We start from the raw sequence: 72,089 nt of genomic DNA on the forward strand, positions 1-72,089 counted from the left end.
TATCTTTTTAATCATATCTTTTTATCTTATCTTTTATATCATATCTTTTTCAAAATTTTATCTTTTTTCAAAAATTTGATTTTAAAATATCTTATCTAACCTCTTATCTTCTTATCTTTTCAAATTTGATTTTAAAATCTTTTTCAACTAACTATTTGACTTTTTGTTTGTTTCTTATCTTCTTCAAAACCACCTAACTACTTTTTTCTCTCTAATTTTCGAAAATATCTCATCTCTTTTTCAAAAATTCTTTTTAATTAATTAATTATATTAAATTTTAATTTTATCTTCCCTTTTATTTTCGAAAATCATTAACTACTTTTCAAAATTAATTTTCGAATTCTCTCTCTCTCATCTTTTTCTATTTATTTATTTATTTACTAACACTTCTCTTCACCTCTCTTCACCTCCAATCACTGCTTCTATCCTCACCCTTGTGTTTGGGTTCTTCTTCACTTTTATTCCTTTCTTCTTCTACTAATAATAAGGATCCTCTTTACTGTAACATAGAGGATTCCTCTTCTTTTCTCGTTCTCTTCTCTTTTATATGAGCAGGAACAAGGAAAAAGGCACTCTTGTCGAAGCTGATCCAGAACCTAAAAGGACTCTGAAGAGGAAACTAAGAGAAGCTAAATTACAACAATCCAGAGGCAACCTTTCTGAAATTTTCGAACAAGAGAAGGAGATGGCAGCCGAACCCAACAACAATAATACAAGGAGGATGCTTGGTGATTTCACTAAACTAACGTCCAAGTTTGATGGAAGAAGCATCTCAATTCCTGTCATTGGAGCAAACAATTTTGAGCTGAAGCCTCAATTAGTTGCTTTGATGCAACAAAACTGCAAGTTTCATAGACTTCCATCTAAAGATCCTTATCAGCTTTTAATTGAGTTCTTGCAGATTTGTGAGACTGTCAAGACAAATAGAGTAGATCCTAAAGTCTACAGGCTCATGCTTTTCCCTTTTGCTGTAAGAGACAAAGTTAGAACATAGTTGGACCCACAACCTAAAGATAGCCTGGACTCCTGGGATAAGCTGGTCAAGGCCTTCTTGGATAAATTCTTTCCTCCTCAAAAGTTGAGCAAGCTTAGAGTGGATGTTCAGACCTTCAAGTAAAAAGATGGTGAATCCCTCTATGAAGCTTGGGAAAGATACAAGCAGATGACCAAAAAGTGTCCTTCTGACATGTTTTCAGAATGGACCATATTAGATATATTCTATTATGGTCTATCTGAGTTTTCCAAAATGTCATTGGACCATTCTGCAGGTGGATCCATTCACTTAAAGAAAACGTCTGCAGAAGCTCAAGAACTTATTGACATGGTTGCAAATAACCGATTCATGTACACTTCTTAGAGGAATTTCGTGAATAATGGGACGCCTCAGAGGAAGAGAGTTCTTGAAATTGATGCTCTGAATGCCATATTGGCTCAGAACAAAGTGTTGACTCAGCAAGTCAACATGATTTCTCAAAGTCTGAATGGATGGCAAAATGCATCCAACAGTACTAAAGAGGCAGCTTCTGAAGAAGCTTATGATCCTGAGAACCCTGCAATAGCAGAGGTAAATTACATGGGTGAACCTTATGGAAACACCTATAATTCATCATGGAGAAATCATCCAAATTTCTCATGGAAGGATCAACAAAAGCCTTAACAAGGCTTTAATAATGGTGGAAGAAACAGGTTAAGCAATAACAAGCCTTTTCCATCATCTTCTCAGCAACAAACAGAGAATTCTGAGCAGAGCCCCTCTAATTTAGCAAATTTAGTCTCTGATCTATCTAAGGCCACCTTAAGTTTCATGAGTGAAACAAGGTCCTCCATCAGAAATTTGGAGGCACAATTGGGCCATCTGAGTAAGAAAGTCACTGAAACTCCTCCCAATATTCTCCCAAGCAATACAGAAGAAAATCCAAAAGGAGAGTGCAAGGCCATTGATGTAATCAATATGGCCGAATGCACAAGGGAGGAGAAGGACAAAAATCCTAGTGAGGAAGACCTCCTGGGACGTCTCTCAAACAAGAAGGAGTTCCCTATTGAGGACCTAAAGGAATCTGAGGCTCATATAGAGACCATAGAGATTCCATTAAATCTCCTTCTACCATTCATGAGCTCTGAAGATTATTCTTCCTCTGAAGAGGATGAAGATATAACTGGAGAGCAAGTTGCTCAATATCTAGGAGCCATCATGAAGCTGAATGCCAAGTTATTTGGTAATGAGACTTGGGAAGGTGAACCTCCCTTGCTCATTAGTGAACTTGATACATGGGTTTAGCAAACTCTACCTCAAAAGAAATAAGATCCTGGGAAATTCTTAATACCCTGTACCATAGGCACCATGACCTTTGAAAAAGCTCTGTGTGACCTAGGGTCAGGCATAAACCTTATGCCACTCTCTGTAATGGAGAAACTGGGGATCATTGAGGTACAGCCTGCCTTATTCTCATTACAATTGGCAGACAAGTCAGTAAGACAAGCTTATGGATTAGTAGAGGATGTGTTGGTAAAGGTTAAAGGCCTTTACATTCCTGCTGATTTCATAATCTTAGACACTAGGAAGGAGGAGGATGAATGCATCATCCTTGGAAGACCCTTCCTAGCCACAGCAAAAGTTGTGATAGATGTTAACAGAGGAGAATTAGTCCTTCAATTGAATGGGGACTACCTTGTGTTTAAGGCACACGGCTATCCTTATGTAACAAGGGAGAGTAAGCATGCAGAGATTCTCTCAGTACAGAGTCAAACAGAGCCCCCACAATCAAACTCTAAGTTTGGTGTTGGGAGGCCACAACCAAACTCTAAGTTTAGTGTTGAACCCCCATATCCAAACTCTAAGTTTGGCATTGGGAGTCCACAACATTGACCTGATCACCTTTGTGGCTCCAAGAGAGCCCACTGTCAAGCTAGTGACATTAAAAGAGCGCTTGTTGGGAGGCAACCCAATTTTTATTTATCTAATTTTATTTTATTTGTTCTTTTATGTTTTATTAGGTTCATGATCATGTGGAGTGGTGGACGAAATTGTGATTTCTATCTTTTGAGCTTTAGTATGTACACAAAAACTATTGTGTCTCTTGTTCATTCAAAATCCTTATTATGGCACTGGTTGAATTCACAACTCCGTTCAACTAACCAGCAAGTGTACTGGGTCGTCCAAGTAATACCTTACGTGAGTAAGGGTCGAATCCACAGAGATTATTGGTTTGAAACAATCAATATTTATTTTATTAATCTTAGTTAGGATGTTAACAAGGATTATTTGGATTAAAAGTGAAATTACTAGATTTCATTATAAAAATAAAAGAGGGAACAATGTTACTTTGAATTGCAGTACTGGGGAATATGTTGGAGTTTTGGAGATGCTTTGTCCTCTGACTTCAACTCTTCCTTGAAATCCTCTTCTCACACGCAGGTTCCTTCCATGGCAAGCTCTATGTAGGGTGTCACCGTTGTCAATGGCTACTTCCCATCCTCGCAGTGAAAGCTATGCACGCACTCTGTCACAGTACGGCCAATCACCGGTTGGTTCCCGCTCCTACTGGAATAGAATCCCTCTTTTGCGTCTGTCACTAACGCCCAGCAGGTTAAAGTTTGAAGCACGTCACAGTCATTCAATCCCGGAATCCTACTCGGAATACCACAGACAAGGTTTAGACTTTCCGGATTCTCATGAATGCCACCATCAATCCGGCCTATACCACGAAGATTCTGTTGGGGAATCTAAGAGATATTCATTCAATCTGATGTAGAACGGAGGTGGTTGTCAGGCACACGTTCATGGGTTGAGGAAGGTGATGAGTGTCACGGATCATCACCTTCTCCACAGTTAGGCGCGAATAAACATCTTAGATAAGAACAAGCGTGTTTGAATGGAAAACAAAGGAATTGTATTAAATCATCGAGACGCTGCAGAGCTCCTCACCCCCAACAATGGAGTTTAGAGACTCATGCCGTCACAAAGTATGTAATTCAGATCTGAAAATAGCATGAGGTACAAGATAAGTCTGTAAAAGTTGTTTAAATAGTAAACTAGTAACCTAGGTTTACAGAAAATTGAATAAGCTAAGATAATTGGTGCAGAAATCCACTTCTGGGGCCCACTTGGTGTGTGCTGGGGCTGAGACTAAAGCTTTCCACGTGTAAAGGCCTTTCTTGGCGTCAAACTTCAGGTTTTGACGTGTTTTGGGCGTTCAACTCCGGATCATGACGTTTTTCTGGCGTTTAACTCCAGACAGCAGCATGTACTTGGCGTTCAACGCCAAGTTACGTCGTCTATCCTTGCGTAAAGTATGGACTATTATATATTGCTGGAAAGCCCTGGATGTCTACTTTCCAACGCCGTTGAGAGCGCGCCAATTGGACTCCTGTAGCTCCAGAAAATCCATTTCGAGTGCAGGGAGGTCAGGATCCAACAGCATCAGCAGTCCTTTTTCAGCCTAAGTCAGATTTTTGCTCAACTCCCTCAATTTCAGCCAGAAAATACCTGAAATCACAGAAAAATACACACACTCATAGTAAAGTCCAGAAATATGATTTTTGCCTAAAAACTAATATTATTTTACTAAAAACTAACTGAAACATGCTAAAATCTACATGAAATTACCCCCAAAAAGCGTACAAAATATCCGCTCATCACAACACCAAACTTAAATTGTTGCTTGTCCTCAAGCAACTAGATGAATAAATAGGTTCTAACAGAAATTAAGAAGTAATATATATTTTAGAGTTTTAAATGAAGCTCAGATTCTTATTAGATGAGCGGGGCTTGTAGCTTTTTGTCTCTGAACAGTTTTGGCATCTCCCTGTATCTTTAGAATTTCAGAATAATTGGCATCCTTAGGAACTCAGAATTCAGATAGTATTATTGACTCTCCTAGTATAGTATGTTGATTCTTGAACACAGCTACTTATGAGTCTTGGCCGTGGCCCTAAGCACTTTGTCTTCCAGTATTACCACCGGATACATAAATGCCACAGACACATAACTGGGTGAACCTTTTCAGATTGTGACTCAGCTTTGCTAGAGTCCCCAGTCAGTGGTGTCCAGAGCTCTTAAGCACACTCTTTTGCTTTGGATCACGACTTTAACCACTCAGTCTCAAGCTTTTCACTCGGACCTTCATGACACAAGCACATGGTTAGGGACAGCTTGATTTAGCCGCTTAGGCCTGGATTTTAATTTCCTTAGGCCCTCCTATCCATTGATGCTCAAAGCCTTGGATCCCTTTTTACCCTTGCCTTTTGGTTTTAAGGGCTATTGGCTTTTTCTACTGCTCCTTCTCTTTTTTTTTTTTTCTTTTTTTTTTTTGTATTTTTCGCAAGCTTTCTTTTTCACTGCTTTTTCTTGCTTCAAGAATCAATTTCATGATTTTTCAGATCATCCATAATATTTTTCGTGTTCCTCATCCTTTCAGGAGCCAATATTCATCAAATTCAAAGTACAATTTATGCACTGTTTAAGCATTCATTCAGAGAACAACAAGTATTGCCACCACATATAATTAATTATAGTCTTTATTACTAAGAACTCAAAAATATAATTACTTCTTTATTCTAAAAAAAAATTTACTACTTTATTCATGCCTGATGATGATGAGAAAAATAAATTATAGCTTAATTGGAAATAAAATCAAAATAGATATGCTAAGTACTACTACTCCTATATAACTTCTAAGGTAAAATCTTATAATAATACTATCACAGAGTTAAAGCTGGAATTAGAACTTAACAACCTGTATTTTGGGAAGTGGATGTTCCTTTAGTCTGTGGGATGCCTTCAAGAATTAATTTCTGATGCTTCAGCTCCCTTAAGTTCACATCCTTGCTCTTCCTGTTCTCTTAGGTGCCATGATCTTAATGAGTTTTAGCTCAGTGATCATGGCAAATCACACCACACAAGCAAAGGCATTTTCACATAAAGATAAGATGAGTTAAAAGATATGAGAAGAAATTAAAAATATTTGAAAAAGAATTGGATTAGAAAAGATATAATTTAAAAAAAAGAAAAGATATGAATCAAAATTTAAAGATAGAATTGAATTTTAATTTTGAAAAGGATTTTTAAAAAGGAGTTAAAGATGTGTTGGAAACAAATTTGAAAAGATGATGGATTGAATTGGAAAGCCATTTATTCTTTTGGGTTAAGATAAATCTAAAAAAATTTGCATCATTGGATTTTAGAAATTAGGATAAACTTTTTGGAATTGAAAGTGATAATTTAAAATATGTTTATGCAAGAAATCATGAATTGAAACATAAAAATTTTGAAAAATTGCAAAGAAAAACGAAATTGTACCTCCTCCCACCATCCTGGCGTTAAACGCCCACATGGTGCATGGTTTGGGCGTTTAACGCCCACATGTTGCTTCTCCTGGGCGTTCAACGCCCATGTGATGCTTCTTCCTGGCGTTGAACGCCAGGAGGTCCTTCTTTACTGGGCGTTTTTCTAAACGCCCAGAATGCTAGCAGATTGGCGTTAAACGCCCAGAAGGTGCATCTTTCTGGCGTTTAACGCCCAGAAGATGCTTCTTCTTGGCGTTTAACGCCCAGAAGGCTACCCTACTGGCGTTGAACGCCCAGTGGGTGCTTCTTTTGGGTGTTTAACGCCCAAAGTATTTCTTACTGGCTTTTTCATGCCAGTGAGCTTCCAAATTTCCCTGTAACTCTGTGACTTCAACCAATTGCTATTTCACCTTTTGAAGATACTTGGACTCAAACCTGTAAAGAAAAATCAATACGAATAAAATTAAATTTTGTGATTGGCTGGGTTGCCTCCCAGCAAGCGCTTCTTTAATGTCTTTTAGCTGGACTGAGTTTTAATCAAGTCTCAGTTTTGAGCATTCTTGCTCAAAATTGCCTTCAAGATAATGTTTGACTCTTTTTGTCCATTAACAATGAACTTTTTGTTAGAGTCATTATCCTGAAGCTCTATGTATCCATATGGTGACACGTTTGTAATGACATATGGGCCTCTCCACCGGGATTTTAATTTCCCAGGGAATAATTTGAGCCTAGAATTGAATAGCGGAACTTTTTGCCCCGGATCAAAGACTCTGGATGACAATTTCTTATCATGCCATCTTTTCGCTTTCTCTTTGTAAATCTTTACATTTTCGAAAGCATTGAGTCTAAATTCTTCTAGCTCTGATTCGAGACTCTCAGCCATATTGACCTCTCTTACCAGAGAGTCAATTATATCAACACTCATGCAGTCATTTGGGGTGTCTGGATGTTGCATGGCTTTAACAACATTCAGCTTGAACTCTTCCTCATTGACTCTCAAGGTTACTTCCCCTTTTTGGACATCAATGAGGGTTCGGCCAGTTGCTAGGAAAGGTCTTCCTAGAATGAGAGTTGCATTCTTGTGCTCCTCCATTTCCAGCACCACAAAGTCAGTAGGAAAGGCAAATGGCCCAACCTTGACTATCATGTCCTCAATCACGCCTGATGGGTATTTAATGGAGCCATCAGCAAGTTGAAGACATATCCTGGTTGGTCTGATTTCTTCAGTTAAACCAAGCTTTCTAACAGTAGATGCAGGCATTAGGTTGAGACTTGCTCCAAGATCACATAAAGCTTGCTTGGTGCAAGTGCCCTCTAATGTGCATGGTATCATAAAGCTCCCAGGATCTTTAAGCTTCTTAGGTAAGCTTTTCAGAATGACTGCACTGCATTCTTCAGTGAGGTAAACTTTTTCAGTTTCCCTCCAATCCTTCTTATGACTTAAGATCTCTTTCATGAACTTAGCATAAGAGGGTATTTGCTCAAGTGCTTCTGCAAACGGAATCTTTATTTCAAGAGTCCTGAGGTAGTCTGCAAAGCGGGCAAATTGCTTATCCTGTTCCGCTTGGCGGAGTTTTTGAGGATAAGGCATTTTGGCTTTGTATTCCTCAACCTTAGTTGCTGCAGGTTTATTACCTACAGAAGTGGGTTGGGAAGCCTTTTTAGAAGGGTTGTTATCAGCACTTGTATGTGACTGATTCCCCACTGGTATTTGAATGCCAGTGGTGGGAGCTGGAGTGGCGTTAGACGCCCCTCCTTGTTTGTTATTGGCGTTTGAACGCCAGCTTTGTCCCTTTCTGGGCTCGGACCGTCTTTAGGAGGATTCTGAGTATCCACTTGTTCATTTCTTGGTTTCCTGCTGCTTTGAAGTGAGGTATTTAATGTTTTCCCACTTCTTAATTGAACTGCTTGACATTCTTCTGTTATTTGTCTTGACAGTTGTTTTCTCTCTGCTTTAATTGTACTTCCATGTTCCTGTTAGCCATTCTTGTTTCCTGTAATATTTCCTTGAATTCGGCTAGCTGTTGAGTTAGAAAGTCCAATTGCTGATTGAATTCATTAGCCTGATCCACTGGACTGAGTTCTGCAGTTACTGTTTTAGTTTCTTCTTTCATGAAAGATTCATTGCTTAAGTACAGATGTGATTTCTGGCAACTGTATCAATAAGCTCTTGAGCCTCTTCAATTGTTTTTCTCATATGTATAGATCCACCAGCTGAGTGGTCTAGAGAAATCTGAGCTTTTTCTGTAAGCCCATAGTAGAAGATGTCTAATTGCACCCATTCTGAAAACATTTCAGAGGGGCATTTTCTTAGCAACTCTCTGTATCTCTCCCAGGCATCATAAAGAGATTCATTATCTCCTTGTTTGAAGCCTTGGATGCTTAGCCTTAGCTGTGTCATCCGTTTGGGAGGGAAATAGTGATTCAGAAATTTTTCTGACAGCTGTTTCCATGTTTTTATGCTGTTCTTAGGCTGGTTATTTAACCACCTCTTAGCTTGATCTTTTACAGCAAATGGAAACAGTAACAGTCTGTAGACATCCTGATCTACTTTCTTATCATGTACTGTATCAGCAATTTGCAGAAATTGTGCCAGAAACTCTGTAGGTTCTTCATGTGGAAGACCGGAATACTGGCAGTTTTGCTGCACCATGATAATGAGCTGAGGATTCAGCTCAAAGCTACTAACTCCAATGGAAGGTATACAAATACTACTCCCATATGAAGCAGTAGTGGGGTTAGCATATGACCCCAAAGTCCTCTTGGACTGTTCATTCATATTGTCTTGTCCATTCATACTTACTTCCATAATGGAATACAAGAGATAATTTATATGTTGATATTATTTATTTTCTAGTTGTGGAATAAAATAAATAAAGAGAAGGAATATACATAAAAATATATTTTGAAAATATTTTGTGAAAATATTTTTTTTTTTAAAAAATAAAATAAAAACGAAATAAATAAAAGAAAGTGGAAATATTTTGAAATTGAAAATTGAATTTTTATGAAAGATTTTCGAAAAAAAAATTAGTTCAAAATTAGTTAGAAAAATAAAAATTTTTTAATTTTGAATTTTATGATGAAAGAGAAAAACACACAAAAGACACAAGACTTAAAATTTTTAGATCTAATGCTCCTTATTTTTCGAAAATTTTTGGAGGGAAAACACCAAGGAACACCAAACTTAAAAATTTTAAGATCAAAACACAAGAAAAACTCAAGAACACCTTGAAGATTCACAAGAACACCAAGAACAAAAGAAAGAACACCAAACTTAAAATTTTTAGAAAACTTTAATAAAATTTTCGAAAATTATGAAAGATTAACAAGAAAACACCAAACTTAAAGTTTGGCACAGATTAAACCAAGAAAAATTATTTTTGAAAAAGATTTTCAAAAGAACTGGTGCCCAATTGCCAAGAACATAAGCCAACACTATAACCAACTGAATTAAATGTAATGTATTTTAAAGATGTATTATTTTTATGGATAAACTAAATTTTTGAAAACTAATGTTTTGAAAAAGCACAAGAAAAACAAGAAAAGACACAGAACAAGAAAAACTCAAGATCAAACAAGAAAATAAGCAAGAACAACTTGAAGATCAATGAAGAACAAGAACACAAGTCGAAAATTTTAAAAGAAATATGAGATATGCAATTGACACCAATTTAGAACAAGACACTAAACTCACGAAAATTTAACAATTAATTAAGAAAAATAATATTTTGAAAAGGAATTTTTTTGAAAATAAACTATCCTATCAAGATTTAATGACTCTATAACAATAAAAAATAAAAAAAAATAATTATTCCTAATCTAAGAAATAAAATAAGCCTTCAATTGTCCAAACTCAATAATCCCCGGCAACGGCGCCAAAACTTGGTGGACGAAATTGTGATTTCTATCTTTTGAGCTTTAGTATGTACACAAAAACTATTGTGTCTCTTGTTCATTCAAATCCTTATTATGGCACTGGTTGAATTCACAACTCCGTTCAACTAACCAGCAAGTGTACTGGGTCGTCCAAGTAATACCTTACGTGAGTAAGGGTCGAATCCACAGAGATTATTGGTTTGAAACAATCAATATTTATTTTATTAATCTTAGTTAGGATGTTAACAAGGATTATTTGGATTAAAAGTGAAATTACTAGATTTCATTATAAAAATAAAAGAGGGAACAATGTTACTTTGAATTGCAGTACTGGGGAATATGTTGGAGTTTTGGAGATGCTTTGTCCTCTGACTTCAACTCTTCCTTGAAATCCTCTTCTCACACGCAGGTTCCTTCCATGGCAAGCTCTATGTAGGGTGTCACCGTTGTCAATGGCTACTTTCCATCCTCGCAGTGAAAGCTATGCACGCACTCTGTCACAGTACGGCCAATCACCGGTTGGTTCCCGCTCCTACTGGAATAGAATCCCTCTTTTGCGTCTGTCACTAACGCCCAGCAGGTTAAAGTTTGAAGCACGTCACAGTCATTCAATCCCGGAATCCTACTCGGAATACCACAGACAAGGTTTAGACTTTCCGGATTCTCATGAATGCCACCATCAATCCGGCCTATACCACGAAGATTCTGTTGGGGAATCTAAGAGATATTCATTCAATCTGATGTAGAACGGAGGTGGTTGTCAGGCACACGTTCATGGGTTGAGGAAGGTGATGAGTGTCACGGATCATCACCTTCTCCACAGTTAGGCGCGAATAAACATCTTAGATAAGAACAAGCGTGTTTGAATGGAAAACAAAGGAATTGTATTAAATCATCGAGACGCTGCAGAGCTCCTCACCCCCAACAATGGAGTTTAGAGACTCATGCCGTCACAAGTATGTAATTCAGATCTGAAAATAGCATGAGGTACAAGATAAGTCTGTAAAGTTGTTTAAATAGTAAACTAGTAACCTAGGTTTACAGAAAATTGAATAAGCTAAGATAATTGGTGCAGAAATCCACTTCTGGGGCCCACTTGGTGTGTGCTGGGGCTGAGACTAAAGCTTTCCACGTGTAAAGGCCTTTCTTGGCGTCAAACTTCAGGTTTTGACGTGTTTTGGGCGTTCAACTTCGGATCATGACGTTTTTCTGGCGTTTAACTCCAGACAGCAGCATGTACTTGGCGTTCAACGCCAAGTTACGTCGTCTATCCTTGCGCAAAGTATGGACTATTATATATTGCTGGAAAGCCCTGGATGTCTACTTTCCAACGCCGTTGAGAGCGCGCCAATTGGACTCCTGTAGCTCCAGAAAATCCATTTCGAGTGCAGGGAGGTCAGGATCCAACAGCATCAGCAGTCCTTTTTCAGCCTAAGTCAGATTTTTGCTCAACTCCCTCAATTTCAGCCAGAAAATACCTGAAATCACAGAAAAATACACACACTCATAGTAAAGTCCAGAAATATGATTTTTGCCTAAAAACTAATATTATTTTACTAAAAACTAACTGAAACATGCTAAAATCTACATGAAATTACCCCCAAAAAGCGTACAAAATATCCGCTCATCATGGAGTCACGAAAAAAATATTAAAATTAAAAAACAGAATCAAAAATAGCAGAAGAAAAATCACACCCTGGAGGAAGGACTTACTGGCGTTTAAACGCCAGTAAGGAGCATCTGGCTGGTGTTCAACGCTAGAACAGAGCATGGATCTGGCGTTGAACGCCAGAAACAAGCAACATCCTGGCGTTCAAACGCCAGGAATGCACCCTAAGGAAAGTTGGTGCTGAACGCCAGAAACATGCATGGAACTGGCGTTCAACGCCAACAACATGTTGCACATGGGCGTTGAACGCCCAGAACATGCATCATTTCGGCGTCTAAACGCCAGAATTGTATGCAAAGGCATTTTACATGCCTAATTGGTGCAGGGATGTAAATCCTTGACACCTCAGGATCTGTGGACCCCATAGGATCATCTCAGGATCTGTGGACCCCACAGGATCCCCACCTACCATATTCTCACCTTACCTCCTAATAATCCTATAACACACTTTTCCAAAAACCCTTCACCAATCACCTCAATCTCTCTTCCCAATTACCCCCTTCACCACTCACATCCTTCCACTCTTTCCCATAAACCCACCTACCTTCAAATTCAAATTTCTCTCCCACCCAAACCCATCCTAAATGGCCGAACCTACCCCCTCTCCTCTCCCTATATAAACCCCTCCATTCTCCTTCATTTTCACACAACACAAACCTCTCTTCTCCTTCTTGGCCGAATACACCTCTCCCTCTCTCCTCCATATTTTCTTCTTCTTCTTCTTCTTCTTTTCTTTCTTCTCTTGCTCGAGGGCGAGCAATATTTTAAGTTTGGTGTGGTAAAAGCATAAGCTTTTTGTTTTTCCATTACCATTAATGGCACCTAAGGCCGGAGAAACATCTAGAAAAGGGAAAAAGAAGACAAAAGCTTCCACCTCCGAGTCATGGGAGATGGAAAGATTCATCTCTAAAGCCCATCAAGACCACTTCTATGATGTTGTGGCCAAGAAGAAGGTGATCCCTGAGATCCCTTTCAAGCTCAAGAAAAATGAGTATCCGGAGATCCGACATGAGATCCAAAGAAGAGGTTGGGAAGTTCTAACCAACCCCATTCAACAAGTCGGAATCTTAATGGTTCAAGAATTCTATGCCAATGCATGGATCACTAGGAACCATGATCAAAGTGTGAACCCGAATCCAAAGAATTATCTTACAATGGTTCGGGGGAAATATTTAGATTTTAGTCCGGAAAATATGAGGTTGGCATTCAACTTGCCCATGATGCAAGGAGATGAACGCCCCTACACTAGAAGGGTCAACTTTAATCAAAGGTTGAACCAAGTCCTTATGGACATATGTGTGGAAGGAGCTCAATGGAAAAGAGATTCCAAAGGCAAGTTGGTTCAACTAAGAAGACTGGACTTCAAGCCTGCGGCTAGAGGATGGTTGGAGTTCATTTAATGCTCCATCATCCCCACTAGCAACCGATCTGAAGTTACTGTGGATCGGGCCATCATGATTCATAGCATCATGATTGGAGAGGAAGTAGAAGTTCATGAAGTCATCTCCCATGAATTCTACAAAATAGCCGATAAGTCTTCTACTTTGGCAAGACTAGCTTTTCCTCATCTTATTTGCCATCTATGTTACTCAGCTGTATAGAAGGAGACATCTGGTGGACGAAATTGTGATTCAAATTCTTGTATCATTTGTGATCAATGTTCTAATTATGGCTCTGGTGGAATTCACAACTCCGTTCAACTAACCAGCAAGTGTACTGGGTCGTCCAAGTAATAACCTTACGTGAGTAAGGGTCGAATCCACAGAGATTGTTGGTATGAAGCAAGCTATGGTCACCTTGTAAATCTCAGTCAGGCAGATTAAATATGGATTTATGGGTTTCGAAAATAAAAAGAAATACTTAATAAAAGGGATAGAACACTTATGCAGATTCATTGGTAGAGGTATCTTTTAAGTATATACAGCTGCTGCATGGCTCAAGCACGCCTGCTCTCCTACTGCTTCTACTCAATCCTTCTTACTCCTTTCCATGGCAAGCTTTGTATAGGGGTTCACTATCAACTGTGGCTACTTTCATTCCTCACGGGAAATAACCTGTGCGGCTGTCACTCGCACAGCTAACCAGTCTGGAGGCATCACCCATGGCTGATAGCTACATCCCATCCTCGCAGTGAAAGCTACGCACGCACTCTGTCACAGCACGGCCAATCACCGGTTGGTTCCCGCTCCTACTGGAATAGAATCCCTCTTTTGCGTTTGTCACTAACGCCCAGCAGGTTAAAGTTTGAAGCACGTCACGGTCATTCATGATCGGAATCCTACTCGGAACACCACAGACAGGTTGGACTTTCCGGACTCCCAGGATCCTACTCGGAACACCACAGACAAGGTTGGACTTTCCGGATCCAGATGAATGCCGCCAACTATCTAACTTATACCACGAAGATTCTGTTGGGGAATCTAAGAGATACACATTCAAGCTTGTGTTGCATGTAGAACGAAAGTGGTTGTCAATCACGCGCGTTCATGAGTGAGAATAATAATGAGGGTTATTACTCATCATTATCATCATGTTCTTGGGTGCGAATGAATATCTTGGAATAAGATAAGAGAGATTTGAATAAAAGAAAATAGAACTTCATTAATACTTGAGGTACAGCAGAGCTCCACACCCTTAATCTATGGTGTGCAGAAACTCCACCGTTGAAAATACATAAGCAAGAGGTTCAGGCATGGCCGAATGGCCAGCCCCTAAACGTGATCAATGATCTCCTAAGATGAAGAATAAAATAAAACTGAGATCAAAAGATGATTGATACATTAGTGAATCATCCTATTTATAATAAACTAGCTCCTAGGGTTTACATGAGTAAGTAATTGATGCATAAATCCACTTCCGGGGCCCACTTGGTGTGTGCTTGGGCTGAGCTTGATTTATCCACGAGCAGAGGCTCCTCTTGGAGTTGAATTTCGAGTTATGATGTGCTTTGGGCGTTCAACTCCGGATTATGACGTTTTTCTGGCGTTTAACTCCAGAAAGGAGCGTGTACTTGGCGTTCAACGCCAGTTTGCGTCGTCATTATTCGAATAAAGTATGGACTATTATATATTGCTGGAAAGCCCTGGATGTCTACTTTCCAACGCCGTTGAGAGCGCGCCAATTGGAGTTCTGTAGCTCCAGAAAATCCATTTCGAGTGCAGGGAGGTCAGAATCCAACAGCATCAGCAGTCCTTTTGTCAGCCTTTTTCAGAGTTTTGCTCAAATCCCTCAATTTCAGTCAGAATTTATCTGAAATCACAGAAAAACACACAAACTCATAGTAAAGTCCAGAAATGTGAATTTAACATAAAAAACTAATGAAAACATCCCTAAAAGTAGCTCAAACTTACTAAAAACTATATAAAAACAATGCCAAAAAGCGTATAAATTATCCGCTCATCACAACACCAAACTTAAATTGTTGCTTGTCCCCAAGCAACTGAAAATCAAATAGGATAAAAATAAGAGAATATACTATAGGTCCAAAATATCACTGAATAATTTAATTACATGAGCGGGACTTGTAGCTTTTTGCTTCTGAACAGTTTTGGCATCTCACTTTTTCCTTTGAAGTTCAGAGTGATTGGCATCTCTAGGAACTTAGAATTTTGGATAGTGTTATTGACTTTCTTAGTTAAGCATGTTGATTCTTGAACACAGTTACTTATGAGTCTTGGCTGTGGCCCTAAGCACTTTGTCTTCCAGTATTACCACCGGATACACAAATGCCACAGACACATAACTGGGTGAACCTTTTCAGATTGTGACTTAGCTTTGCTAAAGTCCCCAATTAGTGGTGTCCAGAGCTCTTAAGCACACTCTTTTGCCTTGGATCACGACTTTAACCACTCAGTCTCAAGCTTTTCACTTGGACCTTCATGACACAAGCACATGGTTAGGGACAGCTTGGTTTAGCCGCTTAGGCCCGGATTAAATTTCCTTGGGCCCTCCTATCCATTGATGCTCAAAGCCTTGGATCCTTTTTACCCTTGCCTTTTGGTTTTTAAGGGCTATTGGCTTTTTCTATTGCTCCTTCTTTTTTTTTTTTTTTTTTTTCACTGCTTTTTCTTGCTTCAAGAATCAATTCCATGAATTTTTCAGATCATCAATAACATCTCTCTTTGTTCATCATTCTTTCAAGAACCAACAATTTTAACACTCATAAACAACAAGATCCAAGACATATGCACTGTTCATTCATTCATTCAGAAAACAAAGCATTGTCACCACATCAAAATAATTAAACTAAATTCAATAATAATTTCGAAAATTATGTACTTCTTGTTCTTTTGAATTAAACTTTTTCTTTTAAGAGAGGTGAAGGACTAATGGATTTTATTCATAGCTTTAAGGCATGGTTACATACTAATGATCATGAAATAAAGACACAAAACATAGATAAACATAATAATTAAAAACCGAAAACAGAAAGAAATAAAGAACAAGGAATGAATCCACCTCTAGTGGCGTCTTCTTCTTGAAGGACCAATGATGTTTTTCAACTCTTCTATGTCCCTTCCTTGCCTTTGTTGCTCCTCCCTCATTGCTCTTTGATCTTCTCTTATTTCTTGGAGAGTGAGGGCGTGTTCATGGTGTTCCACCCTTAGTTGTTCCACATTATGGCTCAAATCTTCCAAGGAGGTGCTAAGTTGCTCCCAATAGTTGTTGGGAGGAAAGTGCATTCCATGAGGCATTTGTTGATGGTGAACCTCCTCTTGTTCTCCTTGAGGGCCGTGAGGAACTTCCCTTGTTTGCTCCATCCTTTTCTTGGTGATGGGCTTGTCTTCTTCTATGGAGGCATCTCCATCTATGATAACTCCGGCTGAATAACATAGATGGCATATGAGGTGAGGGAATGCTAGCCGTGCCATGTATGAAGGTTTGTCAGCTATTTTGTAGAGTTCATTGGCTATGACTTCATGAACCTCTACTTCTTCACCAATCATGATGCTATGAACCATGATGGCCCGATCCACAGTAACTTCAGATCGGTTGCTTGTGGGGATGATGGATCTTTGAATGAACTCCAACCATCCTCTAGCTACAGGCTTGAGGTCCAGTCTTCTTAGTTGGACTGGCTTGCCTTTGGAGTCAACTCTCCATTGGGCGCCTTCCACACAAATGTCCCTAAGACTTGGTCCAACCTTTGATCAAAGTTGACCCTTCTAGTGTAGGGGTTCATCACCTTGCATCATAGGCAAATGAAACGCCAACCTCACATTCTCCGGACTAAAATCCAAGTATTTCCCCCTAACCATTGTGAGATAATTTTTTGGGCTTGGGTTCATACTTTGGTCATGGTTTCTAGTGATCCATGCATTGGCATAGAACTCTTGAACCATGAGAATTCCGACTTGTTGCATGGGGTTGGCTAAGACTTCCCAACCTCTTTTTTGAATTTCAAGTCGGATTTCCGGATACTCATTCTTCTTGAGTTTGAAAGGGATCTCAGGGATCACTTTCTTCTTTGCCACAACATCATAGAAGTGGTCTTGATGGCTCTTGGAGATAAATCTCTCTTTCTCCCATGACTCGGAAGTGGAAGCTTTTGCTTTCCCTTTCCCTTTTCTTGAGGAAATTCCGGTCTTGGGTGCCATTGATGGTGAATGAAAATCAAAAAGCTTAGGCTTTTTACCACACCAAACTTAAAATTTGCTTGTCCCCAAGCAAAAAAGAAAAGAAGAGTAGAAGAAGAAGAAGAAAATATGGTAGAGAGGGAGAAGAGAGGGTTCGGCTATGTGGGAGAATGTGGGTTTGTGTTGTGTGAAAATGTAAAAGAAAAGAAGGGTATTTATAGGGAGGGGGGAGGGTATAGGTTCGGCCATGTTGGGTGGGAAAGGGTGGGAAATTGAATTTGAAAGTAGTGGGGGTAGGTGGGGTGTATGTGGAAGAGGGGTTGATGTGAATGGTGAATGGGATAATTGGGAAGAGGAATTGAGGTGATAGGTGAAGGTTTTTGGGAAGTGTGACATTGAGAATGAGATTTGGATTAGAAGAATGTGATTAGGATTAAAAGAAATGTGGTAGGTGGGGATCCTGTGGGGTCCACAGATCCTAAGGTGAGGATCCTGTGGGGTCCACAGATCCTGAGGTGAAAACAAATACCATTCTTTCACCATATAGGCATGTAACATGCCTTGATGCATCATTCTGGCGTTCAAACGCCCATTGATGCTAGTTCTGGGCGTTAAACGCCCATGTTATGCACGTTTCTGGCGTTGAACGCCAGTTTCATGCTTGTTTCTGGCGTTCAGCGCCAGATTGTCCTCTGTGTGCGCATCCTGGCGTTAAACGCCAGGTTGTTGCTTGTTTTGGGCGTTCAACGCCAGAAAGATGCTCTGTTCTGGCGTTGAACGCCAGAAAGATGCTCCTTCTGGGCGTTGAACGCCAGCCCGTGCGCCTCCAGGGTGAAAAATTTTTTTCTTCTGTTTTTGACTCTGTTTTTAATTTTTTTTTTTTTTTTTTGATTTTTTTCGTGACTCCTCATGATCATGTACCTAATAAAACACAAAAATAACAAAGAAACAATAATAAAATAAAATTAGATGAATAAAATTGGGTTGCCTCCCAACAAGCGCTTCTTTAATGTCAATAGCTTGACAGTGGCTCTCATGGAGCCACATAGTGATCAGGTCAATTTAGTGTGTAGTGTTCCCAACACCAAACTTAGAGTTTGGATATGGGGTTTGAACACCAAACTTAGAGTTTGGTTGTGGCCTCACAACACCAAACTTAGAGTTTAACTGTGGAGGCTCTTCTTGACTCTGAACTGAGAGAAGCTCTTCATGCTTACTCTCTTTTGTCATAGAGGGATGGCCATGTGCTTGAAACACAAGGTAGTCCCCATTCAATTGAAGGACTAACTCACCTCTGTTGACATCTATCACAGCTCCTGCTGTGGCTAGGAAAGGTCTTCCTAGGATGATGCATCATCATCTTCCTTCCTAGTATCTAGGATTATGAAATCAGTAGGGATGTAAAGGCCTTCAACCTTTACTAGCACGTCCTCTACTAATCCATAAGCTTGTCTTATGGACTTATCTGCCAATTGTAATGAGAACAAGGCAGGTTGTACCTCAATGATCCCCATCTTCTCCATTACAGAGAGTGGCATAAGATTTATCCCTGACCCCAGATCACATAGAGCTTTTTCAAAGCTCATGGTGCCAATGGTACAAGGTATTAAGAACTTGCCAGGATCTTGTTTCTTTTGAGGTAGAGTTTTCTGAATCCAAGTGTCTAGTTCACTAATGAGTAAGGGAGGTTTACTTTCCCAAGTCTCATTACCAAACAGTTTGGCATTCAGCTTCATGATAGCTCCTAAATATAGAGCAGCTTGCTCTCCAATCACATCTTCATCCTCTTCAGAGGATGAATATTCTTCAGAGCTCATGAATGGCAGAAGGAGATTTAATGGGATCTCTATGGTCTGTAGATGAGCCTCAGATTCCTCTGGATCCTTAATAGGAAACTCCTTCATGCTTGAAGGACGTCCCAGGAGGTCTTTCTCCTTAGGATTTTCGTCCTCCTCCTCCCTAGTGCATTCGGTCACTTTGATTAAATCAATGGCCTTGCACTCTCCTTTTGGATTCTCTTCTGTATTGCTTGGGAGAATACTGGGAGGAGTTTCAATAACTTTCTTACTCAGCTGGCCCACTTGTGCTTCCAGATTTCTAATGGAAGATCTGGTTTCATTCATGAAACTGAAAGTGGCCTTTGACAGATCAGAGACTATGTTGGCTAAATTAGAATTGTTTTGTTCAGAGTTCTCTGTCTGTTGCTGAGAAGATGATGGATATGGCTTACTATTATTCAGCCTTGCACGTCCACCATTGTTAAAACCTTGATTGGGTTTTTGTTGATCCTTCCAGGAGAAATTCGGATGATTTCTCCATGATGAATTATAGGTGTTTCCATAGGGTTCACCTAAGTAATTAACCTCTGCCATGGCAGGGTTTTCAGGATCATAAGCTTCTTCAGAAGCTACCTCTCTAGTACTATTGGATGCATGTTGCAGTCCATTCAGATTCTGAGAGATCATGTTGACCTGTTGAGTCAACATTTTGTTCTGAGCCAATATGGCATTCAGAGCATCAATTTCAAGAACTCCTTTCTTCTGAGGTACCCCATTGTTCACGGAATTCCTCTCAGAGGTGTACATAAACTGGTTGTTTGCAACCATGTCAATGAATTCTTGAGCCTCTTCAGGCGTTTTCTTCAGGTGAATAGATCCACCTGCAGAATGGTCCAATGACATTTTCGAAAATTCAGAGAGACCATAATAGAATATATCTAATATGGTCCATTCAGAAAACATGTCAGATGGACATCTCTTTGTCAGCTGCTTGTATCTTTCCCAAGCTTCATAGAGGGATTCACCATCTTTTTGTTTGAAGGTTTGAACATCCACTCTCAGCTTGCTCAGCTTTTGAGGAGGAAAGAATTTATCTAAGAATGCAGTGACAAGCTTATCCCATGAGTCCAGGCTATCCTTGGGTTGAGAATCCAACCATACTCTAGCTCTGTCTCTTACAGCAAAAGGGAAAAGCAAGAGTCTGTAGACTTCAGGATTAACTCCATTTGTCTTTACAGTGTCACAGATCTGCAAGAACTCAGTTAAAAACTGGTAAGGATCTTCAGATGGAAGTCCATAAAACTTGCAGTTTTGTTGCATTAATGCAACTAGTTGAGGCTTAAGCTCAAAGTTATTGGCTCCAATGGCAGGAATGGAGATGCTTCTTCCATCAAACTTGGATGTTGGCTTTGTGAAGTCACCAAGCATTCTCCTTGCATTATCATTATTATTTTCGGCCATCTCTTCCTCTTGTTCGAAATTTTCTAAAAGGTTGCTTCTGGATTGTTGTAATTTAGCTTCTTTTAATTTTCTCTTCAGAGTCCTTTCAGGTTCTGGATCAACTTCAACAAGAGTGCCTTTGTCCCTGTTCCTGCTCATATGAAAGAAAAGGGAACACAAAAAAAAAGAAAGAAGGAATCCTCTATGTCACAGTATAGAGATTCCTTTATGTTAGTAGAAAAAGAAAGGGGTAGAAGAAGAGGAATGGATTCGGATTTTTGATGAAGAGGGGTGAAGAGAAGTGTTAGTAATTAAATAATTAAATAGAGGAAGAAAAGAGAAGAGAGAATTCGAAAACAATTTTTGAAAAGGAGTTAGTGATTTTCGAAAATTAGAGATAAAATAAAATTAAAATTTAAAACAATTAATTAATTAAAAAGAATTTTTGAAAAAGGGAAGAAATATTTTCGAAAATAGAGGAGGGAAAAGTAGTTAGGTAGTTTTGAAAAAGATAAGAAACAAACAACAAGTTAGTTAGTTGATTGAAAAAGATTTGAAATCAAAATTGAAAAGATAAGAAGATAGTAAGTTAGATAAGATATTTTAAAATCAAATTTTGAAAAAGATAAAATTTTAAAAAGAATAAGATAAAGAGATAAGATAAAAGTTTTAAGAAAAAGATATTTTTGAAAAAGATTTAATTTTTAAAATTACTTAACTAACAAGAAACTACAAGATAAGATTCTAGAACTTAAAGATTGAACCTTTCTTAACAAGAAAGTAACAAACTTCAAATTTTTGAACCAATCACATTAATTGTTAGCTAATTTTCGAAAATTACATATAAAGATAAGAAAAAGATTTTGAAAATATTTTGAAAAATAATTTTTGAAATTTTCGAAATTTATAAAAAAATGAAAAAGATATGATTTTTGAAAAAGATTTTGAAAAGATAAGATTTTTAAAATTGAAATTTTGACTTGACTTGTAAGAAACAACTAATTTTGAAAATTTTTTGACCAAGTCAACCCAAAATTTCGAAATCTTGGAGGGAAATAAGGAAAAGATATTTTTGATTTTTTTGAATTTTTAATTATGAAAGAGAAAAACAACAAAAATACTTTTATGCATGAAATTTTTAGATCAAAATAATGAATGCATGCAAGAATGCTATGAATGTCAAGATGAACACCAAGAACACTTTGAAGATCATGATGAACATCAAGAACATGATTTTGAAAAATTTTTGATGCAAAGAAAGTATGCAAGACACCAAACTTAGAAATCTTTAATGCATGGAAAATATGAATGCAAAAATGCACATGAAAAACAACAAACAATACAAAACAAGAAATCATCAAGATCAAACAAGAGGACTTATCAAGAACAACTTGAAGATCATGAAGAACACTATGAATGCATGGATTTTCGAAAAAAATGCAAGAAAAATTTTAAAAGCATGCAATTGACACCAAACTTAAAAATTGACTCAAGACTCAAACAAGAAACACAAAATATTTTTTATTTTTATGATTTTCTAATTTTTTTTGGATTTTTATTAATTATTTTCGAAAATAAAGTTTTGAAAAACGAAAAATAAAGAAAAATTTTTGAAAAAGATTTTGAAAAGAAAATTACCTAATCTGAGCAACAAGATGAACCGTCAGTTGTCCATACTCGAACAATCCCCGGCAACGGCGCCAAAAACTTGGTGGACGAAATTGTGATTCAAATTCTTGTATCATTTGTGATCAATGTTCTAATTATGGCTCTGGTGGAATTCACAACTCCGTTCAACTAACCAGCAAGTGTACTGGGTCGTCCAAGTAATAACCTTACGTGAGTAAGGGTCGAATCCACAGAGATTGTTGGTATGAAGCAAGCTATGGTCACCTTGTAAATCTCAGTCAGGCAGATTAAATATGGATTTATGGGTTTCGAAAATAAAAAGAAATACTTAATAAAAGGGATAGAACACTTATGCAGATTCATTGGTAGAGGTATCTTTAAGTATATACAGCTGCTGCATGGCTCAAGCACGCCTGCTCTCCTACTGCTTCTACTCAATCCTTCTTACTCCTTTCCATGGCAAGCTTTGTATAGGGGTTCACTATCAACTGTGGCTACTTTCATTCCTCACGGGGAAATAACCTGTGCGGCTGTCACTCGCACAGCTAACCAGTCTGGAGGCATCACCCATGGCTGATAGCTACATCCCATCCTCGCAGTGAAAGCTACGCACGCACTCTGTCACAGCACGGCCAATCACCGGTTGGTTCCCGCTCCTACTGGAATAGAATCCCTCTTTTGCGTTTGTCACTAACGCCCAGCAGGTTAAAGTTTGAAGCACGTCACGGTCATTCATGATCGGAATCCTACTCGGAACACCACAGACAAGGTTGGACTTTCCGGACTCCCAGGATCCTACTCGGAACACCACAGACAAGGTTGGACTTTCCGGATCCAGATGAATGCCGCCAACTATCTAACTTATACCACGAAGATTCTGTTGGGGAATCTAAGAGATACACATTCAAGCTTGTGTTGCATGTAGAACGAAAGTGGTTGTCAATCACGCGCGTTCATGAGTGAGAATAATAATGAGGGTTATTACTCATCATTATTCATCATGTTCTTGGGTGCGAATGAATATCTTGGAATAAGAATAAGAGAGATTTGAATAAAAGAAAATAGAACTTCATTAATACTTGAGGTACAGCAGAGCTCCACACCCTTAATCTATGGTGTGCAGAAACTCCACCGTTGAAAATACATAAGCAAGAGGTTCAGGCATGGCCGAATGGCCAGCCCCCTAAACGTGATCAATGATCTCCTAAGATGAAGAATAAAATAAAACTGAGATCAAAAGATGATTGATACATTAGTGAATCATCCTATTTATAATAAACTAGCTCCTAGGGTTTACATGAGTAAGTAATTGATGCATAAATCCACTTCCGGGGCCCACTTGGTGTGTGCTTGGGCTGAGCTTGATTTATCCACGAGCAGAGGCTCCTCTTGGAGTTGAATTTCGAGTTATGATGTGCTTTGGGCGTTCAACTCCGGATTATGACGTTTTTCTGGCGTTTAACTCCAGAAAGGAGCGTGTACTTGGCGTTCAACGCCAGTTTGCGTCGTCATTCTTCGAATAAAGTATAGACTATTATATATTGCTGGAAAGCCCTGGATGTCTACTTTCCAACGCCGTTGAGAGCGCGCCAATTGGAGTTCTGTAGCTCCAGAAAATCCATTTCGAGTGCAGGGAGGTCAGAATCCAACAGCATCAGCAGTCCTTTTGTCAGCCTTTTTCAGAGTTTTGCTCAAATCCCTCAATTTCAGTCAGAATTTACCTGAAATCACAGAAAAACACACAAACTCATAGTAAAGTCCAGAAATGTGAATTTAACATAAAAAACTAATGAAAACATCCCTAAAAGTAGCTCAAACTTACTAAAAACTATATAAAAACAATGCCAAAAAGCGTATAAATTATCCGCTCATCAACATCCTCATTGAGGAGGACAAGCCCATCACTAAGAAAAGGATGGAACAAACAAGAGAGCCCACTCATGGAACCCAAGAGACGCATGAGGAAGCTCATCACCAAGAAATCCCGGAGATACCTCAAGGGATGCACTTTCCTCCCAACAACTATTGGGAACAACTCAACACTTCCTTAGAAGATTTGAGTTACAATATGGATCAATTAAGGGTGGAACATCAAGAGCACTCCATCATTCTCCATTAAATTAGAGAAGATCAAAGAGCAATGAGGGAGGAGCAACAAAGGCAAGGAAGAGACATAGAAGAACTCAAGGACATCATTGGTTCTTCAAGAAGAAAGCGCCACCATCACTAAGGTGGATTCATTCCTTGTTCTTATATTTTTCTGCTTTTCGGTTTTTATATTCATCTATGTTTTATGTCTCTACTTCATGATCATTAGTATTTAGTAACTACGTGTTAAGGCTATGAATAATTCCATTAATCCTTCACCTTTCTTAAATGAAAAATGTTTTTAATTCAAAAGAACAAGAAGTACATGAATTTCAAAAATTGTCCTTGAAATTAGTTTAATTATATTGATGTGGTGATAATACTTCTGAATGAATGCTTAAACAGTGCATAATTTTGATCTTGTTGTTTATGAATGTTAAAGTTGTTGGCTCCTGAAAGAATGATGAACAAAGAGAAATGTTATTAATGATCTGAAAAATCATGAAATTGATTCTTGAAGCAAGAAAAAGCAGTGAAAAACAAAAGCTTGTGAAAAAAAAAAGCAAGCAGAAAAAGCCAATAGCCCTTAAAACCAAAAGGCAAGGGTAAAAAGGATCCAAGGCTTTGAGCATCAATGGATAGGAGGGCCCAAAGAAATAAAATCCAGGCCTAAGCGGCTAAATCAAGCTGTCCCTAACCATGTGCTTGTGGCATGCAAGTCCAAGTGAAAAGCTTGAGACTGAGTGGTTAAAGTCGTGATCCAAAGCAAAAAGAGTGTGCTTAAGAGCTCTGGACACCTCTAACTAGGGACTCTAGCAAAGCTGAATCACAATCTAGAAAGGTTCACCCAGTCATGTGTCTGTGGCATTTATGTATCCGGTGGTAATATTGGAAAACAAAATGCTTAGGGCCACGGCCAAGACTCATAAAAGTAGCTGTGTTCAAGAATCAACAAATTTAACTAGGAGAATCAATAACACTATCTGAAATTCTAAGTTCCTATAGAAGCCAATCATTTTAAACTTCAAAGGAAAAAGTGAGATGCCAAAACTGTTCAGAAGCAAAAAGCTACAAGTCCCGCTCATCTAATTAGAATTAATATTCATTGATATTTTGGGATTTATAGTATATTTTCTTCTTTTTATCCTAATTGATTTTCAGTTGCTTGGGGACAAGCAACAATTTAAGTTTGGTGTTGTGATGAGCGGATAATTTATACGCTTTTTGGCATTGTTTTTAGGTAGTTTTTAGTATGATCTAGTTACTTTTAGGGATGTTTTCATTAGTTTTTATGCTAAATTCACATTTCTGGACTTTACTATGAGTTTGTGTGTTTTTCTGTGATTTCAGGTATTTTCTGGCTGAAATTGAGGGACCTGAGCAAAACTCTGATAGGAGGCTGACAAAGGACTGCTGATGCTGTTGGAATCTGACCTCCCTGCACTCGAAATGGATTTTTTGGATCTACAAAACTCCAAATGGCGCGCTCTCAATGGCGTTGGAAAGTAGACATCTAGAGCTTTCCAGCAATATATAATAGTCCATACTTTATTCGAGATTTGATGACGTAAATTGGCGCTCAACGCCAGTTCCATGCTGCATTCTGGAGTCAAACGCCAGAAACACGTCACGGACCAGAGTTGAACGCCCAAAACACGTTACAACTTGGCGTTCAACTCCAACAGAAGCCTCAGCTCATGGATAGATCAAGCTCAGCCCAAGCACACACCAAGTGGGCCCCGGAAGTGAATTTATGCATCAATTACTTACCTCTGTAAACCCTAGTAGCTAGTTTAGTATAAATAGAACTTTTTACTAGTTTATTAGAAATCCTGGATCCTGGATTGTATTTTTGATCCTGTGATTACGTTTTGGGGGCTGGCCATTCGGCCATGCCTGAACCTTCATCACTTATGTATTTTCAACGGTGGAGTTTCTACACACTGTAGATTAAGGGTGTGGAGCTCTGCTGTACCTCAAGTTTTAATGCAATTACTACTATCTTCTATCCAATTCGATTTATTCCTGTTATAAGATATTCGTTGCACTTCAACTTGATGAATGTGATGATCCGTGACACTCATCATCATTCTCACCTATGAACGCGCGTGACTGACAACCACTTCCATTCTACCTTAGACCGGGCGCATATCTCTTGGATTCCTTAATCAGAATCTTCATGGTATAAGCTAGAATTGATGGTGGCATTCATGGGAATCCGAAAAGTCTAACCTTGTCTGTGGTATTCCGAGTAGGATTCCGGGATTGAATGACTGTGACGAGCTTCAAACTCCTGAAGGCTGGGCGTTAGTGACAGACGCAAAAGAATCACTGGATTCTATTCCAACCTGATTGAGAACCGACAGATGATTAGTCGTGTTGTGACAGAGCATTTAGACCATTTTCACTGAGAGTATGGGATGTAGCCATTGACAATGGTGATGCCCTACATATAGCTTGCCATAGAAAGGAGTGAAAAAAAACTGGAAGGAAGAAGTAGAAAGGCAAAGATTCAGAAGGAACACAACACCTCCATACACCTATCTGAAATTCCCACCATTGAATTACATGAGTAACTTTATCTTTATTTTCTATTTATTTTATTATCATTATTTAAACCAATAATCTCTTAATCCATTTAAATCCGTCTGACTGGGATTTACAAGATGACCATAGCTTGCTTCATACCAACAATCTCTGTGGGATCGACCCTTACTCACGTAAGGTATTACTTGGATGACCCAGTACACTTGCTGGTTAGTTGTGCGGAGTTGTGACAAAGTGTGATTCACGTTTGAGAGCACCAAGCCTTTGGAGCCATTGTTGATGATCACAATTTCGTCCACCAAAGCATAACAAAAGTTTATTTCCTCTTTTGTGCTACAAAGAAGAAGAAAGCTTCAAAGTCTCAAGCATGGAAGAAGCAAAAATGAAAAACGTGAAGCCATCTTGGATCAGAAGCACATCAACGGTCAGAATCAAAACTTTGAGCCAAAGCAAGAATGCACGACTCACATTCAAGATTCATGAAGAAAAAGGTTGAAAGAGAAGACTAAAGGTATGGTTGCATGTCACTGCTTCTACCCTCTCTCTCCTCTGTCATGCCACTGCTACATCTGTGTATTGGAAGAAGAGAACCAACATGTGCTGAAGAAGGTTTCAAGCCCTGGAAGCTTCACTCCTCTATAATAGGAGTGAACGGCCAAGGATTGAAGTAAGGAGTGACAGCACACGTTTGGGTTTCTAAAGATGTTTGATCTGTTTATTCTTCTCCTTCATGGCTATCATTGAATATTTCTTTTTCTCAGTTTAGTCTGTCTGTGTTTCATTGGTAAAAGGCAAAATGTGAGGTTTTGTAAGAAAAAGCCAATGAGTGAAAAAAGGCATTGAGTTAAAGAAAAAGCCATAGTTATCTCAGAAAATCTTTGTATTTATTTCTATTTTGTTGTCATGATCCTGAGGGGATTCTCTTACAAGTTGGGTTAGCACTTTGCTGTAGAAAGCTAGGGTGAGTCCTAGTCAAGTTCAGGTTGGGAGAGAATCTAGACTTGTTCCCTTGCAAGTTGGGTTAGCACTTGACTATTGAAAGCTAGATTGAGGTCTAGTCAAATTCAGATTGGGTTTAGAATATGAATTTGTCCCAGATAGGATTGGGTAGATCCTAGAAAAGTATTGGTGATTGTAATCTGTTTAAAGATAGTGAAATTCTATCACTGTTGTGATGGAGACTGGATGTATGCTACATTGCACTGAGTAACTGAACCAAGATACATCTGGGTGTTCCTTCTTCTTCTCTACTTCACTTCTATTTCTGTTACTCAGGAGACAAAATAAAAATGTCTCTCAACTCGCTACAAGACAAAAGTAAAAATATCTCCTAAAAGACAAAAGTTTTAATCAGCAGAAAAGGAAGCTAAGATTCAACCCATCCCCCTTCTCGTAGCTACTAATAACCATCAGTTGGATATGAGTTAAACACATCGCTACATGTTGTTAACAATGTTTGTGATGATATCTCATTTGTCAATTTTTTCGAAAATGTTGCTGCTATTTATGATCACAAGGTCTGTATGTGTGATTTTTGTGCTATTTATTCTACTATTATTGTTCTCTCATTTACAAACTGTTATTGTAGTTATTTAACTTGGATGGTAAAACTCCACACATTCCTTTAAAAAAAAGTTATGGTGAGCACATGTATTCTGATGATGTCTCAAATTCACGCAATATCTTCTGTAATGGTTCACCAATTTCTATTCTCAATCAAATGTTTGAGTATATCAATTTTTAAAAAATTTTTCTCTTAATTTTGTATTGAAAAGAAAAAAAGCATTTAGTTTCTTTAGTTTCAGCCTAACTTTAGTTTGTTTTTTTATTTTGGATTTGAACATATGCAAAATTTTTCATAATTCAAGAATGTAGAATCAAGTAAAGAAAGAAAACACAAGGTATCTTATTTAAATTGGTGAAATAAATCACATATATGATAGTAACTTATATTTGCAATAGTTCTTAAAATCTATCTTATGCATATGATTTTTATTGTATTAATTCATTCAATTTTTTCAGCTTGTGGAAGACAACAATCACTATAACATCAAAATTTTAAATGATTCAGATAAAGTTGAAGACACAACTCTAGGATCATTACTCATTAGGCCTCAGCTAGATCTTACTTTTGGCAAATTTTTAAATTATCATTTTAATGAGTATATGAATAAATGTAGTGGGTAAAATATGTGGTCTATTTTAATTAATTAGGGAATGTTTTAAAATTATTTAAATCTTTTGGCAAACTTTATCTCATAATAGAAGTTAACAATTTCTCTTTGATAATTTTATACTAATTTTTTTTTGTCAATAAATTGAACAACTCCCAATCCTAGATAATTTTATACTAACTTTATCTTTTAATAAATATCAGCGACTTTTTTTAAATAATTTTGTACTCAATATTTAATTTGTGACTGAAAATGAATTTTACATGGATAATAAAAGTTTCAAACGACAGATTATTCTTTAATAATATTCTAGTTTAATAATATTTAGGGATGAAAAAATTTAGTTTTTACCCGTAGTAATAACTTAAGGATAAAAAGATTTTTTTTTTCTTTCCAAATCTAAACAATACATATGTTGTCGTGCGAATGCACGGCCTGCATGGTCTGTACTGCTACTACTACTATTACTACTACTAATAATAATAATAATAATAATAATAATAATATGAGCCACATTATTTTTTGTTTTTAAAAATAAAATTCTGTTAATAAAATATTAATAATAATAGTTATTAATATATTTAAAATTATTAATAAGAGCAAGATAATAATAATTTATTACACAATATTATTATTATCATGAAAATAATAATAAATTACTAAAAAATAATAATAAATTATTATTATTATCACAAACAATATTAAAAAAATAACAATATACTAATCATAATAACAATTTTTTTGGGAGACTCAATCATAAAATAATTATTCAAATATAACGAAGGTATGAATAATAATAATAATAATAATAATAATAATAATAATAATAATAATAATAAAATTACTAGTTAAAATATAAATAAATATATTTATTCATCATAAAATTAAAAAAAAAAATATACTTATCTATTGAAGATGATGTAGATATTCAATAATATATTCTTTAAATAATGTAAAATCACAAATCATTTTTTTATGAATTATCTGAAATTCTAAACCTTCTATTCTTTTTCTTTCTCCCACACTTTTTTTAAATCCTTGCAATCCCTCACACACAATTCTTCTGTAATGTCTCACTCTAACCTACTCTCACCGTAAATGAAACTCTTCATTCTTTTCTCCTGCATTTTATATTATAAAAATTCGCTCAACACTCTCCTTCAATACGTGTTGTCCATACAATTAGAGAACCTATCAATCGCAACTTACGATTTATCTTTGCTGCCTGCCAATTGTAACCTGCGTTTAAGAAGTACCAAAACGATAGCAGGTCATGTCTGCATACAGGAGGCATGAGACACATTTTGAGACTTAATTGTCCCTCCTTGCCCAATGCAAATTACGTTTTGTAACAGCATGCAGGTTTTATTTTTTCTGTTTCAGTTAAAACATAATCTATATTTTGTAAGTAACTGAATATTCACATATATAAATAACACGTCACATGTACGAATATACCTGAATATCACCTTCTTTGCATTCATTAATAAATTAATTTCTGCAAGAAAGATTCTTCGGATGATAAAAAAGAATTTTAGTAAACAAAATTCTATGACATAAATCAATGATCGAAATGAAACCTAACCAAAGGCCCAAAAATCTAATTTCAAATCTAGGTTCAATTCCCCAAAACCCACAACTCAAGATGCCAGAAGAAATTAAAGTGGCGTATTTATAATCTCAAGCTCAAAGGTTGACGACACATGACACAGGTTACAGAAACATGGCCATTTGGGAAATCTCTCTGAGTTTTTTTATTATTTTTTTTTAAGGTATTGATTTAAGAATTTTTAAGAAGAAATAAAGGGAAAAATAGATTTTTTTTTTCTCAATATAAGTAGGTTAAGAGTTTATTTTTTATATACCAACTTTATAAAAATTTTATAGTATTATCTAATTAAATTCATATGCTTGGATAATCATATTCATATAATGCGTATAAAATATTTATATGATTTTATAGGATTTGATATTTTTATTATTTTTTTAATAATGCTTAAATCCAACTGGTAAGTCCTATTTAAAATAAAATCGTTAAAATTGATGACTTTTGCCTTTTAAAGTTTTTAAGGTGTGTGTGTGTTTTTTTTTTTTTACTAAAATATATTTTAAGGGGTGTTTTAACTTCTTGAAATTGATTTGATTTGTAGATTAATTATTTTATTTAGAATAAACTAAAAAATGAGAAATAATTTGATTATTCATAGAATCCTATTATAAAAATATTTGGAAGTCACAGTTTGGGAATCAGAGAAAATTATAACTTGCTTTTTTTCTGGCTTTGTTTAATATATTTGTTTTTTATTCTATTTTTCTTAATTATTACTAAAATAAATAAATAATTTTAAATGTGATAAATATATAATTATATATATTATATATAAAAAATTATAGATATTTTAAGTTAAATAAAATGATTTTATACTATTGTCTCTCTAATATTACTCTTTATATTATTTGTATTTTAAATGTTCTGAAGTGAAAAATATAATTAGAGATGAGAGGATAAAAATATAAAATAACGAATTCAAGTAAATTCAATTCTCATTTTATACCAATTAATTCCAAAAATGACACTTAATTTCAACTATATTTAGTTTAATCAACTCAATTTTAAAATAATTTTATGTTTTAAACACAATCTTAAGACATCTTATTACTCAATCACTTAGGTCCTATTTATGTTTTAGGATAGAATACAGAAATATGAATAGTAAATAATGTCTAATATTTAAAGATAGAGACATAGCCAATTTTTCTTATTTTTGTGTTCATTTTTTTTATAAAAGATTTTGATAGACATGAAATTTAACAAGGTAAATACAGATTTTTTAATGAATTTTTTTCTTTTTTTACCAATAGATATTTGTTAGTTTCACCATTATCCTTTTTTTGTTCTCATATCAAAAAATTCTAATGTTCATTTGTCTCTGTAACACCATCCTCCTCCCTAATACTCTCTTCTACCTTCTCTTTATCTGTCTTAATGAAATTAACCCAAGAACATTTTAGCAGCTAATTATTTATTCTTCTAGTCACAATTTTTAAAAATCACCTATTGTTCTTCTCTTTTTCGATCACATAATTAGGTATATCTCTGTCTCTCTTTTTCTTGCTTCTTCTTTTTATTTTTATTTACTATTTATTAAAACTATTTTTTGCTGCTTGTCTACTTATTTTATTTTATTTTTATATGATTTAAAAATTACTACAAAAAAATCGTTAAATGTCGTCAGATTTATTATTGAATTTAGTAGTAGATATAAATTTATAATTGACAAAACACTAAAAAAATATTAGTTTTAGCGACTAACTTTTAGCGACAATAACTTAATGGTTGCTGTTTGTTTTATTTAAATTGTGTTTTTGTGGCAATGATATATTTATCACTAATAATATATATTATACTGACAATTATTATTACTGTCACTAAAAAATACATAGAAAATACTTTTAGTTAGAAATTTTTACTGGCCATAGTTTTATGGCTACTAGTTTTCTTACTAAAACTTTTTTTTTTCATAACAATGGGCTAATTAACAAACAGGAGGAGAGATTGCCTGAAACAGATATAGAAGAGAGAGCCCACCGCCGAAACTCTAAACTCGTTGCCGTCGGCATCGCCGCTTCAGTTCCAAAGGTTTCTGGAATCGAGCAAAGGCTCCTCTTCCGCCTATGAGTTCGAGAGAAAGCGCCATTTTCGTCAACACATCTCCTCTGCGAACGAGTCCTTGGACTTCATTTCCATCCGATCTGCCTCAGATCCGCATTGCTCTCATCGTTTGTTCGTCTCAGATCTACGTCGCCAAGGTCTTCCAGCCACTGTTGCTGCTCTTGTTGCAACATCACACCTCCGCCACTTGCACCGCCTCCGTTCTTGCGCATAGACGCACAAGATCGTCGCCGTGGTAGGTATTTTCTGTTTATTTTTTCAATTTTGGTTTGAATTAAGAAGCATGTGATTCTCTCTCTATTATTACTTTTGCTCTGTTTGCTTGCTTGATCCTAATCAATCTGGCAGATCAAGTTGAAATCGAAGTGTGTAAGTGTTTCAGATCCTAATTTTTTGTTTGATCTGTCTTCTCTGTTCTTGCTTGCTTGTGCCGTTCTTTCTTGCTTTCTCCGTTTATATTTGGATTTTGGTTTAAATGTTTGTTTATCCTATATTGCTCTGTTCTTCATGCTTCTAATTTTGGTGTTCAAGTGTTTGCATTCTCTTTATTTATTTATTTATTTATTTTGTGATAATTAGATTACAAGTCCGAAAACTCTGACATTGGCATTTTTCTGGGATTCAATGAAGTCACAATTCCAAATATTTTCTTATGATGTGCTTGCAAAAGCAACTAACCATTTCGAGAATTATGTTGGGAAAGGAGGCTTTGGGAGTGTTTACTATGGTAAGAGATGTTGGATATTTAATTTTTAATTTTTTTTTGTGTTCAAAGCAATTTTTTATTTCAATTAGTGGTTTGGTTTTAAGTGTGTGGCTTAATTTTGTTTGGTAGGTGTTGAATGGTTGCAATAACACTTTCTCTTTAACTTTATAATTTGAGTTTAGTTTTAAGTTTCAAGAGACATTACTTTATAGTGTAACCTATTTAGAGTTATATTGTGTATTTTTACAATTAGAATTACAATTCTGTTTAGGAAAGCTCCCACAAGGATATGAGGTAGCAATCAAACATTTCCATGAAAAGAAGGAGAAGACAAAAAAGCAATTCATGAGAGAAGTTGAGATCCTAAGTCTCATGCGCCATCAGAATCTGGTCTAGCTGTATGGCTGCAGTTCTGATGACAGTGATGAACTCCTGTTAGTTTACGAGTATGTCTCCAACGGTTCTCTATCAACCTATCTCCATTGAAATTCTGGAAACAAACTACCATGGGCTACCAAATTAAATATTTCCATTGAGACTGCTTCTGTTGTATATTAATTTTGGATTTTTAAGTTTTAAAATGGCAAAACTTGTGGAGAGCATATTTTTGGGCAAGAGATATGTAGGTATTTGTCTCTGCTCTCTACTTGGATTTATATTTTAGGAATCTCCTTGTGCTTTGCATTAGTCAGTCTTCCATAGAAGTTCTATAAAAATTGGAGTAGCTTGTATAGAAATCGGACTGCTTTGTTGCATGCTTTTTTGTTTTAATGTTTCTGCTTTTCTTTACTATCTTTCTTGCCTGATTTGTTTGTATCTCTCTACTTTGGAAGATTTCTTATCCTACTTTTAGTCGTTACTCCCTCTCTTATTTCTAATAACCTTTTTTTGTATAATGTTTAGGCACCCTTTTGATTTATTAAAGATTTTGTGTGCTGCAGGTATAATGTTGCTGTGAAATGTGCTACTATAACTCCTGGTTAGTTGCTGTGAAATGTTGCTATTGATTTATAATTACTTTCATTTGTAAATCTCAATACTTTGATTAAAAAATTATTAAATTTTTACTTTTTTATTTTATAAACTTTTTTACTTAAAATAACTTTATCCGTATTTGCAATTGTAATTTAATGGAATGACATGGCAGTGGACCTTCATACATAGTGCTAGAAAGTATATATGTCACCGGCAAAGATTAAAAAAGGTTAAAACAAAACTTTTAGTGATGAGTGGGATAAAAGTGAAAGAAAGTGAGAATTTTATTAAGTTAGTTAAGTAATATGCTAAACTAGTGGAGAATCTTGATCATGAAGTAGTTAGCTTTATGCTATATTGTTAGGACAAGACATCACAAATTCACAATTGAGTTTATGTGCTATAATCTAAAACAAAACTTTAATTTTGGAAATGACAAATGCTTCGAAGATAGCAAATTATTAGTGCACTAAACTGCTATGTGCAAAAATAATGCCCTAATAAAACTTGGATAGGCATCAAAAGTTGCATTTTGTTTTTTGTTCACTTCATTTAGATACATCTTACGTGGTGTTTTTTTTATAAATTTTGTTAATTTTAATTGTCATTGCCAATGATGGCTTCTTGAATTCTCTTTTTATTCATTTATTTATTTTGTTTATTTTGAATTGTTACTGTAGACAATGACTTCCTATTTTGTTTTTGATGCAGTGGCAACTTATTACCTATATACAACTTATGTTCATCCCTTTATTTGCTCCCTTGCTACTATTATACTCATGTCACCAGATGAAGTCTTGCACAAAGGCAATGGGACCCTCTGTGAAATGTTACTCATGGTTCAGGTGGGCTCTTATGCACATATTTAGTGAAATTGATTTTTCTTTTTTTTTTTCATTTCCAGGTTACTTGTTTTCCTTTTAATTATTTGCATTTGTTTCAGGCATACAAAGCAAATGTTATATGTCCTAACAAACACCAATCCGACAAAGAGAAATTTTATAGCAATCATCTTCTTGAGAGTGAGAATTTTCTGTATTATACATGCCATTCAATAAGAATTTTCATATCTAGATGTTGTTTATTCCCTTCGTGGTTATTTTCTCACTTCCTGCAAAATAGGGAAAGTAGATTGATTTTCAATAACATCTTATGACCAATTTGTATTGAACATGATAGAGTGTAGAAGATAGACAATGTTTTCTGGTATTACTTTATGATCACTTGCATAAGTTGAGAGTTGAGACCATCAATAATGGACGACTAACTTAGACTCGTCTATCTTCTTTTGTGTAGTAAAATTAGTTTGTGATGATGAAACCACTTATTGTACAATATATAAATGAATGTTCTTTACTTAATTTTTTCCCCTGACTTTTTTTATTTTTATTCATGTATCTCATTTGTTTTTATGCATGCATATATTTTGTCCTTCAGTTCTTGCGCTTTACAGGTTTTGGTGGGGAGGATTTTGGAAGGTAATGTTCTATCTCTTCTGTTTATATAATCATTGCACTTGGTCACTTTCAATATTTACATGTTTCATTATGTTTTTAACACACGACCCTCTCTTGCAATAACATAACTAATTTGACATACCATTGGAGCCTCTGATCTAGCTCTAACAGAGACTATGGCTTTTCTCATAGTGGCTTCAGCTTGATCAACATTTCTTGGAGCCGAGGGACTATTCTCTCTACTATTCTTTTCTTGATCATAACTGCTTCCATTCTTCTTCTTTGGAGACTCGGACTTCTCCAACAAAGAAAGGAAGCCTCCTCTCCGATCTCAGCACCGTTTGTGGCCAATCGAAGATCCATGAACTGTCTTGGCACTGCGTCTTGCTTCTTCTCCTCTTCCTCCTCCTCTGGCTTGTGTTGTTGCATCAAAGCCACCACCTTGCATCTGCAGGGCCTTGTATTCTGCTGTTACACAATCTAGCCTCTCTCTCCATTGATTCTCCGCCTTCATTCGCTCCAACTCTACCAGAATATAATTGTCTGATCAGGGATGGGTCTTTTTTCGTGTGAATTTGGTGAGATGATGTTGTCAACAACGAATTGATCGCTGCTCGTGTTGGTAGTAAGAAGATTCAGACCAGTCTGAAATAATGAATGAAAATTGAAAAGCTTCGGATACGTAATTTAGAAGTAAAGACATGGTATTGGTATGCATCGTCAATTTTAATATCTTTGTTCTATGATACAAAATCTGATTAAATTGTAGATGATAATGTTGTATTCTTAATTTTCTATATTAATGATACTACTGGTTGGGAATGCTTGCAACAACCCTTCATGTCATGGCAATGTGTCTTAGGATATGTCACTAGGATTGGTTTATAGCCTAATTTGTTGTAATATAGTTATAAGCTTGTAGCATTTTTTATTATTTAGATTTGTAACATGAGTTATTAGAGAAACTTGTGTATCAACATTTTGAGTTTAATGAAATATTTCATTTTATAGTAATTAATTTCAGCATAATAATAATAATAATAATAATAATAATAATAATAATTGTTGGCACAAATAATTGAGATTCTAGAAAAAAAAAGGGTAGTTTATTACTTTTAAGAAAATAAGTATAATATAACTAAAAAAAGTCTTAAGATTTTAGCGGCAATAGTAATGGCAACTAAAAATAAATAACATTACAATTTTAAAATTATTTTTAGTGGCCATATAAATTGCCGGTAAAATGGGTTTTGGCGGCAATGATAATGGCCGCAAAAAATGAATAATATTGCAATTTTAGAATTATTTTTGGTGGCCATATAAATTGCCAAGAAAATAGCCGCTAATAGTTATATGCTTTTTGCGGCCATGAAAAGGTCTTTACCGGCAAATATTATAATTGCCGCTAAAACCTTTTAGCGACAAACCATAAGACGGCTAAAGTCTAATTGCCGGTAAATGTATTAACGATTATTTTTATTGCCGCTAAAAGCAAAATAAATGGCTGCTAAAAATGATTTTTCTTGTAGTGAAATTTTAAAGCTTGTTATTATAGAATTTTTCTTCCAATAAATTTGACAGTAATATATTATTTATTATTAATAATTAAATTAATAGTTACCATCGGATTTAACCGACGATAAACTTAAATTTTAATTATTATTTTTTTAAAATATATAATTTTAAATGTGTAAATTTAATAATTTCTAAACCAACAAATTTAAAATTTTATAATTTCTTATAATAATTTATCTATAATTTTTAATTAAAAGTTTACGACCAAGTTCAAATATCAAAATTTATTATTAAAACTAAAAAAATAAGAGAATTCAATTAAGTAGAAAAATCAAATATAAAATGCATCAAAATCTTAATTACGAAAATTGAACAAAACTAGATCAGAAATCGAAAGAGTAATATTAACAAGCATTGGAGATTAGGTTATGCTAATGCTACTACATTACATAAAGAATCAACCATACCAAACTATTTATGATACTTGCAAGTTACAAAACTACCGAAAATTAAATTATCAAGAATCGCCGGTACAGTATTTCAGCAATGAGAATTGATAAACAAAAAGGCACTTACTATAGCTATATAACATCTGACATTCTTTTGAGTTCCATTGCAATAATATCATATGATTCCAAATCAATGAAGCGCAAATTTACAATGAATCAAAGATAAATGATTTACTTAACATTTAAAAATATAGATTTAGACTGTCAATATAAGATTTAAATCCATGAACTTCTGTTTCAAATTACAATGCTACATATCAGTGCATTAAATAAATTTCATTGAATAGATTTTGCGCTAGTAAAATTAAAATAAATTTTAAAGCAGACAAAATTTAAAACTTCTAACAAAATAATCCACCACATAACAAAAAACTAAAAATCACAAGTAACATTATCAGTTCTAAATTATTTAATTAAAAACAATATAATCATCCATCATAATACAAAAATAATCTATAATAATATAAAAATAATATCAGAATCCCAAATTAAGTCCAATATTTCTTATAATTAAATATTCCAAGAACACTCAAACAATGAGAGGTTTAAACACTTACATAAAAAATAAACAAACCCTAAACCTCCAAACAAAAAAATTCAGCAATAATTGCACAAGTAATTGGTCAAATAGAGATACAAACTCTAGAAGATTAACAATTTCAAAAAAATTTTAAACAATTCAACAAATTCTAAACCCCAATATTGAAAGAAATTCAAAAGAAACTAATCAAAGAAAATGACTTAGTACAGAAGGTGGTGATAAACGAGAAGTGGCGATGACAGAAGGAAGTAATGACGAGACAGCAATGACGAAGCTACAGGAGACCACAATGATGAGCGACGATTATGCTAAATGTGTTGACAATTTTGTTGGACACGACGACGATGAGGGAAGACCGATTGGAGGAGGCCGCGACGATGATGAATGAGCATGGAGCAGGAGGTGTCGATGCTATTGAACAAGTGTGGCACAGGACGCAGCAATGTTGAGGTAGTGATAGTGACCAGCGATGAGAGTGAGTGAGGGTGGCAGTGACCGGCGAAATGACAATGAATAGTGGTGATGGAGGGGGAGAAATTGTCATAGGAGTGAAAACAAGCTAGGCTTATAATAGAGTATATTAGCATGAGCTTGACCTGTAGCCTAGTATAAACTTTTTAATAAGTACTAGCCTGACCTGTTGTCAAATCTGGTCTGACTTAAAGCCTGTTAATAGGCCTTTTTTAAAATAAATAATTAAATTTAACGAATAATTTAATTTTCAAAATTATAAATAAAAATATAATTTAATAAATAAAAATACACATATATAATTAATGAGACAAATGACTTAGTGGAAAAGAGTATTTTAATATTATAAAAGGCCCAAGTTCAAACCCTTCCTATTGCACATTTACTAGTATAATAAAACTCTACATATATCTTTGTAGGCTAGGCTTTTGAAAGAACTTAGACTGGCCTATTTTCTATCAGGCTAAGTTGCAGGTCCCTAGTAGGCCGTTTGACCTTTTTCCACTCTTAGGCGCTTGATAAACCCCAATTTTGTGGTTTATCTTATATTGAATTCAAGGAATTTTATCAACTTTTCTCAAATTTATTCAATGAAATAGCATGGTTTTGTGAATTTCTCCTAATTTGTGCTTAAGGGTGAAAACATGCTTTTTAGGCCCAAAAATTGATAAATTTCATTCACTTTAATTCCATTCGATGTCTTGATATGTTTGTTAAGTGATTTCAGGATTAGAAGGTAAAGATTAGATTGAAGGAATGAAGAACAAGCATGCAAAAATGGGGAGTTCATGAAGAAATGAGGATTTGCTGAACTCAAGGCCATGCGCATGTGTCAACCATGCGTACGCGTGAGGAGGAGATTCGTCAGCGACGCGTACGCGTCACCCATGCGCATGCGTGAAAGAGAAAATTGCCAATGACGAGTACGCATGACACATGCGTACGCGTGACAAGCGGCACGTGACCTCACTAAAAGCAATACGCTGGGGGCGATTTCTAAGCTCAAGGAGGCCCAAATCCAACTCATTTCTGATACTTTTGAACCCAAGGATTGTAAGGGAATGGGGAAAAAGTAGTCATAGTATAGTTTTCATCATGTTTTAGATGTAGAATTCTAGAGAGAGAGAGACTCTCTCCTCTCTCTATATTTTAGGGTTCTTATTTCAATTCTTTTTAGATCTATATTTAAATCTTGTTTCATTTTAGTTTTTGGTGCACGAATTTGCAATCCGTACAACTAACCAGCAAGTGCACTGGGTCGTCCAAGTAATACCTTACGTGAGTAAGGGTCGATCCCACGGAGATTATTGGTTTGAAGCAAGCTATGTTTATTTTATTAATCTTAGTCAGGATACCAATAGAGTTCTTTAGCCTCGTATAAAGTAAAAAGGGCATAAAATAAATAGTTGTTACTTGTTGTGCAGTAATGGGGAATATGTTGGAGTTTTGGAGATGCTTTGTCCTCTGAATTTCTGCAATGTAATATTCAACTCAATTATTTGTAAAGCACGTCTACGGCAAGCTATATGTAGGGTGTCACCATTGTCAGTGGCTACCTCCCATCCTCTCAGTGAAAATGGTCCAGATGCTCTGTCACAGCACGGCTAATCAGCTGTTGGTTCTCGATCATGTTGGAATAGGATCCATTGATCCTTTTGCATTTGTCATCACGCCCAGCAATCGCGAGTTTGAAGCTCGTCACAGCCATTCAATCCCAGAATCCTACTCGGAATACCACAGACAAGGTTTAGACTTTCCGGATCCTCAAGAATGGCCGCCATCAATTCTATATTATACCGCAAAGATTCTGATTAAAGAATCTAAGAGAAGCTCATTCAATCTGATGTAGAACGGAGGTGTTTGTCAGGCACGCGTTCATGAGTTGAGGAAGGTGATGAGTGTCACGGATCATCACCTTCTCTATAATTAAGCGCGAATGAACATCTTAGATAAGAGCATACAAACGTTTGAGTGGAGAAATAGAAACAATTGCATTAATTCATCGAGACGCTGCAGAGCTCCTCACCCCCAACAATGGAGTTTAGAGACTCATGCCGTCAAAGTGTATAAAGTTCAGATCTAAAAATGTCATGAGGTCCAAAATAATTCTCTAAAAGTTGTTTAAATAGTAAACTAGTAACCTAGGTTTACAGAATATGAGTAAACTAAAATAATTGGTGCAGAAATCCACTTCTGGGGCCCACTTGGTGTGTGCTGGGGCTGAGACTAAAGCTATCCACGAGCTGAGGCTTTTCTTGGAGTTGAACTCCAAGTTATAACGTGTTTTGGGCGTTCAACTCCGGATCATGACGTGTTTCTGGCGTTTAACTCCAGACAACAGCATGTACTTGGCGTTCAACGCCAAGTTACGTCGTCTATCTTCGCGCAAAGTATGGACTATTATATATTTCTGGAAAGCTCTGGGGATGTCTACTTTCCAAAGCCGTTGAGAGCGCGCCAATTGGACTCCTGTAGCTCCAGAAAATCCATTTCGAGTGCAGGGAGGTCAGGATCCAACAGCATCAGCAGTCCTTTTTCAGCCTAACTCAGATTTTTGCTCAGCTCCCTCAATTTCAGCCAGAAAATACCTGAAATCACAGAAAAATACACAAACTCATAGTAAAGTCCAGAAATATGATTTTTGCCTAAAAACTAATAATATTTAACTAAAAACTAATTAAAACATGCTAAAATCTACATGAAATTACCCCCAAAAAGCGTATAAAATATCCGCTCATCACGACACCAAACTTAAAATGTTGCTTGTCCTCAAGCAACTAGATAAATAAAAGAGGATAAAAAGAAATCAAGAAGCAATAATATCTCAGAGTTTTAAGTGGAGCTCAGATTCTAATTGGATGAGCGGGGCTAGTAGCTTTTTGCTTCTGAACAGTTTTGGCATCTCACTTTATCCTTTGAAATTCAGAATGATTGGCATCCATAGGAACTCAGAATTCAGATAGTATTATTGATTCTCCTAGTTTAGTATGTTGATTCTTGAACATAGCTACTTTATGAGTCTTGGCCGTGGCCCTAAGCACTTTGTTTTCCAGTATTACCACCAGATACATAAATGCCACAGACAAATAACTGGGTGAACCTTTTCAGATTGTGACTTAGCTTTGCTCAAGTCCCCAATTAGAGGTGTCCAAAGTTCTTAAGCACACTCTTTTGCTTTGGATCACGACTTTAACCAATCAGTCTCAAGCTTTTCACATGGACCTGCATGCCACAAGCACATGGTTAGGGACAGCTTGATTTAGCCGCTTAGGCCTGGATTTATTTCCTTGGGCCCTCCTATCCATTGATGCTCAAAGTCTTGGATCCTTTTCACCCTTGCCTTTTGGTTTAAAGGGCTATTGGCTTTTTCTACCTCTTTTGCTTTTTGTTTTGTTTTTTTTTGCAAGCTTATTTTTCACTGCTTTTTCTTGCTTCAAGAATCAATTTTGTGATTTTTCAGATCATCAATAATATTTTTCTTGTTCATCATTCTTTCAGGAGCCAATAATTTTAACATTCATAAAATTCAATATAAAAAATATGCACTATTCAGGCATTCATTCAGAAGACAAAAAGTATTGCCACCACATATAAATAATTAGAATTTTTCTTATTAAGAACTCGAAAAAAATATTGCTTCTTTATTCTAAAAATCTACTATTTTATTCATGTTTGATGATGATGAGAAAAATAAATTATAACTTAATTGGAATTAAAATCAAAGTAGAGATACTAATTACTACTACTAATATATAACTTCTAAGGTAAATTTCTAATAAGAACAGTTATCACAGAGTTAAGGCAAAGATTAGAACTCAACGACCTTTATTTTGGGAAGTGGATGTTCCTCTAGTCTGTGGGGTGCTTGGTCCTTCAAGATATAATTTCTGACGCTTCAGTTCCTTCAAGTTACATCCTTGCTCTTCCTGTTTCCTTAGGTGCCATGATCTTGATGAGTTTTAGCTCAATGATCATGGCAAATCACACCAAACTTAGAGGTTTGCTTGTCCTCAAGCAAAAGAAAGGATAAGAGAGGAATAGAGGGAGAGGCAATTTCGAAATTCAAAAGATATGATGAGTTGAAAAAGATTTGAAAAAAAAGATATAAGATAAAAGATATGATTTATAAAGGATAAATATGATAAGAAAAAGATATAATTTAAAAAGATATGAATGATATTTAAAAATAAATCTGAATTTTTAATTTGAAAAAGATTTTAGAAGATAATTAAGTGTTGAAGAACTTAAAAAAAGAGTTGGATTGGATTGGAAAATAATTTGTTTTTATGGATTAAGATGCATGTAATATTTTTTAAAAAGGGATTTTAGAAATTAGGGTTCTTAGAAATTAGGATTAAAATTTTTTTGAAATTGAAGGATGATATTTGGAAATATGTTTATGCAAGAAATCATGAATTGAAACATAAAAATTAGAAAATTTGTGAAGAAAAACGAATTTTACCTCCTCCCCACCATCCTGGTGTTAAACGCCCAAATGCTGCATGTTTTGGGCGTTTAATGCCCAATTGCTACTTCTCCTGGGCGTTCAACGCCCAGCTGTTGCTTCTTTCTGGCGTTGAACGCCCAGATGGCTACCCTTACTGGCGTTGAACGCCCAGTGGGTGCTTCTTTTGGGCGTTCAACGCCCAAAATGTTTCTTACTGGCTTTTTCACGCCAGTGAGCTTCGAAATTCCCTTGTAACTCTGTGAATCCAATAAATTGCTATTTTACCTTGAAGATACTTTGACATATACCTGTAAAAATCAATTAATTAATCAAAATGAATAAAATTAAATTTTGTGATTGGCTGGGTTGCCTCCCAGCAAGCGCTTCTTTATTGTCCTTAGCTGGACAGTGAGCTCTCATGGAGTCTCACAGATAATCAGAGCAAGGTAGGGACCTCCCAACATCAAACTTAGAGTTTGAAAGTGGGGGTTCAATGCCAAACTTAGAGTTTGGTTGTGGCCTCCCAACACCAAACTTAGAGTTGGACTGTGGGGGCTTTGGTTGACTCTGCAGTGAGAGAAGCTTTTCATGCTTCTTCTCCATTGTTACAAAAGGAGAACCTTGTGTCTTATAGTTTGCAATGTCTGTAAACCACAGAGCTTCCTGAACAGCAAACAATTGCTCATCCGGAAAGGTTTCATAGATCTCAGTAGGAGGGAGGGATGCTCCTGCTACTGGTTCTATCCGGGACAGGTGATCAGCTACTTGATTCTCTGTTCCTTTTCTGTCTCTTATTTCTATATCAAACTCTTGCAGAAGCAACACCCATCTTATGAGCCTGGGCTTTGAATCCTGCTTTGTGAGTAGATATTTAAGAGCAGCATGGTCAGTGTACATGATCACTTTTGATCCTACTAAGTAGGATCTAAACTTGTCAATGGCATAAACCACTGCAAGTAATTCTTTTTCTGTGGTTGTGTAATTTTTCTGGGCATCATTTAAAACACTGCTAGCATAATAAATGACATACAGAAGCTTGTTATGCCTCTGTCCTAATACTGCACCAATGGTATGGTCACTGGCATCACACATTAGTTCAAAGGGTAATGTCCAGTCTGGTGCAGAAATAACTGGTGTTGTGACCAGCTTAGCTTTCAGGGTCTCAAACGCCTGCAGACATTTTGTGTCAAATACAAATGGCGTGTTAGCAGCTAGCAGATTGCTCAGAGGTTTTGCAATTTTTGAAAAATCCTTTATAAACCTCCTATAAAATCCTGCATGCCCCAGAAAGCTTCTGATTGCCTTAACATTGGCAGGTGGTGGTAATTTTTCAATTACTTCCACTTTAGCTTGATCCACCTCTATTCCCTTGTTTGAAATTTTATGCCCAAGGACAATCCCTTCAGTCACCATAAAGTGACATTTTTCCTAGTTTAAAACTAGGTTGGTCTCTTGGCATCTTTTCAGCACAAGTGCTAAATGGTTAAGGCAGGAGCTGAATGAGTCTCCAAATACTGAAAAGTCATCCATGAAGACTTCCAGAAACTTCTCTACCATATCAGAGAAGATAGAGAGCATGCACCTTTGAAAGGTTGCAGGTGCATTGCACAAGCCAAATGGCATCCTTCTGTATGCAAATACTCCAGATGGGCATGTGAATGCCGTTTTCTCTTGATCCTGGGGGTCTACTGCAATTTGATTATAACCTGAATATCCATCCAGGAAGCAGTAGTATTCATGACCTGCTAGTCTTTCTAGCATCTGGTCTATGAATGGTAAAGGAAAATGATCCTTTCTGGTGGCTGTATTGAGCCTTCTATAATCAATACACATACGCCACCCTGTAACTGTTCTTGTAGGAACCAGTTCATTTTTTTCATTATGAACCACTGTCATGCCTCCCTTCTTAGGGACGACTTGGACAGGGCTTACCCAGGGGCTATCAGAAATAGGATAAATAATTTCAGCCTCTAGTAATTTAGTGACCTCCTTCTGCACAACTTCCTTCATGGCTGGATTCAGCCGCCTTTGTGGTTGGACCACTAGCTTGGCGTCACCCTCCAATAAGATCTTGTGCATGCATCTGGCTGGGCTAATGCCCTTAAGATCACTGATGGACCACCCAAGAGCTGTCTTGTGTGTCCTTAGCACTTGAATTAGTGCTTCCTCTTCCTGTGGCTCTAAGGTAGAGATTATGATTACAGGAAAGGTATCACCTTCTCCTAGAAATGCATATTTTAGGGATGGTGGTAATGGTTTGAGCTCAGGTTTGGGAGGTTTCTCCTCTTCCTGAGGGATTTTCAGAGGTTCTATTATTCTCTCTGATTCCTCCAAATCAGGATGAACATCTTTAAAGATGTCCTCTAGCTCGGATTCGAGACTCTCAGCCATATTGACCTCTCTTACCAGAGAGTCAATGATATCAATACTCATGCAGTCATCTGGGGTGTCTGGATATTGCATGGCTTTGGCAACATTCAACTTGAACTCCTCCTCATTGACTCTCAGGGTTACTTCCCCTTTTTGGACGTCAATGAGGGTTCGGCCAGTTGCTAGGAAAGGTCTTCCTAGAATGAGAGTTGCACTCTTGTGCTCCTCCATTTCCAGCACCACAAAGTCAGTAGGAAAGGCAAATGGCCCAACCTTGACAATCATGTCTTCAATCACACCTGATGGGTATTTAATGGAGCCATCAGCAAGTTGAAGACATATCCGGGTTGGTTTGATTTCTTCAGTCAAACCAAGCTTTCTGATAGTAGATGCAGGTATTAGGTTGATACTTGCCCCAAGGTCACACAGAGCTTGCTTGGTGCAATTACCCTCTAATGTGCATGGTATCATAAAGCTTCCGGGGTCCTTAAGCTTCTCAGGTAAGCTTTTCAGAATGACTGCACTGCATTCTTCAGTGAGGTAAACTTTTTCAGTTTCCCTCCAATCCTTCTTATGACTTAAGATCTCTTTCATGAACTTAGCATAAGAGGGTATTTGCTCAAGTGCTTCTGCAAACGGAATCTTTATTTCAAGAGTCTTGAGATAGTCTGCAAAGCGGGCAAATTGCTTATCCTGTTCCGCTTGGCGGAGTTTTTGAGGATAAGGCATTTTGGCTTTGTATTCTTCAACCTTAGTTGCTGTAGGTTTATTGCCTGTAGAAGTGGGTTGGGAAGCCTTTTTAGAAGGGTTGTTATCAGCACTTGTATGTGACTGATCCCCCACTGGAATTTGAATGCCAGGGGTGGAAGCTGGAGTGGCGTTAGATGCCAACTCCTTATCTATTTCTGGCGTCTGAACGCCAGAACTGTGCTCCCTTTGGGCGTTCAACGCCGGATTCATGCTTGTTTCTAGCGTTGAACGCCAGGAATGAGCATGGTCTGGGCATTCAGCGCCAGCATTATTCCTCTCTGGGCTCTGACTGTCCTTAGAGGGATTTTGAGTAGCCATTTGTTCATTTCTTGGCTTCCTGCTGCTTTGAAGTGAGGTATTTAATGTTTTCCCACTTCTTAATTAAACTGCTTGGCATTCTTCTGCTATTTGTTTTGACAGTTGCTTTTCTGTTTGCTTTAACTGTACTTCCATATTCCTGTTAGCCATTCTTGTTTCCTGTAGTATTTCCTTGAATTCGGCTAGTTGCTGGGTTAGAAAGTCTAATTGCTGATTGAATTCATTAGCCTGATCCACAGGACTGAGTTCAGCAGTTACTGTTTTAGCTTCTTCTTTCATGGAAGATTCACTGCTTAGGTACAGATGCTGATTTCTGGCAACTGTATCAATAAGCTCTTGAGCTTCTTCAATTATTTTTCTCATATGTATAGATCCACCAGCTGAGTGGTCTAGAGAAATCTGAGCTTTTTCTGTAAGCCCATAGTAGAAGATGTCTAATTGCACCCATTCTGAAAACATTTCAGAGGCGCATTTTCTTAGCATCTCTCTGTATCTCTCCCAGGCATCATAAAAGGGATTCATTATCTCCTTGTTTGAAGCCTTGGATGCTTAGCCTTAGCTGTGTCATCCGTTTTGGAGGGAAATAGTGATTCAGGAATTTTTCTGACTGCTGTTTCCATGTTTTTATGCTGTTCTTAGGCTGGTTATTTAACCACCACTTAGCTTGATCTTTTACAGCAAATAGAAACAGTAATAATCTGTAGACATCCTGATCCACTTCTTTATCATGTACTGTGTCAGCAATTTGTAAAAATTGTGCCAGAAACTCTGTAGGTTCTTCATGTGGAAGACCGGAATACTGGCAGTTTTGCTGCACCATGATAATGAGCTGAGGATTCAACTCAAAGCTACTAACTCCAATGGAGGGTATACAGATACTACTCCCATATGAAGCAGTAGTGGGGTTAGCATATGACCCCAGAGTCCTCCTGGACTGTTCATTTCCACTTAATTCCATGATGGAACAAGGGAGATGATATGTATGTTGATATTATTTATTTTATAGAAGTGGAATAAATAAAAACGGAATATATAAAAAAATATTTGAAAATATTTTGTGAAAAATTTTTTCGAAAAATTTTGAAATTGAAATCTGAATTTTTATATAAAAATTTTGAAAATGTAGTTTAAAATTAGTTAGAAAAGATATAAAATTTTTTGAATTTTGAATTTTATGATAAAAGAGAAAAACACATAAAAGACACAAGACTTAAAATTTTTAGATCTAATGCTCCTTATTTTCGAAAATTTTGGAGGGAAAACACCAAGGAACATCAAACTTAAAAATTTTAAGATCAAGATACAAGAAAATCTCAAGAACACCTTGAAGATTCACAGGAACAACAAGAACATAAGAAAGAACACCAAACTTAAAATTTTTAGAAAACCAAGACAAATTTTCGAAAATTAAAGAAAAATTAACAAGAAAGCACCAAACTTAGAGTTTGGCACAAGATTCAATCAAAGAAAAATTATTTTTGAAAAAGATTTTTAAAAGAAGATGCCCAATTGCCAAGAACATAAGCCAACGCTATAACCAACTAAGCTAAAAATGTAACGTATTTTAAAGATGTATTATTTTTATGGATAAAAGTATAATTTTTGAAAGTTAATATTTTGAAAAAGCACAAGAAAAACAAGAAAAGACACAAAACAAGAAAAACTCAAGATCAAACAAGAAAAATAAACAAGAACAACTTGAAGATCAATGAAGAACAAAGAACACAAGTTCGAAAATTTAAAGAAAAATATAAAATATGCAATTGACACCAAACTTAGAACAAGACACTAAACTCACGAAAAAAAATTAAAAATTGATAAAGAAAAATAATATTTTTGAAAAGAAATTTTTGAAAAGAAACTATCCTATCATATTTTAATGACTCTATAACAATAAAAATAAATTATTCATAATCTAAGAAATAAAATAAACCTTTAGTTGTTCAAACTCGAATAATCCCCTGCAACGGCGCCAAAAACTTGGTGCACGAATTTGCAATCCGTACAACTAACCAGCAAGTGCACTGGGTCGTCCAAGTAATACCTTATGTGAGTAAGGGTCGATCCCACGGAGATTATTGGTTTGAAGCAAGCTATGTTTATTTTATTAATCTTAGTCAGGATACCAATAGAGTTCTTTAGCCTCGTATAAAGTAAAAAGGGCATAAAATAAATAGTTGTTACTTGTTGTGCAGTAATGGGGAATATGTTGGAGTTTTGGAGATGCTTTGTCCTCTGAATTTCTGCAATGTAATATTCAACTCAATTGTTTGTAAAGCACGTCTACGGCAAGCTGTATGTAGGGTGTCACCATTGTCAGTGGCTACCTCCCATCCTCTCAGTGAAAACGGTCCAGATGCTCTGTCACAGCACGGCTAATCAGCTGTTGGTTCTCGATCATGTTAGAATAGGATCCATTGATCCTTTTGCGTTTGTCATCACGCCCAGCAATCGCGAGTTTGAAGCTCGTCACAGCCATTCAATCCCAGAATCCTACTCGGAATACCACAGACAAGGTTTAGACTTTCCGGATCCTCAAGAATGGCCGCCATCAATTCTATCTTATACCGCGAAGATTCTGATTAAAGAATCTAAGAGAAGCTCATTCAATCTGATGTAGAACGGAGGTGTTTGTCAGGCACGCGTTCATGAGTTGAGGAAGGTGATGAGTGTCACGGATCATCACCTTCTCTATAATTAAGCGCGAATGAACATCTTAGATAAGAGCATACAAACGTTTGAGTGGAGAAATAGAAACAATTACATTAATTCATCGAGACGCTGCAGAGCTCCTCACCCCCAACAATGGAGTTTAGAGACTCATGCCGTCAAAGTGTATAAAGTTCAGATCTAAAAATGTCATGTGGTCCAAAATAATTCTCTAAAAGTTGTTTAAATAGTAAACTAGTAACCCAGGTTTACAGAATATGAGTAAACTAAGATAATTGGTGCAGAAATCCACTTCTGGGGCCCACTTGGTGTGTGCTGGGGCTGAGACTAAAGCTATCCATGAGCTGAGGCTTTTCTTGGAGTTGAACTCCAAGTTATAACGTGTTTTGGGCGTTCAACTCCGGATCATGACATGTTTCTGGCGTTTAACTCCAGACAGCAGCATGTACTTGGCGTTCAACGCCAAGTTACGTCGTCTATCTTCACGCAAAGTATGAACTATTATATATTTCTGGAAAGCCCTGGATGTCTACTTTCCAACGCCATTGAGAGTGCACCAATTGGACTCTTGTAGCTCCAGAAAATCCATTTCGAGTGCAGGGAGGTCAGGATCCAACAGCATCAGCAGTCCTTTTTCAGCCTAACTCAGATTTTTGCTCAGCTCCCTCAATTTCAGCCAGAAAATACCTGAAATCACAGAAAAACACACAAACTCATAGTAAAGTCCAGAAATATGATTTTTGCCTAAAAACTAATAATATTTAACTAAAAACTAATTAAAACATGCTAAAACCTACATGAAATTACCCCCAAAAAGCGTATAAAATATCCGCTCATCAGTTTTCCTTTACTTTTATTTGTTCTAGCACTTTGTTTTATCTACTTCTCTTGTTAATTTCTTATTTTGCTCTCTCTTATGTTTATGAACTCTTGTTGATTTCAATTTTCTTTTAATGCAATTTTATGTTTTCATGTCTTTTTATGTTTATCTTAATTGCCATTGTTGATTTATTGCTCATATTAGTTATAACTTTTATTAATTCTTTTATTTTGTGATGTTTACTTTTATTGCACTCTAGGTGTTTCATGAAATATTTTCACTAGTTTTAGAGTAGTTTTCTATACTCTTGGCCTAGGTTAATAGAATTGAGTGACCTTGAGTCATTGGGTCTCATTGAATTGGTGATTTGAGAACCCTTAGTAGTTATTTTGATAACCATTAACACTAGCCTACTACTAAGTCAATTAGTAGCTAGGTTGGGACTTATGGGTTGATGTTGATCAAGCCTATTTGACGTATTTCAAGCATAGAAGTAGACTTGATGGGTTAGTCCCTTCATAATTGTCAATATATGGTTTGTAGACAAGGATGGTGATCTCAATTTCCATGCCTTAGCCAAGAGTTCTTTTCATTTTCTTTATTAGTTAATTGTCATTTACTTTCTTGTTATTTACTTTTCTTGCCAATCAACAAATCAAACCCCCTTGCACCTTCATAGCCAATAATTGAGCACTTCATTGCAATTCCTTGTGAGATGACCTGAGGTTTAAATACTCTCGGTTTATTTTTATTGGGGTTTGTACATGTGACAACCATATTAAAACTTTTATTGATTATTATTTGTTGGTTGGAAACTATACTATCAATGGAATTATTTTGTGCGAAATTCCTAACCGACGATAATACTCTTTCAAGTTTTTGGCGCTGTTGTCAGGGAATTGCGATGGTGTTATGTTATTGGCTATTGTATATATATTGATATTGTGAATATGCTTCTTTGCTTGCTTTAGGAGTTAGTTTTTATTAGTTCTTATTAGTATTTGTTTTTATTTTCTCCTATCACTATGAATTCTCACCACTTTGGCTATGAGTTTGGTTACAATTATGTTGTAGGGAATGAAAGCTTTAATGAAGAATAACATTGTGGGAATGGATATCAAATTAGGGAGGAGCCACATGTTTATGGTCAACCTTCATGGCAACAACCCCCTCCAATCTCTCATGGCTACAATCTACCCCATAATGTACATAATTATAAACCAATCCCTCAATATTGTTGTCAACCATCATACTCACAAGCCTCATACCACCATTCACCTCCATATGACCCTAACTCATATTCACCATACCAATCACCATATGAACCATACCTAGAGCCACCACCATTCCAATACCATTACTCCCAAGAACCACCATTTCCTCAAACACCACCTCAAAACTTTCACCAATGTGAACCACCTTCCAACTATGACACTCTTCTTGCAAATAACAAACCCTCTCTTCCACCATCTCCTTCAATGGATGAAGCTCTCCATGCCTTCATGCTAGAACAACGAAGAGATATTAACTCTTACATCCAAAGGTAAGAGGAGAGGCAAAAGGATCTTAAGAAGATAGAAGTCATGGTTGCCACCATGGCGGAAGCCATTGACAACATGGCTTTCCACCTAAACTTATACGATCAAGGCACTCCCATTGTTGAATGTGTAGAAGCAACCAAAGAGCAGAGTGGGGGAATGAACTTGAAGCTTCAAGGTGGAGAAGAGGAGTTAAAGCAAGAAGTACAACAAGAAGATGAGGTAGAGATAATTGAACCAAAGGAAGTGGTTGAAGATTTAGGAGATGTTGAGTGCAAAGAGGAATCTCAAGTTGAAGAGCCTTCTTCCATGGAGTTTGAAAATGATGTTAAGGAGAATAGTGCACAACCTCCAAGATATAATGTGATTGAAGAAATGAAAGAAATGTGGCAAGCACCAAGTTCCTTTATCTATGATGATTCCGCATCAACATGTGATCCTTTTGAGTTTGATGAATCCTTCCCCATTGAACTTGGAATTGATATTGAGGTAGATTTCACTCAAACTCTAAGATATTATTTGAGTGATGGGGAAAGCTAGAGGACATTGGTAAAGAAGAATGTGAACTTGAGGAAGCTTGTCAAGAGGTAGAGCTTGAAGAACCTTGTCAAGTGGTGGAAGCCCCTAGAAGAGGATGGATGGGAGTTGAATTCGCCTTGTCAAGATCATGGGAAACTCCTCCACCTAAGTTACCATCTAATCCTTCAATTGAGTGGGTAAAACTCATCATTCTTAGCTTTATTATCCCACTTGAATTTGGTTTGCCTGAAACGGATGGCCAACTTAGGGCGCTTTATGGAATGAATTATAAGAGAAGTATATTTAGTGGTTGGTGGTATAAATCTAGGCTCGTTATGGTTGGAAGCTTAAAATTGAGGAGCAAGGGTTGGACTAGTGCTCAAATGGATGGGTCTATGAGGATAGTTTGGTGCCTTAGTGAGAATTCGGCTTGCCTACTACCCGGATGGAACAATAATGATCAATTAAAAGACATGTGTGAAAATAAGATATGGAATCCCAAATCACAACATGAAGACCAATTTTGGGAGCTCGTATCTTGTGCAAAACTTCACCCAAACTTGGTGAAGTCGGTTGAAAATTCTGACAACCGTTTGAGGAGCAAGCATCCTTGGAAGTTCAAGGATGAGTACAAGCATAAACCACCTTGATAAGGAGCCTCCCAATTGTCCAATTTAAGGACTTAAACTAAATGTTCTAGGTGGGAGACATCCCACCATAGTAAACTCTTTCCATTCTCTTGTATATATAATCAATGGATGAATTGAGTTACCATTATAAGTAGTTTTCTTATTTTCTATACCCTTGTAAATATGGCTTTGATTGATAGGTTGCTTCTTAGATTCATGTTTTGATTAGAATAGTTGTTTTGAATTGTATTTTGCTTGAAGTGCAAGTTTTGTTTATTTTGTCTGTGAAAATTTTTCAAAAACTAAAAGATTTTTGTTGAATTTGAATTTTGGTTGCTTTAAAATGTATATAGAATAGAAGAGTGCCCTGTTTCTGTCTTATGCTTCAATAAAAGGGGGGAGGGCGTGCCACGTGTGAGCGTGGCTGACCGGCCCGCGTCGTATGCTATGTTGGGACTCCTGGTACAAAAACTAGAGAGTTGCGCTAGAGTGGTGCTGCTTTTGTGCGAATAGCACAATTTAACTCCACACGTACGCGTGGGTGACACGTACACGTCCCGTCTCTTTTCTGCGTTCCACGCGTACGCGTGGTCGACGCTTACGCGTCGCTTCCCCTCCTGCTTTTCGCGCGCGCGTCGCCCATGCGTGCGCGTCGCCTTTGCGCCCTGTTTCTCCCCTGTTTTTGCCCTTTTTTCTTTTCCTCTCTTCTCTCCTTCTTTCTTTCTTCTTCTTCTCTCTTCCCTTCCCCCATTTCTCTTCTTCTCTTTCTATCTTCTCTTCTCACCTTTCTCATCATTTCTTTCTTACTTCTCTTTATTTCTTCTTCTCCCTCTTTTTAAATTTTCACTTTTTATTTTTTTCATCTTTCATTTTCTTTTATTTATTGCATTTGCTTATTTCCATTCATTACATTTTAATTTTATTTTTGTAGCTTGTTCTTATTTTCTTTTCTAAGTTTTTTATTTTAATATTGGTGTTGAATTTTTCTACTCAATTGTTGAGAATTTCTTGCATTATTTTGGTGCTTCGTTACTTGTTTAGCATTAATTGTAATATTTGTTCCACACACAAGATTGGTGCTTTAGTCCTTCCTAACTCATTATTCTTTGTTCTTGTGCCTCATTATCATTGAGTTAGGATAGGACCAAATGCTCTCATGCTTATTAGTAATCTTGTTTGTGTCAATTCCTATTAGAACTTGATGCTTTTGAGTATTTCCTTCATGTCATTTACTTATGCTTTGATTTTACTCTTGCATCAAGTGTTAGTTGATATGTCATTCGCTCACATTGTAACACCCTAATATTCAAATCCTTATGCTCGAGTCATAAGTCAATGATATTACGGTGGTACGACTCTCAGGTGGATTTTTAATATATAAGTATAGGTAATTTTCGAAAAGAGTATTAATCGAGAAGCCTGAAAAGAGTAGAAATAAAATCGCGAAGACGTATCACTCACGTTTCGACAACGAAAAGATAAAACGTGAAGCCGAAAGCGATATACGAACAAGGCATAAAGGAGATTAAGAGACAGATAACAGATAGATATATATAACATAAGTAAATAGCCACTAGTCGCGACCCGCGAAGTTTAGGCCGGCTAGGGTACAGCATGAAAGTAGTGGATATCAATATATCCTAATCTCTCCCAAAGGAAACATAAGAGCCTATATAGGCAAGTTCCAAAAGAGTTCAATACATAATATAATCTTTTCAAAACAAAGGTGGAGAGATTCTAAGCAAAACACAAAGTAGAGAAAACTAAATATCTTCGCCGTCTCTCAGACGAACCACAGCTCACTTCTGAGCACCTGGACCTGTATCTGAAAAACAAGAGATATATACGGAATGAGAACCCCGGGCCCATGGGTTCCCAGTATGGTAAAAGTGCCAAATAAATACAATGCACTGCAATAAAAACTCACTAAGCATCCTAAACTCCTTTTCACCAAGTATCCAGCCTAGATTCTCACTAATCCATAAATAAGCATCTGTCGTAAGGGGATACTAAATCTATTTCATGTTACACATGTTTCCCAACTCACTGATTCTTCCACGAATCAAACTCAGAATCATAAGCAAAACCATCACCAGTTGTTTTGCCTCAGCAACTCTATATCAATACATCATACCCTCGCCTGGAGCTAGTGAAATCACATCACTGTGTCTACCCAGGGGGCTCAAATTATCTCATTCAAAGATCATCATCATCATGCAATTGCATCATCAATTCATCTCATCAAGAACAGCCCTCAACATCCACCGACACCAACATGAGGGATCTCTCAGTTGTACAAACACAAGCAATACAGACAATTAATACACAAATAAGGTACAAGTAGAACAAGTAGCACATAATCAGGTAACATAGCATATATGATGTAGAAATCCAAAACAATTAGGCAAACCAAACAATTCAAACATATGCAAATGATGTATGCCTGCCTTATGGCTGATGATATCATCTGTCGGTTATATAGCCAACCCGACATGTCCTGGTAGCTAACCATTGGACAGAAACACCCCTTACGGAGCAAGTAGGTTTGAGCTACAACCCCCTTGCTACTACCCGCTCAACCCAGAGCCAGTGGAACAACCACTACTGCGGCTACTACCCAGGGGGGTGTTTAAAAGCTCAACCTGGAGCGAGTGGATTCACCACTACTGCCGCTACTACCCAGGCGTCACAATCTCTGACCTGGAGCAAGTGGGACGAACCACAACCCTTGCTACTGCCCAGGTATCTTAAGCATTAACCCGGAGCAAGCGGGATGAACCACAACCCTTGCTACTGCCCAGGTATCTCAAACATATATTCATTCAATCTCAATTCATATTATCAATCCTCATTGCTATCAAATCTCAAACATTAACCTGGAGCAAGTGGGACGAACCCCAACCCTTACTACTACCCAGGTATCAGAGTTACATTCATTCAAAACTCCATAATTAACTCATTTATCAAAAACATCCTTTTTCGTCTCATATCCGGAGCAAGTGGACAACGCTACTGCCTACTACCCGGGGTTACACATCATATTTCAACATTTTCCATTATGATCCATTTAACACATTCATTCATTAATCATATATGCATTTATACTCAGCCATAATCAATAATGGCTTTGCCGTGACCCGGCAATAACTCAGCCATCCGGCTCATGGTTCAATCAAGAACCAGCCATTTATCAATAAATATAGCCCTTCAGCTCATTGCATACACGGTACTTCTACCGTCATCCTCCATATCTCATATAATCATCGTTGATCATCATTGATCATAACTTTTCCCCTTGCTTCACTTGCAAGTTACCACATCCCCTAGCTCCTTTCTCATTACTAGGCATATCATAATGATTTAATACATAAGGGGTGAGATCGGAGGCTTAGAAGTATGAGATTTGGCTTTTAAAACTCAAAAATCAACTTTGGGATGAAAACAGGGCCACGCGTACGCGTACTCCACGCGCACGCGTGGATGGCCACAAAGCTCATCGACGCGTATGCGTCATACACGCGGACGCGCAGATTAAAACACAACCAGACGACGCGTACGCGTCAGCCACGCATACGCGTGGATGCATTTGCGCCCCAGGCACAAAACTGGCAAAACTCTGGCACAACTCTCGGGAAAATGGCTGGGCATTGGGTGCAGCACATCGGCGCGCCCGCGCACACCACGCGCACGCGTGGATGGCGTTTTCTGAAAGAACGGCGCGTACGTGCCAAGTGCGCCTACGCGCGAGGGGCCATTCTGCTAAAAATTTTCTAAGTTAAAAGCTGCAGAATTCACAGATTCAACCCCCAATCTTCCGACGGACATAACTTTCTCATTTTAAATCGTTTTTCACCCGTTCTTCGAACGGCATGGACATCCCGGATCCAATTTCATTTCTAAACAGATTTGACACAAAACAAAGATCCGTAGTCCAAGTTATGTCCCGTCAAAGTATGCCCAAAAACAATGTTTTTCATACAAAATCACAAAGTGCCATTTTCAAAACAAGCCATTTTCAACTCTTTTCAAAATTAACCAAAACATGCCAATTTCAACCCTTTTTGAAACCAATCAAAATATACCAAAATCAACATCAAGCCTCATCAACTCATACATTAACACTTTACCACGATTCACAAAACCGCCATATAACCATCTTTACCCATTTCAAGCAAATGGCTAAATTACAAACATATCAACATGTCATACATCCTTCCTCATCCCAATTTCCAACAATACTATTTCCAATCAACTATCATTATACATAATCAATATCATACTCACTATCACGTGGTTTCACCCCCAAATCAACCTTAATCATTTCTCAAGCATATATCACAACATACATATCTCTCATGCATTATCATACCATCAAGGCATCAATAATCATACTCACATATATGACCACATAATATATTTCAACCAAAATCAAACATACCTTATCTATACAATTTCACCCAAAATTATCAATTTCCACACTTCAACTCCTCAAACCTCATTATTCAATAACCAACCCAATCATTCATATATTCATTATCTGAAATTCATCCAATCACTTGTGTCATCATACAATGCACACATCAACTTACCTCCCTTACCTCTTTCCGGCCTCTGGCCCAAAATTTACGGCCTCCGGCCCAATTTCACAATTTAAATGCATAAATCACAAATTAATACTCATTACCCAATACATCAAATTTTCAATACACCAAGCATACAAGGCCACACAATTCTCAACCCAATCATCAATTCACATTACATACCAACTATGCATATTAGCACCAACCATTTACACAATCCAAACTTAATCCTAGGGGCATCTAGCCTAGGAATTCTCATCACACCACACGGTACTTAAATGAAACTTAAACCGTACCTCTTGTAGCCAAATCAATTGAGCCTCTTCTTTGGAAGTCTCCACCAACCTTAGCCCCAAGCCTCACCAAAGCTCCTCAAGCAACACCAATCTCCCAATTGTGCACCAAAACCATCAAATGCACTAACATAACCAATATTACATACATACATCAACCTAGGGCTCATAAAAATGACAAATCACAAGGGTTGGAGGATTTCTTACCTTAACCTACTGAAGTTTGTGATGAATATCACCCATGGCTCATACTAGAGCACTCCTAAACAATCAAAATCACAAGGTTTCCTCAAAACACAAACCAAATTCGAATTTGAAGAGAAAAATGAAAACTGGGCAGAGGACAGTGGATTACTCACCACAAAACTTAGATATAATTGTAGAGGATGAGAAGAGCGATGCGTGGACGCAAACGGCTCGTCAATCGGAGCTTCGTAGCTCAAGTTATGGTGGTTTGAAGATCAAAGAGAGTTAGGTTTTCTCTCTTCTCTATTTCAGCGCCCCAACCTCTCTTTTAGGATAAAAATGAGCTGAAATGCTCATAACTAATGTTTATATATGTTGGGTCTTGGGCCCACTTAGGCCCAGTTCACTTATTTTTGTCCGTTGGCCCAATTTTGGACCAAAACCTTTAAGATTAGCGCTCTAAATCGCACTTCAAATATTTCTACCTCCCCTAATTATAATTCCTCATTTCTTAATCTTATTTACTCATAATCAATTTTTTCAGCTGCAGTACCAGACAGGTCTCAGCCGGTATTGCCGATCAAAATTCCACTGCGCGCTTTTACGCAGAAAACTATGTCTTCCGACTCGGAAAAATTCACTGAATCCAAATATCATATTGAAATCATCAAATTCCAATTGCCAAATCTTCCAACCATATTTGCTCCTACTTAACTCATTATTTAATTAATTTCGGTTAGACCGGGTATTACACACATTGCTTTCTCATTTACATGTTGTAGCTACCATGTAGTTGAGAACCCTCTCTTATTTGGCATTAGCCCCTACCTATGTTCTATTTGCTTTAAGATCTTTGCTTGTGGGGTTATTCTTTTTTCTTTTTTTTCTCCTTTTAGGATGGCCACCAAGAAAAGAATGGAAAAGCTTCTAAATGGGGCAACAAACAAGTTCACCCGCACAATCTTTTGAAGGAGCTCATCAGTTGTAGCAACCTATCCACCTTGCTCTTCTTTGCATGCACCGAGGATGGTGCAATCTTCAAGTGTGGGAAGGTCGTCCGACCAACCTCCGTGGGTAACAATTTCCTTTTCTAACACCAATGCTTAATTTTTTTTGTTAGATAGTTGTTGCATTGCATGATAGATTGCATGATAGTTAGAATTTGTATATATTTTACCACTTCTTTTTTGTTAGGACTACTTGGTTAGAGTGATGATTTCTTTTCCAAGAAAATTGTTTTAGGGCACCCTACCAATTTGAAGAAAAAAATTTTTGTGTTGAACTTGCTTGAAGGAATCAATTTTGGAACATGGTTTCTGAGCTAAGAACAAAAGCATGTGATTTTTCAGCCCAATTGTGTGGTTACATCATATAGCCACTTATTTCTATTCTTGTGTGTATTATTCTCTCTCTATGATTGTAATCCTTGATTTGTTTGATTCTCTATGTCCATTATTTTGTGTATGAATGCATTTATATGATTGATGCCCTCATTTCAAATAGCTCACTTACCCAAATAGCCTTACCCTTTTATCTACCATTGTTAGCCAATTTTGAGCCTATTTAATCCCTTTTGTTCTTTAATATAGCACACTACAAGCCTTAAAGAGAAATTAATGAATGTCCTTAATTTGGATCTTTGATTAGCTTAGGCCAGTGAGTGAGTGTATCATTCAAGTGTGAAAAAACTTGGGACATTGGTTGAAGTAAAAATGTGTTTTATATTTTCATTGAAGATCTTGGAAATTGGGTACATACTCATGCATTAAATATGTAAAACCATATGCATTGATACATTTGTATATACTTTAGAAAAAATGATGATAAAGAAAAAAAAAATATATATATATATATAAAAGAAAAAGAAAAAAAGAAAAGCAATAAAAAAAGGGGACAAAAATGCCCCGAAGCAAAGTAGTAATAACAATGCATATGGAATGTGAATTAAAGAGAATGCATGAGTATGTGAAAAAAAAAGTGAGAATCATGGGTAGCTAGGTATTGTGTTAGAATTGTATAGGTTGTTATATGTGTTTGGTGAGAGCTTAGCTTAATCAAAGATGCAAATTTCAAGCTCACTTAGCCATATATACATCCCTACCTTGACCCTAGCCCCATTACAACCTAAAGATAAGTCCTCATAATAAATGTATGCATACATTGAATAATTATTGATTGTTAGATGAAAAATAAATCTTGGAAAGCATGATTAGAGGAGAATTGAGTGAATCAACTCTATACACTTGAGCGACTAGAGCAGATACACTTCCGATGAGGGTTCATTGCTCAATTCCTTGTTCCCTACTTTCACGAGCTTTCTTCTTGCAAGTTTGTTTATACTTCATTTTTACATCTAAATTGGTGGAGTTCATGAATCATCATTCTATCATTTCCCTTCTTGTTCATATAGGTTCTGGGAAATTGATTTACTTTTAACCAAGTAGGTATAATCATTTTGCATTTAGTTGCATGCATGTAAATAGGTGCATATAGTTTATTTGCAGTGAATAAATGTCCATACCCTATTTCTACTCTTTCTTGGTTTAGCATGAGGACATGCTTAGTTTAAGTGTAGGAATGTTTGATAAACCCCAATTTTGTGGTTTATCTTATATTGAATTCAGGAGATTTTATCAACTTTTCTCACATTTATTCAAGAAATAGCATGATTTTGTGAATTTCTCCTGATTTATTCTTAAGGTTAAAACATGCCTTTTAGGCCCAAAAATTGATAATTTAATTTACTTTAATTCCATTCGATGCCTTGATATATTTGTTAAGTGATTTCAGGATTAGAAGGTAAAGATTGGGTTGAATGAATGAAGAAAAAGCATGCAAAAATGGCGAGTTCATGAAGAAATGAGGATTTGCTGAACTCAAGGCCACGCGCACGCGTCACCCACGCATATTCGTGAAAGAGAAAATTGCCATTGACTCGTATGCGTGACCCATGCATACGCGCGACAAGTGGCACTTGACCTCACTAAAGGGAATACGCTAGGGGCGATTTCTAAGCTCAAGGATGCCCAAATCCAACTCATTTCTGATGCTTTTGAACCCAAGGATTGTAAGGGAATAGGGGGGAGTAGCCATAATATAGTTTTCATGATGTTTTAGATGTAGAATTCTAGAGAAAGAGGCTCTCTCCTCTCTCTAGATTTTAGGGGTCTTATTTCAATTCTTTTTAGATCTATATTTTAATCTTATTTCATTTTAGTTTTCCTTTACTTTTATTTGTTCTAGCACTTTATTTTATCTACTTCTCTTGTTAATTTCTTATTTTGCTCTCTCTAATGTTTATGAACTCTTGTTGATTTTAATTTTCTTTTAATGCAATTTTATGTTTCCATGTCTTTTATGTTTATCCTAATTGCCATTGTTGATTTCTTGCTCATGTTAGTTATAACTTTTATTAATTCTTGCATTTTGTGATGTTTACTTTTATTGCACTCTAGGTGTTTCATGAAATATTTTCACTAGTTTTAGAGTAGTTTTCTATACTCTTAGCCTAGGTTAAGGGAATTGAGTGACCTTGAGTCATTGGATCTCATTGAATTGGTGATTTGAGAACCCTTAGTGGTCAATTTGATAACCATTAACACTAGCCTACTACGAAGTCAATTAGTAGCTAGGTTAGGACTTATGGGTTGATGTTAATCAAGCCTATTTGACGTACTTCAAGCATAGAAGTAGATTGATAGGTTGGTCCCTCATAATTGTCAATATATGATTTGTAGACAAGGATGATGATCTCAATTTCCATACCTTAGCCAAGAGTTCTTTTCATTTTCTTTATTAGTTAATTGTCATTTACTTTCTTGTTATTAACTTTTCTTGCCAATCAACAAATCAAACCCCCTTGCCCTTTCATAGCCAATAATTGAGCACTTCATTGCAATTACTTGTGAGACGACCCGAAGTTTAAATATTCTCGATTTATTTTCATTGGATTTTGTACATGTGACAACCATATTAAAACTTTGATTGAGTATATTTGTTTATTGGGAACTATACTATCAACGAAATTATTTTGTGCAAATTCCTAACCGATGATAATACTCTTTCAGCGCTGATAGCGAGAGAGAAAGAGAAAGAGGAGAAAAGTGAGATTGAGGATGTTGCAAAAATGGAGAAGAAATGTTCTCAAATTTGAATTTAGGGTCAATTTTACCGGCGAATTTACCGTCAAAAAAATTCACCGGTAATGCATAACCTGTGTCCAAAACAGTGCATTTTATTTAATTACCTTACTATTAAATATTTTTTTCTCCCTTAAATCCGGCGGTAATAATCGCACTAATTTTTTCTCTAATTATTACCAGCAAATTTATCATTGTAAAATCGAATTTGACAATAACATTTTTAACCGACGAATTTATTGCCAAATCTATCGATGAATTTGCCAATAAGCTCGTCATTAATCTTTAATGCTAAATCTAATGGTATTCAACATTTTTCTCTTAATGAATCTAAAAAATATATATGAACAAGAGTGACCTTTCATGATAAAATCTCAAATTTCTATAATGATGTTGTGAATTGTTGTTCAATATGTTGATAGCATCAAAATACTTTTCGAACTTCTAATCTTTTCTAAACAACTTGATTGTTATAAATTCTTTCAAGTGCGTACATTCAAAAAACCCGTCCATCCTATTTTTACTTTTTTTTTCAATTGTTTTTGTAAACAAGTATTTGTTATATAGTATATTGATGTATTTGGTTCTTAATGAAAAGATGAATAAAAAATGTATTGAATTTTTCTCTTGTTATTTGTTTAAATTTAAAAATAAAATAATTAGTGGATATTATTAATGTTGTTTTTATTGTTTCTGATTATGTTTAGTATTTGTGTTAATTTATAATGATTTATAATTTATTTTTTTATCTATTGATTAGAAAAGAATAGAACTATTGAACCGTTCTAAATAATTTAGATGTTTTCTTTATTTTATGATTTAGATTGAGCTTAAAGTAGTTACGATGTTAATTTTGATGATTAAATTTTTCTATTTGAGAAATAGGAGAAGAGGATATTTGTTGACTCTTAATAGAAAAATTAATACTAATCCCTTAAGATGGAGTGTGTTAAATCCCATAATAAAAGGGATAATAGAAATTGTACTTGAGAGTTAAGAATGAGTGTAGATGTCTTAAGAAGATTATGTGAGTTACTTAAAGTTTAAGGTGGATTAGGTGATAAATATCGTGTAAGTATGTCTGAGTAGGTGATTACATTTTTAATAATACTAACTCATCATAAAAAAGAATTGCACACTTCAGTTTTGATTCTATAGGTTAGGAGAAACAATAAAGTAGGTATTTTAATAAAGTGTTGTCCTTAATCCGATGTGTCCAAAGCTTATTATTTGCAAAGGATGTTCCTGTTCTAAATGACTACATATATACCAGATGAAAATGGTTCAAGATAAGTCTAGTAAATAATTGAGATAGTGGTTTTGTATTATGTAATAATTGTGTATAGAATTAGTCTTGACACTTTAATTCTTTGGTTTAGGATTGTCTAGGAGCATTAGATAGAACATATATAGATGTGGTTGTTTCTAAAAAAATAAATTGAAATACCGAACAAAAAAGGGGTAAAATATCTGTTGGAAAAATTGAGGTTTAATAAGAACCTGTCTAATATCGGAAGCACCAAAAAATAATTTTTTCATAACCTTTGTGATTAAATAGGCAATACCAAAGATACTCCAAGCAGTAAATATAATGACAAAAATTAAATAATCAAACACCAGAATTTTATCGTGGGAAAACTCCCTAAAGAAGGACAAAAAAATCTATGGGACCTAGTCCAGTAAAATTTTTCACTATCAAAATAATGGGTACACAATCAGTCTTTCTAGTGGCACTAGGATACCTCAACAATCAAAAAAATACATCATCAAAACTGATGAAATCAACATAAACCCTCCACAAAGTGGGTATCTCAAATTAGATAAAAGAAAAGGCAATACAACTAGAAAGTTATATCCTAATGTTCATCTCTACACCAGGAATAACATACTAAAATTTCATAAGAAATGAAGCAAGTTTACCAATTTAATCAGATCAAAATGACATGCCCTTTTTCCCCAATTTTTCTTCTTCTCTCTGTCGAAGCTCTCTGCTTCATTTTTTTCTTTCAAAAGAATGAGAGTTCATAATCTCTCACTCCCTCTATGGCTATAAGCCACTTTACTTTATTTTATTTTATTTTTTTTTTGTTTAAGTTGTGTAGGCCCTACTTGAAGTTTGGAGATCCACCAACAAATCTCCCTATCACCAACTCAAGTGGAGATAGGCTGCTTCACTAGGCCCGTCTTCTCTTTTCAGGAATCAAACTTCACTGTAGGTAAGCTCTTAGTAATCATATCTGAACCATTATCATCAATATGGATCTTCTCAAGTGTATATGACTTCATCTCAAGTGCTTGACATATCCAATGATACCTCACCTCTTTGTGCTTCGATCTGGAATAAAACGTTGGATTTTTACTAAGATGGATAGCACTTTAACTGTCACAAAATAACACAAACTTCTCTTGATTGATGGCTAGCTCTTGTAGAAATTTCTTCATCCACACGAGTTCTTTAGAATCTTCAACAATAGCAATTATTCTGCCTCTATAGTAGACAAAGCAACACATTTCTAAAGTCAAGATTGTCACGACATAACTTCCCCTGCAAAAGTCATCATATAACCAGACGTAGACTTTCTTGAATCAAGATCCCCAACCATATTCGCATCTATGTAACCATCCAACACAGGTTGGCCACTCCCAAAGTATAAACAAGCTCTGGAAGTATCATTAAGGTATTTGAGAATTCACTTTACTGCTTTCCAGGATTAAAGAAAAACCGACTAACAACTCCAACAGCATAAGCAATATCCAGCCTGATGCAAATCATAGCATACATCAAACTGTCAATCGCAGATGCATATGGAATCTTCTTCATTTTTGCTTTCTCTTTCTCACTTGTAGGACATTGCCGCGAACTCAACTTGAAATGACTAGCAAGTGGATTACTAACAGGTTTGGAATTACTCATGCTAAATATCTCTAAAACCTTTTTAATATATTTTTGCTGCGACAACCACAATTTCCCATTGTTCCTGTCACGAATGATACTCATGCTAAGTATTTTCTTTGCAGGACTCAAATCTTTCATAGCAAAGGATTTGTTCAAGTCTTTCTTAAGATTTTCAATCTTCTTGGTGTCATGACCAATAATCAACATGTCATCAACATAAAGTAAGAGAATTATAAAATCACCATCAGAGAGTTTTTTAACATACACACAATTATCAAAAGAGGTCTTACTATACCCATGACCTTCCATGAAGGAATCAAACTTTGTGTACCACTGCCTTGGTGCTTGCTTCAACATATAAGTTCTTCTTCAACTTGCATATAAGGTGCTCCTTTCCTTTAGTCTCGAAATCCTCTGGTTGCTCCATATAAATTTCTTTATCTATGTCACCATGAAGGAATGCAGTCTTGACATCAAGCTGCTCAATCTCTAAATTCAAGATAGTCTCCAATCCAAGCACAACTCGAATAGAGGACATCTTCACAACTAGAAAGAAAACTCCTCAAAATCAATATCTTTCTTTTTGCTCAAAACCTTTCACAACCAATCAAGCTTTGTACCTTGGCTGTGAGATATTTTCATTCGCTTTCAATTTGAACACCTATTTATTCTTGAATGCTCTCTTACCCTTTGGTAGCATCACCAATTCAAATGTATGATTCTCATGCAAGAATTTTATTTCTTCTTGCATGGCCTTCAATCAATCTTCTTTATGCTTATCAGACATAGCTTCCTGGTAGCTCTCTGCCTCCCCAGTCTCAATGTTCATCGCATACTCATGAGGAGAGTATTTCTGAGAGGAGTGATGCTCTCTAGTATATCTTTTCAATTCAGGCTCAACTGGTGGTTCAAGTAGAACTACAACATCTGGTGAAACTTCTACATCTAGCACCTCAGGTTGAGGTGTAGATTTATCATGCAAATCATCATTATCATTATCAACTTGTACATTTTCTCCATCAATAGGAGGTCTAGTGGAAGGACTAGGTTCATCATCAGCAAAACGTCTAACAGTTATTGTTAGCTTATCTGTATTCTTAAGATCTTCAATATTCTTGTCTTAAAAAAATCACACCTCGCCTTCTAATTATTTTGTTGCTCATAGATTCCATAATCTGTAACCAAAGTCTTCATAATCATAATCCATGAAGATACACTATTTTGACTTTTCATCAAGTTTGGACCTTTCATCTCTTGGAATGTGATCAAAAGCCCTACAGCCAAACACTTGCAAGTGACTATAGAAGACATCTTTTCCTCTCCAAACTTTCTTTGGAATATCACCATTTAGTGGAACTGAAGGAGAAAGGTTGATCATATCTGCTACAGTCCTCCTCGCGTCACCCCAAAAGGATTTAGGAACCATCTTTTCAAGCTTGATCTCGTGTCCTTTACAATACTCTTCAAACGGACTCCTGTATTCACCACCATTATCTGTTCGAACACATTTTAGTTTCCTTCTCGTTTCTCTTTCAACACTTGCATAAAAATATTTAAAGATACCAAGCACTTGATCTTTATATTTCAAAACAAAAGCCCACACTTTTCGAAAATAATCATCAATAAAAATAACAAAGTATGATGCACCGCCTAGTGTATGTCTTAGCATCTATAGTGCAAACATCAGTGTGAACTAAATCTAGAATATGTGATCTTCTATGAGGTCCAAAAATATAAAATGATACCCTAGTATACTTTCCAACAAAACAATGAGTACACTTATTTAAAGTTATACCTTTCACGGGAAGTGAGTGCGTCTTGGCTAAGACGCTTAGTCCTTTCTCGCTCAAGTGACCAAGACGTACATGCTACAAATCAGAAGAGGAATCATCAGCTACATTCAACTCTTCTTTGCACAAATTTACTTGCAACTGGTAGAGAGTAGTGAGACTATTGTCTTCTTTAGCAACAATGAGGGCTCCTTTGGTAATCTTACATTTTTCACTACCAAAAGAAGTGCAATATCCATCTTGATCTAATGTCTTCACTGAAATAAGATTGAACCACATATTTGGCGCATGCCTAATATTCTTCAACTGCAACTTGCAACCCATGTTGGTTTCAAGCCACATATCACCCATACTAATGATATCATACACTCCTTTATCTCCTAATTTAATCTTGCCAAAGTTTTCAGTAGTATAGGAAGTGAAAAATTCACGCCTCGAAGTGACATGACATGAGGTACCAGAGTCCATAATCCAAGTGAAATTATCATAGACAAGATTCACATAATTTTGATCATATGTGATAAGAACATCTTCATAAACAATAGCAGCAGTTTCTTTATCACTATCTTTACCTTTGTCTTCATTTCTTTTCCTTGATTATTCTCTTTTCAAGAACCTACAATACCTCTTGATATGCCCCCATCTTTCCATAATAATGACAAATGAACTCCTTTCTTGGCTTGTACTTTTCTCTTGACTTGCTTTGACTCTCTGACTTGTTAGAACTATTAGGTTTTCTACTTTGACTTCTCCCTAGTGACTCTGAAACAAATGCTTCTAATTGGGAAGAGGTATTAATCAATTCTCACTCTCTTCTTCTGACTTCTTCATTCAACATACTCTCTTTAACCATTACTAACGTCAACTTTCCATTTGGAGTTGAGTTAGTCAGTGTCACAACCAGAACTTCCTAACTATCAAGCAAAAAGCTCAACAACAACAAGACTTACAACTCATCATTTAAAGTGATTTTATTATTTTTCAGTTAGTTTACCGTCTCCTAAAAAATACTCAAGTACTCCTACATTGATTTACCTTCAATATACTTCATATTAACAAGCTTCCTAATCAAGAATGATTTGTTTTGTATATTCTTACTCTCATATAACTCCTTCAATTTCTTCCACATCTTCTCGACATTCGTTTCAGTGTCAACATGTGGATACACGCTAAGATCAAGCCATTGCCTAATCAAAGCAACTGCCTTCCGATTCAACTTTTTCTATTCAGTATCAGATTTACCTTTAGACTTATCCCCATCCACAGGATCATACAAGTCCTTGCTATACAACGTATCTTCCATGAGGGTCTTCCAAATCGAATAATTTTGGGAATTCAATTTGACCATATTTGGCCCATGAGTATTTTTCTCGATTTAATCAGCACAGAGATAAACAACCAGAGTTCTAGATACCACTTTGTTGGAAAATTTGAGGTTCAATAAGAACCTGTCTAACAGCGGAAGCACCAAAAAATAATTTTCTCACAATCTGTGTGATTAAATAGGCAATACCAAAGATACTCCAAGCAACAAATATAATGACAGAAATTAAATAATCAAACACCAGAATTTTATCGTGGAAAAACCACCAAAAGAGAGACAAAAAATCTACGAGACCTAGTCCAGTAAAATCTTCCACTATCAAAATAATGGGTACACAATCAGTCTTTCTAGTGGCACTAGGGCATCTCAACAACCAACAAAATATATCATCAAAACAGATGAAATCAACATAAATCCTCCACAAAGTGGATATCTCAAATCAGACAAAAAAAAGGCAATATAACTAATAAGTTGTATCCTAATATTTATCTCTACACCAAGATTAACATACTAAAATTTGATAAAAAATAAAGTAAATTTACCGATTTAATTAATCAGATTAAAATGACATGTGATTTTCTCCCAATTTTTTTCTCTCTGTCAAAGCTCTGTGCTTGGTTTCTTTCTTTTAAAAGAGTGAGAGTTCATAATCTCTCTCCCTCAGTGGCTATAAGTCACTTTATTTTATTTTATTTTATTTTATTTTATTTTATTTTATTTTTAAATTGTGTGGATTTCACTTAAAATTTAGAAACCCACTAACAATATCAATTAATATCTTAAGCATTATGTAATTGAGATATAAATTTTGCATACATATTTAATAGATAAAAAAATTTGCACAAAATTCAAAAATCCTTAAAAATACTATTTTATATTGTAATAACTTCAAAATACCGATCGATATATCAAATAATTAATTTTTAAGTAACAAAAATATTTCAAAATTTTTAGTTTATATAAATTCTTTAATCCTCATCATGTATTTCTTTCAATTTATACCAAATTATTATTTAATAGATATTAGTTAATTATATTAATTATAAGAAATTTCTAGCATCATATAAGAATATGTGCTAGATTGAAAGGATATGTGCTAGAATACTTACAACTTCAGGAGTAATTTAACGAAAAAGAATAAAAAACTAGCATGATGCAATTTTTTTAGTTCGAAAATATTTATGATGCAATTAAAATTTTAAATATTTTTTTAAGTACAAATGACCAATTTTTTAAAAACTATTTGAGTTTAACTTTGTAGAAAGATATTGACAAGATTTTCTATCCATAATAAATGATGAATAGCTTAGATGGGCAGACATGAATTGCCATACTGAAATCAAAGTTCAAATCTTTATAGCAGCAAGATCTATATAAAGTCATGACACGACGCAGCTAATTGGTTGTTTAAAATTTCTAATTTATCATAAACACGAATAGAAAATTAGGTGTATCTAATTCAGGGCACATTAAAGAATGTTTCACGAATTATGTTACGGGCTGACGGCTAATAATAAAATCTTCTTCTTGTAATAAATTGTTTGTCTAATAATACAGGTAATGTCTAATATTCTAGTAAAAAATTTAAACTATTTAAATCTCCCTAATTTATTGAATCTTTAGCCTAAAAGAAATCTAATTTCTCTTGTTAAAATATTAGATATATATATTTTTAGGAATATTTGTTTGAATATTTCCTTTTCTTATTTTTACCAGTGTTCTGTATTAATTAATGTTGCAGTTATCAATCCTTGGGCCGGATATGACATAACTTCGCCTACCGACAGAATCTCCCAATCACTAAATTCCAAAATCTCAAATTTTGATGCCAAGTCTTGGTGCAGGTCCAGCAGTACAAATTCATAAGATAGAAAAAGAGATAGATCTTGCATGAGCTGTTTCATCTATGAAAGTATCCATAACTTAGTAAAATTTTAGCAATCATATTTGAAGATGAATATTTCAGAAGAAGGGTTAGGAGGTGAGTAATTTTTATAATTTATAGTTATTAAGTAATTATTAATGATATTTTTAATGGTATAAGATTTTATTTAATAATACGAGCTGAGGTTATTTATTTTTGTTTTGTTGATTACATGTTAGATAGAATTTAATAAAGTTACTAACTTTTTAAATTTTTTCATATTTCAGTCTTAATTAGAAAAAAAATAATAAAAAACGAGAAAATTGCATTTACATATTGAGATTAAAGTATCTTAAAATTTAAGTAAGAGAGAATTTTAAGTATAATAATAAAAATCTAAAATTTACATATTAAATAGTGTATTGTCAAATTATTAAAAGTAACTAATTTTTAAATTTATTATTTAAAAATATATTATTATATTAATTTAATTGAATAATTGACTAAATTTTTTTTATATTATTAACATATCAAAATTTTTATTTAAAAAGTCCAAAAACAGATAGAAAGTAACTACACTTATATAGGAAGCACATATATACCCCCAGGTAATTAATTGCATTCTATTATGCGTAGGGCCCTATGTGAACGTAACTACACTTGTATGGTTATATAAATATAATGCACCAAAAATATAAAAGTAAATCCTCGATATATAATTATATATAGATGAAAGATTGGAGTAGCGGATATTTTTTCTTTTTAGTATAATCGTTTATAGTTGAAGTTTTGAGTATAAAAGAAATTAATTTCGATGTATTAATAGTATAAAATATTTTATATATAATATAATTATATATGCTTTTTTAAATAATTATTTGTATAATTAATAAAAATAATAATTATTTTAATGATGTAATACTACGTAATTTAATATATATATAAAATAAAAATATTTTATATTAACTGCACATTAAAATTAAATTAAAAGAAATTATACTCTATACATATTTATTCTTCCAAAAAATTAAAAAGTAATTAATTAACTATATTTGCAAATTTGACAAAAGTTACATTAGCACTTTTAAGTTTGATATTGTTATTTTTTGTATGATTTTCTTAAATTTTATATTTTTTTCATTTTTATGTTTTTACTTTTTTACAATAAAAAGAATTTATTGTAATTTAAAAATAACATATAATAGAAGAATAATTAAAAATAGTAATATTTACTTCCATAAAGATAGTGTCGGCTAAAAGATTGAGAAGCTAAGAACAATAATATTCATTACGTTGTTTTCACTATTAAACTAAGTACCGTAGATATTTTTCTTGTGTGGGCTACTGAGCGAGGAAGGTGGGTAAAAAATTTGAAGATTATAGTTAATTATTTAAAAACTTGTGTACTGTACAAGATGTTTTTATTTTTTACTTTTTTTTTTTGTTATAAAAAGTACAATCATCACTCTTCATTTAAGATTATTCTTCACCTTAAAGTCTTAAAAACATTATCTCATATAATATATGTGTATATGTTATACCGCCATAAAAAATTATTAAAATAGCGAACGATTTTAAGATCGAAAAAATTAGTTATTAATAGCGACTAATTTAACGATCGATATAAAATTTTTAGGATTATAAAAATTTAGTCACTAAATTATTTTCAGTGATCGATTTTAGTGACCAACAAAATTAATCATTAATAACAACCGAATTAATGACTGATAAATTTATTATACAACCAGAATAAAACTAGTCGCTAAATCGGTCGCTATTTTTTAATTTAGTGACTAAATTAACAACAAAAATAAGAGAAGTAACGTCTTTAGAATTTTTGGTCACAAAATCGATCGTTATTTTTAATTTAACCACCGATTTTGTAACTAATAGAAAAATAGAATAAAAAATTGTTTGGTTGTTAATTCGATCACTAAGATAATAATCGTTAAATTGGTTACTAATTATTAAGATAGCGACTAATTTTAACGACCAACAAAATCAATCATTAATAACAATCAATTTAATGACCATTGTTTTAACG

The 72,089-nt window shown here is 35.6% G+C and overlaps 1 protein-coding gene across 9 annotated transcripts; it reads left to right on the forward strand.

Annotated features, from left to right (window-relative positions):
- Positions 1 to 32,580: 32,580 nt before the first annotated feature.
- On the forward strand, positions 32,581 to 36,890 carry LOC130982030 (uncharacterized). Of its 9 annotated transcripts, none has more exons than XM_057905849.1 (8): positions 32,581 to 32,977; positions 33,318 to 33,465; positions 33,716 to 33,890; positions 34,386 to 34,423; positions 35,131 to 35,264; positions 35,363 to 35,441; positions 35,857 to 35,897; positions 36,069 to 36,890. In XM_057905849.1, the coding sequence occupies exons 5-8, from the start codon at positions 35,199 to 35,201 to the stop codon at positions 36,447 to 36,449; spliced, it is 567 nt and encodes a 188-aa protein (XP_057761832.1). In that variant the 5' UTR covers positions 32,581 to 32,977; positions 33,318 to 33,465; positions 33,716 to 33,890; positions 34,386 to 34,423; positions 35,131 to 35,198; the 3' UTR covers positions 36,450 to 36,890. The 9 variants fall into 9 exon arrangements, 8 of the variants coding, with proteins under 8 accessions (XP_057761832.1, XP_057761831.1, XP_057761830.1 ...); XM_057905848.1 differs by having other exon boundaries at positions 32,581 to 32,973; positions 33,716 to 34,070; XM_057905847.1 differs by having other exon boundaries at positions 32,581 to 32,973.
- The last annotated feature ends 35,199 nt before the right edge of the window (positions 36,891 to 72,089 follow it).

Source organism: Arachis stenosperma, chromosome 5 (assembly GCF_014773155.1).
Source record: "Arachis stenosperma cultivar V10309 chromosome 5, arast.V10309.gnm1.PFL2, whole genome shotgun sequence".
Lineage (NCBI taxonomy): Eukaryota > Viridiplantae > Streptophyta > Magnoliopsida > Fabales > Fabaceae > Arachis > Arachis stenosperma.

What these genes read in the sequence shown, in the direction of transcription:
- LOC130982030 (XM_057905849.1), top strand. Translation starts at nt 35,199, where the DNA reads ATGTCACCAGATGAAGTCTTGCACAAAGGCAATGGGACCCTCTGTGAA. An exon ending in AAATGTTACTCATGGTTCAG is followed by an intron (nt 35,265 to 35,362) that starts GTGGGCTCTTAT and finishes CATTTGTTTCAG; the next exon opens with GCATACAAAGCAAATGTTAT. An exon ending in GGTGGGGAGGATTTTGGAAG is followed by an intron (nt 35,898 to 36,068) that starts GTAATGTTCTAT and finishes CTTTTCTCATAG; the next exon opens with TGGCTTCAGCTTGATCAACA.